Here is a 60,948-nt window from a genome sequence, read left to right as displayed (position 1 = left end):
AAACAAGGGAAATTATGACTCGCTAAGCTCACAGAATTGACAACATGTTTTGCAAATAAAGAAAGTTCAACAATGTTATATTGATAATAATGAACTACTGTATGTAGACTCAGATTCATTATGACCTAGCTTAACTCTGACACTTATTTGTGGTAGGAAACCGACCCAATTAAGTGCGGATAACAAACAAGTTGGATAATTTCTGTGATCAAACTTGTATTTATTGTCATCAACTGTATGTGCAGAAATATTTAGAAACGAGAATGAAAAGATATTCATATACAGATAGGTGCAGCACAAATTAAAATTATAGACTCGATGAGGAATGATGGGGAAAAAAATCATTTGCTCGCTGAGCTCGCATATGATTCGACATTCGAGAACGAAATGGGTTCATCAGGCACTTACCACGGCTCACCGTCCGTGAAGAGGGGTAGGACGAGCGCAACGCCGGCGTCCGGATGGCAAATTAATCCAGCCAAGTGCCAACACCTTGAGGAGTGTGGGCGAGGTGAGGTGGGGAGAGAGGCATGGAACTGGAGGTCTTGGGGAGAGCGCTCGCGGTGTGGGACGATGAAGCAGGGAGACTGGACGGCGAGGACCAACGCGCTAGTCGGCAGCATCGCCGCCGGCTGGTTTGATGCGGCAAACGGTCGGCGCGGATCAGAGTTGGGTGGGTGCGATGCTTGTTCCTCTGTCTCAACTCTCAAGTGTTAACCAACCTAAGTATCCAAGTCATGCTTAAGAGCCACTCTGTACTTTGCAATGCCGTCGTTGAGATATTCAGGAGAGTGGCCAAAAAATCAAGCTACTACCACATGCTCATATCTTTGCCAACATTCTGGATGTTTCTTTTTTTCTTAGTGGCGTTTATGGATGTTTTCTGCATGAAAAAAAAGTGATACCCACTGTGCACGCACACACACAAAAGTAACAATGGATTTTTATATATGATATTTATAAATCCCCCAAAATCAACTTGCGCAAGATCTTTGCATTGGAGGATTACTCGTTTCATGGAGGGTTGCAATGGCTTCTATATTTCAATCTACCATTTTAGACATTTATAATTCTTCTTTCTTTAGGTGGGTTACTATTATTATTAGATGGATAATTCTTCATTTTTACTAGGTGGAATTTTAACCGCTCTGAGCTTTATAGTTAGCTAAAACCATCAAGCCATGGTATCTACTTAAAAAAACCTTTCTAGTTTTAACTCTGCATTTTTTGGACATTATGATAACGGTTTATCAACGCCCTTTAGCAATAGAGGGATATAGGTACTGAAAGAGTCAAATATGACGATAGATGGCCAAAGAACAACACTGGTGAGGATAGCCGATTGTGATGCCAGTGCGACGGAGATTAAGATGGACATTATGATAATTTCTCAACGCCCTTTAGCAATAGAGGGATATAGCTACCGAAAGAGTCAAATATGATGGTAGATGGTCACAGAACAATACTGATGAGGATAGTCAATTGTGATGCTGGTGCGATGGAGATTAAGATGGAGGTCGCTCAATATCTATAGTTCTCTTTAATTTACGTACGTGGTACCCTTTGTCGGCGAGCATGTTGGAGTTGGAGTAACCAGGCGGGCATCGTAAGCCGGGTCTGAGAATCTTAGAGCATCTACATCCATACATCCAACCGGGTACATCAAATCCGACCCCTTAAACATCATGGCCGTGGTCAGACCCGTAATTAACATTTTCACAACCATATACCACAATTATGAATCCTCTAATCGTACAATTACATGCATGAAACCTAATTCTAGGCAGAGATCGTGCGGCGGCTGGCTACACCCGCCCAAGTGTTGGTGCGGTCGTCGGTGAGGTAGAGTATGACATGAGACACACCAGCTCACAGGACTCGAGGTGCCGCCATCTCTCATGCCCTACTCTTTCCCGTCGGAGCCCGTCGCCATCACATCACCGATCAAAGTGAGGTCGATGATGGATTCGTCATGGTCGGAGGCCGACGCGGTTGCGGCCCCCGAGGTTGCCGGCCACCCATATCGGTGCAAGAGAGTGAGACTTTGCCTCGCCGACGTCCGCTGCAAGGACTGCCTTGCCTCCCGCCCCCTCTGCCTCACACGGTGGGTATGCCGCACCATATTAACCTCCGACGTGGACAGGCCACGTAAGGCCTCGTTAGCAGCGCTACAACGTAGGGGTTGCGCCTCGACGACGCTTGGACGCCTAACGGAGTGCACTGCCTCCGCGAGGCAGAGGCGACGCGCCTCGCCCCAGATCCAAGCATTATTTGGGCGGACGCTATGAATTCTTGCTGGATCAAGCTGACTGTTGTCGGGCGTTCACCTTGCAGGCGCGGCGAAGCGCAATGCTGTGGTGGGCGCCGGCCACCAGCATCTTTTTTTTTGGTGGAGAAGGCAGCAGCGGCCGGGTGGACGATGCCAGCAACTTTTTTGAGGTCCTATAACGCACACGTAGCTGCGCTTGGGCCAGGCCAAGAATAGTGTTCGCCCCTGTCCCCCATTGCTCTCTTTTTTGCGTCTGAACGGAAATCATTAGAAAAAGACCAGCAGCTCCTGCTCAAAAAATATGACTACCTGTTTTTGAAAGATTTCAAAAGTAATAAATTCAAAAATATTCACGAATTATTATAATTTTCCAAACTGAATAAATGTTCAATAATTGTTGACAGTTTTTTAAAAATGCTCGAAAATTGAATTCATGAATTTTTAAAAATATTCATGAAAAGTAATAATATTCAAATCATGGTCGGTTTAAACGTGAAAGGAAAGTATTGAGCAAAGAAAGCTTCGAGCAAAGAAGAAAAATGAACAATAGAATAGAATCAAACAAATGAAAAGAAACAAGAAAGTTGACAAACCGGCAAAAAAGCATAGAACTAAGAAAACAATACTAATTCAGAAGAAAGTTGACAAACCGGCAAACTTTTTATTCCATTGGCAAGCTAGGACGATACATCATACTAGCTCGTTCGACACGTACATGCGCATGAACACATCACGCCATGATGAAATCCAATTATTGTACTGATGATGAAAACAAAGAGCAAACACAGAGATGCATCGTCTCTGGGCTGCTCAGTACGTAGTCGCAGCTAGCACATGCATCCGGACACACGCATGAGCGCGTACGTGCATGATATGCATGCTTGATTGATAGTAGTAGTATTAAGCATCAAGGGATGCAACGCCGCCGGCCCCGGCACAGAAGCGGCCGCATGCATCGCCGCAGCGCTCCACGACGGCTTTCGTCCCCACGCTGCCGACATCGATAACTGGTGCTACAACATAAATACAGTACGACGCGTTAGACGCAATTCAATTACAATGAAGCTTTTATCTAGCTATCTACTCTTTCCGGCACGATGTATCTTAACAAATGTAAGACAATTAATTTAGGACAGAGATAATATTTGTTTACCGTTGCGCATGCTGTCACAGACGATGGAGGAGCACCTCAGCGTGCAGCTCTCAACCTCAACGGCTGGCAAAAAGAAAAAAAAAACAAGAGAGTTGATATATTACTTGTAACTTCAAATCATGGACGAACGTAACGAGAATTAACATGCACGGAGCTCGATTGGTGGTGGCTTGCTTACCGTTGGTTGTGAGAAGGTCGAAGGTGGAGCTGTTGGCAAGAAAAAGTCTGGGGTCGGCCGGGGTGGGGCATTGCCTCGGGCATCTGCCGCTCGTAAGCTGCACACAGCAGCACATCTCCGCGCAGAACGGGGTGGGGCCGTACTGCGTAGTGCAGGCGGCGTAGCAGTGGCTCCCTATCTTGTCCTTGCAGCAGAACTTGGCGTCCGCAGCTCCGGTGGCGGCGGCCGTCGGATCTGCCTCGGCCAGCGGCACCAAGCTCCCTACGACGAGGACCGCGCCCAGGAGGAGGATCACAGCCCGGAGACTACCCTTGCCTGCTTCCATGGCGTACGGATCGATATGTGTGGTGATGGTGGATTGGTGGTGAAACAAGAATCGCGTGGACCGGTCCTATTTATAGGAGATGATCGTTGGCGTATCCACCATTCGTACATCTGATTGATTGATGAGTGTGCATCCATGGTACACAGATCTAGTCATGCCATGTCTTCATCAACATAAATGTACGTACGTGTAGGTTATCTCACACCTACTCAGTGCACTCCCATGTGTCATGTCCATGCTTCATCCGATTTGGTTGGTGACCGATTTTTTTGTCGTTAATCACCTTCATTGTCATCTAATTGAATATCTTGGCCCGTTTCAATATTAACACTACAACACTTCTTGCCCTTGGGCCGATTCCGTGCCTACATACTCGAGGAACTGTCCATGCTTGAGGTATCTACAATTTAGAAAAATATTTTTTTCTACGAAAAACCCCTCTCTGCTCTACTCTCTCGTCTCTCCTATGTTTTGCCTCTACCTGTTCCCCTGCGGCGGCGGCTTAGGGTTCTCCAGTCCTCCGGCGATCTTCCCGTGAGTTATCATTCTTCTCTGCCCCGAATCCACTATTGGCCTCTGTCTCTTCTCGGGCTGATCCAGGGGGTAGCTTGCCTGCCTTCCCGGCCTTGGTTGGACGAGGACGATCTAGGGTTTTGGGCAGAATAGTCATATTCCGGATCTCGTCCATGGCGAGTCCTATTGATGGAAGTGGTTCTCGTGAAGCGGGAGTAGACGGCGCGGGAGACATGCTGGACCGCCTAACTCTTCAGGATGACGAACTTGGCAATCTAGCGTGGGATGGTGAGATTGATGCAGCAGAGGTAAGGCCCAAGTGGCTGGCTTTGTGCCGCCTCTTGACAAACAAATCCTTTAGTCAGAGTGCTCTTATTGATGACATGAAGGCTGCTTGGAACCCGGCACAGCCGGTGGTGTGGAGAAGAAAAAACCTGAATCTTTTTTAGATCCAATTCAATTGTCTAGGTGACTGGAATAAAGCCATGCATAAGGGACCTTGGGATTTCAAAGGCCACGCCTTGATAATGGCTAAATATGATGGCTTTTCTAAGCCGGAAAAAGTCAAGCTTGATAGGCTAGAGCCTTGGACTCAGATCCATAGGCTCCCGGATGGGGTTCTCAACAGTAAGAGCTTCCTGCAAAACCTTGCGAGTCGCATAGGTGAGGTTCAAGAAGTGCAAGTAACTCTCCCTAATGGCTTTGTGGGGGAGTTTATTAGAGCTCTGGTCAAATTGGATGTCAGCAAGAAACTGACAAGAGTGGTTCAATTTACAAAACCCGGCGACACATAAAAGTATAGAGTCAAGTTTGATCTGCTTGGCGTCCGCAGCTCCGGTGGCGGTGGCCGTCTGATCTGCTTGGGCCAGTGGCACAAGCTCCCTAGGACGAGGACTGCGCCCAGGAGGAGGATCACAGCCCGGAGACCACCCTTGCCTTCCATGGCGTACATGCAGCTTAAACTTGGATCGATATATGTGATGATGGTGGTGAGACAAGAACCGCGTGGATCGGCCCTATTTACAGGAGATGATCCCTGGCGTATCCACCGTTCGTACATTTGATTGATTGATGAGTGTGCATCATGGTACAGAAATCTAGTCATGCCATGTCTTTATCAACATAAATGCACGTACGTGTAGGTTAACTCCCACCTATTCAGTGCACTCCCATGTGTCATGTCCATGCTTCATCCGATTTGGTTGGTGAGCGATTTTTTTGTCATTAATCACCTTCATTCTCGGCTAATCGAATATCTAGTCCATTTAAATATTAACATTACAACACTTCTTGCCCTTGGGCCGATTCCGTGCCTACATATATACTCGAGGAATTGTCTATGCTTGAGGTCTCTGCAATTTAGAAAGTTATTTTTTCTATTTAGATATAAGGCTTTCGCTCAGTATTAAATTACTAGTGCCCTTAATAGCCAACCATACAATCAAAAACTAATGCCGCATATACCAGCTTACAATTTAAGTGCTCTCAATAAAAGCAGAAAAGAGACACAAACTAGTGAATTATAGAAGGAACTAATGCTACTCTCACTTGGTGAACAATTCATGTTACTTGGTGAACAATTCCTAGATACCTTGACGTTCCAAACAAACTTGATGAGAACACTCAAAACATGAGATTGTGCTGAGAACATTGTCACAGCTTCCAAAGCTTGAGCGTTGAGGTAGAGATCATTCTCTTTCGTAATGTGGGTTGTATATGATCCAATGGAGGTTATGCCCTAGAGGGGGGGGGGGGGGGGGTGTTAGGGTGAATAGACCTAACACACACATACATACATACAAATGGTTGACTTCTAGGGTTTGACAGTCTTAAACAAATTCTAACTGGTCCTAAACACTTAAAAAGCAAGCAACACAAGTAATGCAGTGGACAAAAGTAGAAAGAAAGTACGAGCTTAGGGTTGAGAGATACATACATAGAGTGACTCAAAGATGTTTTTCAGTGGTTTAAATAATTGGCTCTATCCTACTCCATGTTGATGGAGGCTTTGAACTGAAGTGGTTCTAGGATCACAAGGTTATCAATTGCGTCGCGCACCAAGTGCAATCAACCTATTTCACCATGGCTTATCAACCTTCCATTGTCAAGCCTCGCTAAGGGGTAGATCTTTTTGAACTAGGCAATCTAATTGCCCTCACAAACTCTTTATTCCTTCACTCATGGATGAAGGCTCTCAAGTGACTCTAATTAACCATCTAGGAGGCGCACATCCTCCAAGAGTAACAACCAAAGCAAAGTCACTTGGTAGAACTTCCTCAAAGGATCTTTAATCAATGCTCTTCTCAAGAACCCACAAGATCTCTTTCTCACAATGTATATGACCGTTGTAAAAGTTAGTAGCGTCGAGTGTAGGAGTTCAAGAAGAAGGGATGAGTTATTGGCCTTCAAGGAATCAAAAAAATGTTCATGGAATCACCCATCACCTCTCCAGTCTTCTTGCCTAGGAGATATCTTAATATGTCTAGCCATGAGCTTGTGCAGTTGGAATGGAGTGTAATAAGTCAAATGACTTACAACTGCTTGCCACTATGATGGGATATCCAATTCTATATACGGAGCGAGGCACAAATCTGATTGTTACACTGGAAATGTAACTAGCCCGAAAGTGCCGGGAGAAAATCTTTGGAACTAATGAATGCGTTCAAAATTTGAACGGGCGGAGCAAGTCTTTGAAAACCTTGAGAAAATAGGGTACTCGGATGTTCCAAACAATTGAAAGGAAACTCATTTCCACGAGAAGGTAATTGGCTCGAAAGTACCAGTTAACATGGATTGCTCGGTACTACAGCAATAGACAGAACAATTCTCAAATGATACTTATGCAGAAAATGCCAAAGTCACTGCTCGAAACTACTGGATAAATTTTCTCCCGGCTACACAACTTATACAATGACCATATATAGAAGTAAAACAAAACTATTTGGAAGTGTCATGTGAAAAGTTAGACTCTGAAGTGTCGAAGCTAATAGAGAATGATTCAAAGGAGTTTGGCTCGGCAGTACCAGAACAAAATGAGCAGCAGTTCCGAGAATGTAATGGTTTGCTAGGCTAGGGTATAGGCTTTGTGGTACCGGTAAAGAAAATGTTGTGGTGCAAAGGCTTGGCAAAAATTGGTCTCAAGTGAAGTATCTTCGCAACGAACACAAATATGCAAACAAAACTTAATTGAACCTTCCGGTTCAAAAGATGTAACAGATACAAATGAGGAGATAAAAATGAATAAGCATGGGAGGTGGGGTCTGGGGTGGGTGCCCCAAGCAACTCTGCCCAAAAGCTACATGCATGAACCCCAATTCAGCAACTAAAGCTAAATAATACTACTATAAAGTACTACTCCCTCTTTCTCAATTTACAGGGCGTGCGCGTACTCCTAGGTTGTCAATTTGCCTAACCTAATTTCAAGTTATATATTACAAAAAATATACCAATATAAACTTCAGATGTTCTATTTTTAAAAGGTATATTTTTTTATGTTATACAGTTTATATTAGGGTGATAAAATTGGCAACTTAGATATATGCATAGGACTTGTAAACTGAGACGAAGGGAGTAGTGCAAAAATCTTAAAACAAACGTGCGGCCGCATACATGCGGAACGAGCATGGCATCATATGTGCCTATTACATGATGAACACGTATTTATTGGACGTCGTCACACTCTCTTGGGTACGTACCATCATACGTACGATGGAATCCAATTATATATACTGAACACAAGGAGCAACACACACACACAAACACACATCAGGTCTAGGCTGCTTCCACCTGCAGTAGTCGCAGCGTACGTGTGCGTGCACGCTTGGTTGATTAAGCGGCACCGCCTCTCGTGTCTTCGCTGCCGTCCACTATAACTGGTGCCAGAACATACATATACACATAAAGTACGCGCGTTAGACGCAACTTAACTTAATTTTATGGAAGAATGGATGGACGTAACGCAACGCAGATTAAGGAGGAGATCCATTAGTTGGTAGCTTTGCTGACCTGTGTTGGTGAGAAGAAGGTTGGAGCTTTTGCAACGGCGCGGGCATGTTGCGCTCCATGTAAACACGCAGCAGCAGTCCCGCGCGCACGACGTTCTGGCGGCGTCACCGGAGCCGTGCTGTTCGAGGCAGCCGGAGAGGCAAAGGCTCTCGTCCTCGTCGTGGCAGCAGATCTTCTTTCTGTCACCACCAGTGGCGGCGGCCTCTGCTTGGGCCGGTGGCAGCAAGCCGGAGGGCACTGTGGAACATTTTCCATCAAATTCAGCTGACATCCTTTTTAGGAGAAGACTATCTCTAGATTTGGCTTAACACTAACAGTGGAACAATATGTGTAACGGTGTGAATGATGTTGATTAACCTGACTCCTGACAAGATTTACTGGGCCTTTGAACAGTATGGATGAAGTTAGCGCAAATTAAGGTGGAGCTCGATCGGCAGCTTGCTTACCTGCAGCATGGTTGGTGAACGTGAGGCTGGAGCTTGTGCAGCGAGGCGGACATGTTGAGTCCATGGTGAGCACACAGCAGCAGTTGTCCGCGCACCATGTTCTGAGCTTGGGGGTGGAGCTGCCGTGGGTGCAGAAGGAGAAGCAATAGCTCGCTTCCTTGTCGTGGCAGCACACCTTCCGGTGATCGTCGTCGTCGTCGTCGCCAGGGTCAGCGGCCGCCTCTGCTTGGACCTGTGGCAGCAAGGTCCCTAGCACGAGGACCGCACCCAGGACCAGGAGGAGGATCACACTCCTCTTGCCTTCCATCTCCATGGAGTGCGTGCAGCTCAGGCTCACACACTAGCTCACAGAGAGATAGATGGAGGAGCGCTGTTGATCGGTCCTACTTATATAGGAGATGAGCGCGGGCGTACGCACCGTTCGTGCATCTGATTGGTGGATGAGTATGCAATGCATGCAAGGTACATACGGCTGCACAAAAGCTAGTCATGTCATGTCTCCATCAACATAAATGTGCGTCGACTGGGAGTGAATACTCGGACGTATTTGTAGGTAAACTCCTACCTACTCATGTGCACTCCCTTGTGTTTTTTCAGTAGTTTGAATTGCTTCGATTGTACTGTGTTTAAAAAATAAAGTTTGAATTGCTTACCACATGTGTATATGTCAATTCCTCCAGCAAAACTGTTGTGACAAAATATCACATCTCTTAAAACCCGCTATAGCGAACTACTGTACATGATTTGAGACATTGCTTAGAACGCAATAAATTAGTTGTAAACAAGTTGGAGAACTAGCAATGTTGGGGGCATTCTGGGTTCCTCGTAAGCACACACCATCACCTCTCCGCGCACGCGAGAATATCTGGTGCAAACAATTTAGCACTGAAATTTCTTTGGTACAACCCCTGGAAACATCAACAGTCCAGATCGTCCTATACCTCTTCACCTGAAAACTTAAAAAAGGGTAGGATGGTCATTACCCCTTCCCCTCCCCCAGCCCCGCCCCCGCGACGTACCCGCGTGGCCCGTCGACGTACGTACGTGTACGCGCGTCCGACGGCGTTTTTTTACTGTGGTGACATACGTCTTTTTTACCGCGTCGGTGGTCAATCCGCTCGTCGGTTGGTCAATCCGCGCGTCGCCCGGTGAAAGCGCGTCGTGGCGCGTGAACTGCGGCCCGCCGCCCCGTCCCGTCCGTCCCCTTGCCGCCCCGTCCCCTCGTCTGCCGCGCCGCCGCCCTCGACTGCCGGCCCGTCCGGCCGTCGAATTAGTTGCCCAACCACCCGCCCGTCGCATTTCATACCCGTCTGCCCGCTGCCCCGCCGTCTGCCCTATAAATCGCACCCCCGTCCGCCCGTCGCCGCAAACACCACTCCTCCCCCGACTCCACCTCCCAAAAGGCCGCCGGCGACATGTCGTTCCACGGCGGCAGTAGCTCCGGCACCGGCGGCGACGACGGACCGAGCGCATGGCCGTCGAGCCTGAGCACGCCGGAGACAGAGGAGCTGTACCGGTTTGGGCTCCTCGTGCTGCCGGGTTGCCGTCTTCCGCACGACTGGAAACTCGACAAGGACGGCTACCTGAGGCGCGGGCCCGGCGCCACCGCGGAGGAGAAGCAGACCGGCGGCCGCAACAACATCGCCGGCCGTCAGGCGTTCTAGGACGGCAAGGACTATGCCGCCGTCATCGACGCGTACCGGCTGGCGGAGTCCGGCGTCACGCCAGACCTCATCGGCGACCGACGTCGCCTTCTTGTCCCGCGCCCCCGTCCAGAAGCACGTGGCCGTCGGGCCACTCCACCACCTACGCCGGCGCCCACCGATCCCCCCGCCCCGCCGGAGGTGGAACTGCCGCCGGAGCAGTTGGTTCTTCGGGAGGACGACGATCCCGACGATACGCAGGGTTACCTCGTCGCCCTGCGGCCGTCAGTGGCTGCAGAGGCAGCGGCGGCTGCGAGGGAGGCCGCCGAGCAGGCAACAACGATCCAGGCGGCGGCGGCGATTCCACGGGTGGTCCCGCAGGCGGAGGCGTCGGAGTCGTCGGACGAAGACGTCATCGACTGGGAGCGGTTAGCCCAGGTCAGCGACGACGACGACGACGACGACGACGGTGACGGAGGTGATGGCGGGGCGGAGGTCATCGATCTGGCGGCTAGCGACGACGAGGAGGAGTAGTTTTTTTTTAAATGTTCTAAGTATGAACTATGTATCGTTTAGTTTCGGATAAACTCGTTTCGTTTCGGTAGTGTTGAACGGACTATGTAAAATATCTCTATGTTCAATCTTGTTTGTTCGAATCTTGTTTTAATTTGTCTTCAAAGTTTGTTCAAAAAATTAGCTAAATATTGAACGCTTATTTTGAGAAAATTTAGAAATTTTCCGACCCATGCATAATGTTCACAATATATTTAAAAAAATTCCATCGAATATACATAGCACAGAATAAGGTATGCAATTATCGAAAAATTGTAGAACAAAAAAAATCATGAAAACACATAAAACATAAAAGAAAACTGAATAAAAAATCAAAAGTGTATCTAAATGTTTATAAAGTGTTTTACAAATTTTCAGATTTTGTTAAAATAGGTGCATATAGTAAAGCCCGATGGATGAAAAAAATTGAAATTTTGAAATAAAAAATATAACAAATAAAAAAATAATTAAAAAGGTGAGATATTTTAATTCATTAACATTTTCTGAAATATTATTAAATTTACTAACATTTATGATTCAGAGTATATTTTTAAATTCATTGACATATATGAATACGAGAATTTTTAAATTCTTTAACATTTTCCGAAATATGTTTAAATTTTTTAAATTTATGAACCAGAGAATATTTATAATTCATTAATATTTATGAATCCGAGAATTTTTTAATTCATTAACATTATCTGAAAGACATTGTACGGTCGGTGGCGGGTGCACGTGATTCCGCAGCCAGCTGTCCTCGCGGGGTTGTTTTCTGGAGCTTACCTGTTCGTGCGGCGGGTCCTGGCGGTTTTCGTGTGCGCGGGTTGTGTCTGAGGCGGTTTTCGCGCGGGCGGGTGGGTAGGTTTCCTTTTTTGCTTCGGGAGGACCATGTGGTTTCCCAGGGCGGGCGGCCGCCCGCTAGACGCGCCCGAACATCTAAGGCCCGGCGACATGTAAATAAGCAATGCTACGAATGTTTCATACCTATGCGACAGATTGGGCATTGAGCCGCCGTCGGTATATGCCTCCCTGCTAATGTTCCAAAGCACTGTAACACACCTTGAGAACCTTCCAAATAAAATGTTTAATCTTACTGCCTATCCGCAACCCCCAATCATGTTTCCATATATCATAAGTTGTGAGCATAAAGCAGCAAATAGGAGGGGAGCTCCTGTTATATATTGACAAGTTTTTTTTAAGGCAAATATAACGACAAGTTGTCAGCATAACGCACAGGGATCTCACCAATGGGCTGGCCAACTAGTGTGTGTTTGCGTGCTATTGGGAAAAAACAACATTATTCGTTCTGAGTAAAAAAAAGGTAAATCCTTGCTCTGGAAAAAGGCTAATGTTTTAAATTTTAAAAACATTACAGAAGAATGTTTATAAAAATTTGCATGTTTTTGGTAAAAAAATAAAGAGTTTATTTTTTGGATTTTACAAATATTTATCAATTTTAAAAATGAAAATGTTCATAAATTTTAGAAATGTGCACACATTAAAAAAATTCATGTTTAGAGAATATACAAGTGCAAGGAGGAAGAATAAACCAGAAAAACAAAAAAACGGTGAACTGAGCCTAGCTCAGATGGTTAGTTTAGTAGTTGTGGAACCAGCCCATCGGGGTTTAAGTCCTAGACTTAACGTTGGTACTCGTATTTTTCTGGATTTATTTTAGACTGTTTGGCGATGTTCGTTGAGTGGGAGAGACATTGCTGACTCAATCTCTCAAAGGTGCTCATAAGAGTAGTGTGTGCGTTTACCAAGATGAGTGTATGTGCATTCGTACGAGTGTCTACATTTATAATGTGTTAAGAAAAGAAAAACAAAGATGAAAAAAAAAGCTAATGAAAACCGTCACACAAAAAAAAAGTACCCTGCTTGGGCGGCCCACGGTTCATCGCAAAGGGCAGAGAATAGAAGAGAGCGATGGCCACCAGCGGCTGATGGGACATGGAAGCCGTTCGTTCCGAGCAAGGATTTGGTAAGTGTGGGCGACGCGTGTGGTATTATCGGTTCGTTTCTGTCGGCGCGCTGGCTGCATGGAGGTCCGGACAAGGACAAGACCTCCACCTCGTCAAGTGTTCATGTTTCCTTCATCGGTGACGGAGGTCCACTGGCTTGTGTGTGACCCGCACACCTGCCACGGCACGCCCCACGAACGCCCGCTGGTTAGGTGCCGCACGCGGCTCCCAAGGACGCCGCCCTCCCGCCGTCGTTTCGTACAAATATCCCACTCTCTCTCTCTCTCCTTGCCGGTGCAACTGCGACCTGGGACGACACGGCAGCCCGGATCAACATCTCCCTCGTCGTCTTCTCGCCGCTCTCCACAGAGAAATGGCAGGCCAGGCCCAAAACGGCCACGCCGACCTCCCAAGGAAGCCGCCCGTCGTCGTCATCTACTCGCCGCCGGGGATGGCGGGCCACCTGGTCCCCGTGGCGGAGCTCGGCAAGCTGCTCGTGGCGCAGGGCCTCCAGGTCACCGTCCTCCTCGGCGGGGGCGATACGTCGTTCCTCGATGGCCTCGCCGCCGCCAACCCGGCGCTGGCCTTCCACTGCCTGCCCCCGGCCGCGCTCGCCCCCGACGTGGCCGCCGCCTGCGGCAGCAGCTTCGAGGCCAGGCTCTTCGAGCTCGCGCGCGCCGCCAACCCGGCCGCCCTCCTCATCGACTTCTTCTGCAGCGCCGCGCTCGACGTCGGCGCCGAGCTCCGCGTGCCCACCTACTTCTTCTTCACCGCTTGCGTCGGCAGCGTCGCCTTCGGGCTCTACCACCCGGTCATCGACGAGCGGACCACCCTGAGCTTCCGGGACATGGGCGGCGACCCCGTGCACGCCCCGGGACTGCCGCCCATACCGGCGGATCACCTCGCCGGGGCCACCCTCGATCGCGAGAGCTTGAGCAACAGGCACTTCGTTGACTTGGGCCTAAGGCTGTGCCACTCCAGAGGTGTTCTCGTGAACGGCTGCCGTTCCTTGGAGGCGCGCGCCGCCGACGCCATCGTGGCCGGCCTCTGCACTCCGCCCGGCCGTCCGACGCCGCCGCTGTACTGCGTGGGGCCGCTGATTAAGCACGACGAGGAGACCGGGGCGTCAAAGCGCCACGAGTGCCTCGCATGGCTCGATGGCCAGCCCGAGGCCAGCGTGGTGTTCCTCTGCTTCGGCAGCATGGGCCGGTTCAGCGCGGAGCAGGTCAAGGAGATAGCTGCTGGCCTTGAAACAAGTGGGCAGCGGTTCCTGTGGGTCGTGCGGCGCCCGCCCCTGCCCGGTGCCGAGCGCCGGCCGCCGGCCGACGGCGACGATGACGGCGACATCGACGAGCTGTTCCCGGAAGGCTTCCTGCACCGGACCAAGGACAGGGGGCTGGTGGTCATGTCCTGGGCGCCGCAGCGGCAGGTGCTGGCGCACGGAGCGGTGGGCGGCTTCGTGACGCACTGCGGCTGGAACTCAGTGCTGGAAGCCGTCATGGCAGGGGTGCCGATGCTGGCGTGGCCGCTCTACGCGGAGCAGCGCATGAACCGGGTGTTCCTGGTGGAGGAGATGCGGCTGGCCGTGCCCATGGAAGGCTACGACAAGAAGATGGTGGAGTCCGACGAGGTGGCGGCCAAGGTGCGGTGGCTGATCGAGTCCGACGGCGGGAGGGAGCTCCGACGGCGGACGCGGGCGGCCATGCGGCTGGCGGAGGAGGCGCTGGCCGACGGCGGCGAGTCGAGGGCCGCGCTGATGGATCTCGCGAGACAGTGGAAGAGCGCCGCCGACAGCTGAGCTCACCGTCGAGATTTCGGACGTCACGTACGCGAGGTGCTGCATGTGTGCACGTCTGACCTTGGATCGAGTAGTACGATTGCTTGCAATTACTCAACTCAATAAAAAGGACGTCACGTACGCGAGGACAGGGCGTCAACCTTTTGGCTGGGCAGCTGGGGTAGCTGCCAGCCCACCCGAGTTCAAGTCATGGCTTGGCCGCGGGTGCTCGCGGAGTTTCTTTTATAAAAAAATCAACGGGCGTTAGCCCTTGGATTGGTTTTTTTTAAAGAACCTCTACCTAGCGAACGTTCGCCAGTAGTGGGTGGCATTTGCGAACAGTTTTAACGGCATTTTTAGTTGTGAGAGGGTGAGAGTGCGACATGACAGATTCGGTCCGAGAAGGCAATTTTTCATTTAAAACTGCCACCGTTTGATCTCGTATTGAACTAAAATTACCATCAAAAGGGTTCATTTGTCACCTCTCTCCGAGCGACGACCGCCGGACAGGATTTCCGATAAAAAAAACGATAATGGTTTGACGTTTGATCCCCAGCTACCTCAGCGCGAACGAAACATTTGCTAGGAGGAACGAAAAAGTATTTTCACCGGAGGCGGGAGCTATCGGTGGAGCATCCACCATTAAACCTTGTTTTGAGATTGATTTGGTTGAAGACCCCATCATGTCTTTATTTCTGTATTTTAGCAATACAAATCTTATACAAACAGATATAGTCTGTTGGACGGGGCCACAACAACACCTTTTGTCAGGTGTTAGGTGCGAGTAAACATGTCACCACGGCTGCATGCGAACACTTAATACATGCATTTCATTTTTTATGTGACATTTTTAAAAGGTTGATAACTTTTAAACTAAATATCCAGCTCTGAAACTTTTTATATTTTTGAATTCAAAGCAACAGGGCCTTTAAAACAAGATCAATCTTGGATACACTTTGGCTAGTTTGAATTTAATCTTTCACTCATTTCAGAAGACACATTTCAACCAGTTTCACATTTCACTAGTTTCAGCAAACCTTTCAGTCCGGTTCACATTTCACTAGATTTGGAAAACACATTACACCCACTTACAAAAGATACATTTCACTCATTTTAGAAAACACATTTCACTATGTTTAACGTATTCCACACCAAAATATGTGTCATATATATGGAAAACAAATTTCATTCATTTCAAATATTGGTTTCACTCATTTCGAAAAATATTTCATTTACTTAGGAAACTGATTTCACTCATTTCAGGAAAACTATTGGTTAAAAAAACAATTTCACTTGTTTCAAAAATTGGTTTTACTCGTTTCAGAAAACACATTAGACTCATTTGCAAAACTAATTTCACTGCGAATTTATGAAAAATATTGAAATGTATTGCTCATCCAAAATATCAATTTGAAACACTAAAAAAGCAGTTTCATACAAAATATTGGTTATATATCACCTTTTTAAAATAACTTATTTCACCCATTCCACGAAACACATCACACTCACTCAATTAAAAAAGCATATTTCACTTGTTTCAATATACTGATTTCAATCATTACCAATATATTGATTTCACTAATTTCAATAGTTTCAGAAAACACATTACGCTCATTTTCATTTGAGAAATATATTGCACTCACTCAATTGAAATACTCCTATATTTCACTTGTTTCAAAACTGAATTTAAAACTAATTTCGCTCGTTTCAAATACATTACACTTTTGAAATACAAAGTTCCGCCCTTTTGTGAAATATATTTCTGAAAGGATTAAAATAAATTGAAATGTTTTTTTTAAATTCAAATCTACTTTACAAAAAAATTCAAAGAAGTTTAAAGTGAGAGAGGTTGATTAGTTGAAGAAAATGAACTGACATAGTCTATACGTCTGAAGCGAGAGGTGCGTCAGGTGCACATGAAAAGAGTGGCATGCATGTGGGTGGGACCCCAGCTATCAAATACAATGGAGTTAAATGAACAAAAGAGAGAAATGCATGGATACAACTTTTGAGTTGGCAGCATCCTATTGGTGAGAGAAGCACCGGTACCTCTTGGCAGCATCCCATTGGTAAGAGAAGCACCGGTACCTCTTGCACGGGTAAAAAACACTTTACGACCACTCGAGCGAACGAAAATGTTCGATGTGAGCGGCTCTGCCAGCGAACGAAATGCACGAGGACCGTCCAACTTTTGTTTTAGACTAGCGCATATGCCCGTGCGTTGCAACGGGAAAATTAGATGTTTTGTGCAAGCATAATGTTTTATAGCACCGGATTCACTAAGAAGAACATGCTGCAATGCGACATCTTCTACAAAATAAACATAAAAAATAGGATGCGATTTAGCCGCGATCATATTTTCTCTGCCAGGCATAATCTCCTACTAATTCCATTTAAGTATAATTCTTCCATTAATTACAATGACTTCCTCACCCTTGTTTTAGTCGGAAATCTAATCCTTTGTTTTTTAAAGGTAAATCCTTCCTTTTCTGATTTAGTAGCCCCACCACATTGAAGCTTGCGGATCCGTCCTTTTAATTATCCTACCTCGGATCCTTTCTTTAATTAGCCCCATCAATTTGAATATTTGCTTAATTAGCTCGCCTAACATGAGGTCAGCTCTTCTTTGTTTTAACCGTCTGTTGATTGATTCCTGAGGCCGCTCAAATATTTACTGATTAGAATCATCGTAAAAAGAGCGAGGTGGGATTAGTAAACGTGAAAGATGCATAGCTCGTCAGATGTTATGTTGAAGAGCCGGACAGGAGGTCCTCTGTTCAATTGCCACAATGTTGATTTATTTTGACCCAATTATTTTTCGCAGTCTCTATGAAAATCCATAGAAGGCCCATCAACGTACATGTACCTGGCCCAGATGGCTTAGCATACGTAAAACATTAGTGTGCCCCCCAACCAAACGAAAATCAAACAAAAAGGACTAAACCAAACCAAAAATATCTATTCCCTTTAATAGTAGGTATAGATAAGGGCATCGTTCAGCTGAGTGGGCCTATGCAAGGGGCTTAAGCAGCGCTTTGAGAAAAAACATGGACCTTCTTCTCTATCATCTCTCTCAGACCCTGCCTCCCTCTCGGCTCATGGCATCACGGCTGTAGCTCAACGTCATCTCCCCCGCTAGTAAGCAGCACCCTATCCCCCTCCCCCTTGCGCACTACTGCGGGAGCTAACGTTCTGCCGAACACAGATTGATCATTTTTCTTAAATTTGTGAACATTTTTAAAATTCATGACATTATTAAAAAATTGAACATTTTATATTTTACTAACTTCTTTTAAAGTATAAACTTTTTAATCCCTAAAAACCAGAGAGTGAGTTTTCCCTCTAAACCAATAGCTACTAGTCTTTTCTGAACTAGTAGCCTAATCGAGGAACAAGCGGGCAATCAGACCAAGCAAGCTCGCGCATGAGCGCTAGTAGGGGAAATATCACGTGATACTACCCATGATACCAATTTCAAAAACTTCCTTTTCCTGTTTTTTGCTTGATCTTTTTCCTATTTATGGAGAAGAAGAAGAAGAAGAAGATGATGACGACCACCGGCGGCTGCTTGCAGGAATCTGACGGCATAACATCAAGACGCATCACCAAGCAATAATTCTAAACATACAAAGAGTTACATGCAATTACGCGCCGGCTAGGATTTTTTCTTTCTAACTAACCTCTCCCTCCTGGTTTTCACGGGATGGGTTCCTCCTCCCCTTTATCTCCAATCAAAACTCACTAGCCTATAAATCCCCTGTGACTCTCTGTATGTCTAGCATTATCACCAAGTCAGCCCAAACAAAGACAACGACTAAACCATTATACAAAAGCAACCCTCGGATGCCTCCTCCAAGCCAACGCCGATTGGCATCGCCGTTAAATGAGGAGCGAGATTGGGCCGGACTCCCTTGAGTGACCATCAAGGGGACGGGGTTGGTCCAACAAAAAAAAAAAACAGTTGATAGCTGGTAATAAGATTAGAAAAGAATTTACTTACCCTAAAAAAAGAAAATAATTCTTTGGGCGCGTCGAGCGAGACAACATCGTGATATCATTACTTAATCTTTTTTATTTCTTTTGGCGGTGGCATATATTGTACGTAGTTGTATGTTGGATGTCATGAACTCTTGTACATACTCCCTTTCACTTTCTTAATTTAATTTTTCAATATGCAAATATTTTGTGTCTTTTACAAAAATCTTACGCAGTAGTTCAATTTGCTAGCGATTATTCCCAAGTTGTTTCTCCAGGTGGCTGTTGCTTCTCTCACAATACATTTTGGTACTAGTTAGGAATAGCAAATTTGAAAAGAAAAAATGGGTGGCCACGAGTGAGCGACGGATTGCAGTCGTCGTTGATGGCGGCGACTACATTCAGTTAACCTCCCATCGCCTCCACCTCAACAGTGACTGCATCAAGACCGTGCCCACCTCCTCCACTTCGGAGCTAGCTGTGGCATGTCACATGTGGCTTTCCTGCCGACGAGGTAATGGATGTCCGTACACTGGTTTGTGCGACCAGCACACCTGCCACGGCAGGCTCGGTGCCTCCACAAACGGCCACCCGCGGCTGCCAAGGACGCCACCAGCATGGCATGTACACCGTACAAATATCCCACTCCCCCCTTCGCTCGGCCAGGTAGCAGTGCACCGCGGCACGCCAAGCCTGCATTACTGCTCTCCGTCCGTCGTCTTCTCGCCGGCCAAAGATGACGGCTGAGAACGGCCAAGAAGCCGGTCGTCGTAATCTACGCGCCGCCGGTGACGACGGGCCACCTGGTCCCCACGGTGGAGCTCGGCAAGCTACTCCTGGCCTGGCGCAGGGCCTCCAGGTCACTTGTATTAAAAATGTCTTCTCTAGAAAGGAACGGAAGCGACTTAATGGTGGACGGGGGACATTGGCTCCCTTTTTTTTAAATGATTCAAAAATCATATTTCTAAGTTTCAAAAAATCCAAAAAAAATATTGTAAACTTAAACATATTCACGGTGGATCTGTGAATTTTCATTCAAATATATTTTGATTTGCAAGCAGCACAAAAAAAACAAAATCCTCGCCCCATAATAAGGGTATATTGTTATGAAAATTTGATTTTTTTATCTATGCCACGTATGAAAGTATATTGTCATGAAAATTTTCTTGTATGTGTTATTCGTGTATTTGTGTGTATAAATTTTTCAATTTTTTTTGCACTGTGGAAAAATGTTTTTTTATAAAGGGAGCCGATGCACCCGTCCACCGTTAGGCATTTCTGTTGCCATACTAGTCTAAACAAATTGTCACCCCTATAACTTAAATTGCCATGGAAATTATTCAGAGATGCGATCCTCTCGGTGCATGTTCGACGGCTATTGAGTCCTAACATTTTGTTACAAATCATGCGTAAGAATAGAAATTTTGAAAAGAAAAAAAAAATCAATGGCGACGAGTGAGGGACAGATTGAACTAGTCGTTCCAGAATTAGGTTTCTAACGGCTGTGCTACCTAGCGTTCAATCTTCATCCAATCACGTTGTGCCAGCTCATCAAGTATCCAAATCCCATATGTGTATAGCAGCATTGTGCTTAATTTGTAGCATTTGTATTTCTATCATGGGCCCTTCTGTCAGGGATAGAGCTGCATGCATGAGAACATATTCTCTCTGTTGAGTATAATGTTTTTTTAGGAAACATAGAATAGCGCAGGATTTGTTTCTGCCTTGACTTGTACTCCAAAATGACCATATATTAGTAGAATACCCGTGCGTTGCTACGGGCTATCCGCCATGTTATCTTCAACATCAGGGTCCAACACATAAACCCCATCCCACGATGCATCTTTCCCTTTTTTGTCGGAACCTCCCCTTCCCGCTCGGTTTTCCATTGTAGCGGGACATTTTTTGCTAGAGCCACCTCCTTTAAAACCAGATGACGACCACCTTATCTTCGTCGTGCATTGCAACATGGATGGAATTTTTCATGTTTATAATATAATAGAGTGGGTTAACCTAACACATAATTCTTTAGAAGAACAACCTAACACATACTATTGACACAAAACAACAAGTAACTATAGAAATCATTCTCAAAGGTCAATTCAACTTTGCAAATGCACACTAACGTTGAAGGCGAGTGGAAATGTGAACGTATTCCTAGTCATCAATATGCTCCATCTCCACCGGCCCACGTACCATTCATTGCTACAAGGGATAATTGCTATTCTTCTCTTTCTCGTCCTTACCTACATCTTCTAATTCTAGCCTTTTCACCAACGAGTTTCATTGCCGCCAACCAGCAACACGTCAACATTAGTGTGTTTGTCATCAACGCCTCATCTTCTTCTTTCTCATTCCTTGCCAGCTTTAGTTCTCATTCCTAATTGTTTTCTAGAATATTTTTTCTTTTTGCTTTGTTTTATTTCTTAGAACACTCTTCTTTCTCCAACACCGTAAACTACTTAGTGGCTTTAGTTCCTTTTCCTTCTTATGCTTGGAACACCCCTCTTTTCTACAATAGCATGAACCACCTGACCAATGTTATGTCATGTTGTCTTCACCCGCGAACTTTACGACAATCGTCTGCGTGTGTACATCCTATAGAGCATAGTCATCATCCATCATGGTGAATGCTAGATGTCACAGCCCTAGAATTTGCTTGCAATTAGTTACTTGGGTGAGCATGTTGCATCATGTTTAAAATTCCTTTAAAGTTGAAATGGGGATTGATCAAACCCTAGCATCAGAAAGAATTCAAATAGGATCAAATAAAATCATTTCCAATAAACCCAAAAATGCCTTTGAAAATGTTCATGAATTCTGATAAAAGTGAAAATCTCTGCCAAAAATGATGAACGTATTTTTAGGTAGTTTCGGGATTTTTAAATTAATCCAATACATATTTGAATTGGAGTAATTTAAATGCTATATATATTTTAAATGATCCAAATATTCTGGAATCATTTGTGAGCTTTTGGATAATCCAAATAGTGTCCACAATTTGTCTTAGAAGTTTTAAAAATGAATTAGTACTTTTACTAATTCAAAACATAATAAAAGAAATAGAAAAACTGAATAAAAAGAAAAGAGAGAGAGAAAGGAAAGCTAACCTAGTAGCCCACCACTGTACCAACCCAACTGGGCAAAGCCCAGCCGGCCCATATGGCCGTGCCAGTCGTCCCCTTCCTTGGGACAGAAGGATGCCGGGCGTGTGCCCCGCGCGCGCGGCCACGCGCCCCGGCCACACTACTAGAAAAGGCCTGCTAGTGGCGCACCTGTTTTGGCTACTAATGGCGCACTACAGGTGTGCCACTAGCATCACACCATTAGTATTTTTTACTAATGGCGCACCACTGGTGCGCCATTAGTATACCAGATACTAATGGCGCACCTGTAGTGCGCCATTAGTATGCCTAGAGGTGCGCCAGTACTATCTGACTTAGTAATGGCGCACCACATAGAAGTGCGCCATTACTAACAATTTTTTTTCATTTTTTTTTCATTTTTTTTGTTTTTTCTTAATCTCGGGTCAATATGCTTAATCTCAGGTCAAATCGCACTCCGTGGTCAAACTTTCCGAAAGGTCACCCATTCTCACACTACTCCAGCCCAAGCACACTTAACTTCAGAGTTCTATCCAACCCCAGGACCAGTTCACTTTTTGATATATCTAGCATATCAATCCTATTAAACCTTGTTGATGTTTAGGACTTTGTTCTTGTTCATGAGTGTAATGAAATTTTGAAAAAAACGTTTCAAACTTCCGTTCATATCGTGTAACTCCCGGATACCGTAGGAGTGCTTTGGGTGTACCAAACGTCACAACGTAACTGGGTGGCTATAAAGGTGCACTACAGGTATCTCCGAAAGTGTCTGTTGGGTTGACACGGATCGAGACTGGGATTTGTCACTCTGTATAACGGAGAGGTATCACTGGGCCCACTCAGTAGTGCATCATCATAATGAGCTCAAAGTGACCAAGTGTCTGGTCACGGGATCATGCGCTACGGTACGAGTAAAGTGACTTGCCGGCAATGAGATTGAACGAGGTATTGGGATACGAACGATCGAATCTTGGGCAAGTAACATACCGTCCGACAAAGGGAATTGTATACGGGGTTGATTGAATCCTCGACATCATGGTTCATCCGATGAGATCATCGAGGAGTAGGTGGGAGCCAACATGGGTATCCAGATCCCGCTGTTGGTTATTGACCGGAGAGCCGTCTCGGTCATGTCTGCATGTCTCCCGAACCCGTAGGGTCTACACACTTAAGGTTCGGTGACGCTAGGGTTATTAGGAAGACTTGTATGTGATTACCGAATGTTGTTCGGAGTCCCGGATGAGATCCCGGACGTCACGAGGAGTTCTGGAATGGTCCGGAGGTGAAGATTTATATATGGGAAGTTGTCATATGGTCACCAGAAAGTTTCGGGGGCATATCGGTATTGTACCGGGGCCACCGGAGGGGTTCCGGGGTCCACCGGGAGGGGCCACCCCTCTCGGAGGGCCTCATGGGCCTTAGGGGGCAGGGAACCAGCCCCCTGGAGGGCTGGGCGCGCCCCCCTTGGGCCCATGCGCCTAGGGTTGGGGGGGGGGGAACCCTAGTGGGGGCGCCCCCCTTGCTTGGGGGCAAGCCCCCTCCCTTGGCCGCCGCCCCCCTCTAGATCTCATCTAGAGGGGGCCGGCCCCCTTCCCCCTTCCCCTATAAATAGAGGGGCGAGGGGAGGGCTGCACACGACATCCAAGGCGCAGCCCCTCCCCTCCCCAACACCTCTCCTCCTCCGTTAAGTGCTTGGCGAAGCCCTGTCGGAGTACTGCCTCTCCACCATCACCACGCCGTCGTGCTGCTGCTGGAGCCTTCTTCCTCAACCTCTCCTTCCCCCTTGCTGGATCAAGAAGGAGGAGACATCATCCGCTCCGTACGTGTGTTGAACGCGGAGGTGCTGTCCGTTCGGCACTTGGTCATCGGTGATTTGGATCACGGCGAGTACGACTCCATCATCCCCGTTCTCTTGAACGCTTCCGCATGCGATCTACAAGTGGTATGTAGATGCATCTCTCTCCTATCACTCGTTGCTTAGATGAACTCATAGATGGATCTTGGTGAAACCGTAGGAAAATTTTCATTTTCTGCAACGTTCCCCAACAGTTGTTTCCTCTCGGTAGACGTATGCTCCGACGATGAGTTCGATGACACCGATGAAGAGCTATACTATCTTCAGAAGTGCTAGACAAGCAAACCCCCCTTGTTCATTTTGATACAATCCCACTCACTCGCTCCTGCTCTCTTTACTACATTAGGACAACAACGTTTCCACTGTTACATGCTATAGTAGTTGAACCCCTTTTCCTCTGCATGACCTGTCATTGCCACAGTAAATAGATGAAACCCACTAGCATGAGTAGGAGTTGTTTGAGCCCTGATGTGCCTACTCATTCATGCTTGTTTGTCATGACTGATACTGCTTAGAGTTGAGTCAGGTCTGATTCATCGGGGATGAATTGGAATGTGGCGAACATGTTCTACTGTGTGTGAACACGATTTGGTAAAGGTACGATGAGAGGCCATGTAGGAGTACATGGTGGGTTGTTTCATTGGAGCCGTCCTTAGGAACTGAGATATGTGTCTGTGATTTAAGATTAGCTACTACCACGCGTTGGGCCCAAAACCAATGGACCCTCTCGAGTTATTAACCACCCCTGTCCTCTGTCCGGGAGTTACAAGTAGTTTTTGATGTTTGTAGTATGCTGGAGGCCGTGCACATCGCTGACCCGAGGGATGGCTATGATGCAGTAGGCATGTGGCCCGGTGTACCGAGTCACTCGTTTGGTGCCTCGGGAACCCTGCACACATCGTTCGAGGCCATATGTGGAAACCTCGGCCGGACTCCCTGCGGATGGAACCTAAATAGGCAATACTAGGGACTTGTGTGGTTAGTCAGGTCGTGGCTGACACCCTCGCCAGGCTTTCGCTTGTAGGTTGCCGAGATACATGACGTGTACATGGCGGTAAGTGGAGAGAGCGTGTGTGAAGAAGTAAACCCCTGCAGGGTTAACATCACTATTCGAATAGTCGTGTCCACGGTAAAGGACCACTTGGTTGCTTATACAGTTCATAGACAAGTGAAAGTGGATACTTCAAAATACACAAGATAAAGCGTGAGTGCTATGGATGGCGTTCTCGTAGGGAGACAGGAGCGGATCCATAGTGGTGTATTGATATGGTGAATATGTAGACTCATGTGCGCCATCTCAAAAGAGTTTCTTGCAGTCGTAGTTCAGGATAGCCACAGTCAAAACTGGCTTGCTGCAGTCAAATCCCACCACCCCTTGTTGATACTGATGCATATGTAGCTCGTTCTGATGTAAGTCTTGTTGGCTATATTTGTACTCACGTTTGCCTATTTTATGTTTTTGCAGAGAGACTTCTGTCTCGCTAGTAGTTCCACGTGGACTTCGACTTTTAGCTTGTTACCTTAGCTACGATCTTGTACCTTTGGAGGATCTTATAGATAGTCAGGCTTCTCAGCCCCTTTTCATTTATAGTTGTCTGTACTCACACATGTTATGCTTCCGTTGCTTGTATGCTCTGAATGCTGGGTCATCAGACCCATGTTTGTAATATCTGGCTCCTCGGAGCCTATTGAATAAATACTTTGAGTTGTAGAGTTTTGTTGTGATGCCATGTTGTATTTGCACATATCGAGCATAATGTGTGTATGATTGAAATGCTTGGTATGTGTGGAATTCGACAACCTAGTTGTTTATTCTTGGTAGCCTCTCTTACCGGGAAATGTCTCCTAGTGATTCCACTGAGTCATGGTAGCTTGCTACTGCTTTGGAACACTTAGACTGGCCGACATGTGTCCTTCTTCATTCCTGTGTCTGTCCCTTCGGGTAAATGTCATGCGTTGTTTCTTTAAGTCCTTGTAGCTTGCTACGACTTGGGTTCATACGTTGGTGATTGACACGTTCGTTGTTGGGTCATGTATGCCTGTCCCTATAAGTTAGCGCCACCTTGGGCTTACGACTAGTCATGTCGGCCCGGATTCTTAGTCATATGGATGCTAGCAGCACTATCATATACGTGAGCCAAAAAGGTGCAAACGGTCCTGGGCCAGGTAAGGTGGCACCTGCGGGAATACCGTGCGTGAGGCCGCAAAGTGATATGATGTGTTACATGCTAGATCGGTGTGACTTAGGATCGGAGTCCTGACAGCTTTGGTATTAGAGCCTGACTGCTTGTAGAATTACCAAGCCAAACTGGCCGAAGTCGTGTCTTGAAATGCTTTAGTTATATAAGGGAATGGATTGTGGATGGGAACGTAAGGATCTTTTTACTCCTTATACCTTATGCCCTTCTGATCCGAGTCATCCTATCTTTCCTACAGGGTTAAGGAACTAGGCTTTCTCTTCTTTCTATCAGGATCACGTGTTACTAATCCGTAGACTTATAAGATTGATGGATTCAAGCCTCAGTTCCTTTCCTACTACTTTCATATGATAACCTTTGATCTCGGAACCTTGATATCATGATGTTGAGTGGTTATGCCACCATTTTTGCAGGATGCCTCAAATCTTTTTGACCATTTATAGTCGTTATGCTTTTCGAGTCATCCTAGGTTTCTAAACAATCTGATGCAATTACAAAATTCTTTCCCTCTGTTTCTGATGTCCTTTTTGGCCAGATTAACCACACTAATTGCTGAGTTGAGGTACTCCATTGCCTCGACATATATGTTGGAGCTATTATTATGACCCTAGGTGTCTTAGGGAACCACCTAGTAATCTAGCAATGCTTTATTTTCCCAGTGTGACGATTCTGGCCGTCATTCTCGAAAGCATTCCGTGATGCCATTTAGTTAGTAGACATTCTATTCCTGGGTTCTCGAAGCCGAGATTCATGCTACTCATTCATGTTGATAGTGTTTGCTAGTTCCTTTAGCATATTAGTTACCTTTGCTATAGTCATCGGGGTCCATGGTATTTCCTTCTTCCAAATACCATGAACTGCTTATGGCAGAAGTTCCTCGTTGAACCAAAAGATCACAACCAGAGTGCTCTTGACGAGTTCTCGATTCTATATTGTGACTCTGCCAGATCTACCTTTCTGCATGGGTTATCCGGAAGGAATATGTTGAAATCATCCGACAAGCTAATCCATGAATCCACAACTCAGAAAATCATATGTTCTTTTGAGTTATTCCTCTGCAGTTGTACTCTAACCTCCGTCTATCAATTGATAGTAAGGAGTAGACATGCATTCGTGTTCATCGATGCCTATTATTATTGTAGTCCGGAATGACTAGGAGAAACAAACTCCAGTACCTTATCCATATCTAGGATTGGGTCAAAGCAGTTGTAATCCGTAGATCAAAATGCCAATCCAACATTTGATTCTGTTCTACCCTAAAGTATTACCCACTTTATGTCAGGAATATCATGAGAATTGCACCAACTCTTATGAATTCTTGTTGCAGTGATACTTCTCGCCATCATTATTCATTCCTCAGTTCCGTGTTGTCGCAACCGGAAGGCCGACCAGTGAACTATGTTGTGTGAAATCAATACTTCTAGCAACGGTGTTGCCTGGTAGTCAAAGGACAATAATTTCATTCTTAGCGTGTTGGTTATCGAATCATCATCCTTAGATTGATCATGCTACCCACTCCTTATTTCCGGTGCACTTTTTGATTAATGAGTTAGGATTGTATCAATCCCTTTCTTATTTGATCATATCGTCTTGCCCCGGAAAGCAAGATTGTTCTCGAGCTTATTAACATGTCGGTGGTTCGTGATTCTCCGAATATCTTCTCGGAAGTATTACCAGGTTGTCACCTGACCGCTATGTTTAGTTCGTGATAAAGTTGGTTTCTTGTAAACCACCCTTTCTCCAAGAATCTGTGTCAGATTCCCTGAGCCAGTTGGTTAAGCAAAATAACAACTTGGAGAGTTGGAAGGTAAAAGCTTGTCCGACTTAGTTCATTTTAAGAGTTATCTTGTATGTGTGTTGAAGAAAGATGACATCTTCATCGATTGATCCTCGTGATCAATTGTCGATGCTATTGTCTTATCCAATCCTTGATTTGAGTATGGGCTATCGTCGAATCAAATCAAAACCAATGATGTTCGTAATGTTGCCTTACTCGTGGTTGTTCCTCAAGAATACACCATTATATCTTTTGGGTCTGACCAATGCTTGATGTCTACTACACAACCTTCTTCTTGTAGACATTATTGGGCCTCCAAGTGCAGAGGTTTGTACGGCAGTAGCAAATTTCCCTCAAGTGGATGACCTAAGGTTTATCAATCCGTAGGAGGCGTAGGATGAAGATGGTCTCTCTCAAACAATCCTGCAACCAAATAACAAAGAGTCTCTTGTGTCCCCAACACACCCAATACAATGGTAAATTGTATAGGTGCACTAGTTCGGCGAAGAGATGGTGATACAAGTGCAATATGGATGGTAGATAAAGGTATTTGTAATCTGAAATTTTAAAAACAGCAAGGTAACAAGTGATAAAAGTGAGCATAAATGGTATTGCAATGGTAGGAAACAAGGCCTAAGGTTCATACTTTCACTAGTGCAAGTTCTCTCAACAATAATAACATAACTGGATCATATAACTATCCCTCAACATGCAACAAAGAGTCACTCCAAAGTCACTAATAGCGGAGAAGAAACGAAGAGATTATGGTATGGTACGAAACCACCTCAAAGTTATCCTTTTTTATCTATCTATTCAAGAGTCCATAGTAAAATAACTTTAAGCTATTCTTTCTGTTCAATCTATCATAGAGTTCATACTAGAATAACACCTTAAGACACAAATCAACCAAAACCCTAATGTCACCTAGATACTCCATTGTCACCTCAAGTATCCGTGGGCATGATTATACGATATGCATCACACAATCTCAGATTCATCTATTCAACCAACACAAAGTACTTCAAAGAGTGCCCCAAAGTTTCTACCGGAGAGTCAAGACGAAAACGTGTGCCAACCCCTATGCATAAGTTCATAGAACCCTCAAGTTGATCACCAAAACATACATCAAGTGAATCACGTGAATATCCCATTGTCACCACAGATAAGCACGGCAAGACATACCTCAAGTGTTTTGAAATCCTTAAAGACTCAATCTGATAAGATAACTTCAAAGGGAAAACTCAATCCATTACAAGAGAGTAGAGGGGGAGAAACATCATAAGATCCAACTATAATAGCAAAGATCGCGATACATCAAGATCGTGCTGAATCAAGACCACGAGAGAGAGAGAGAGAGAGAGAGAGAGAGAGAGATCAAACACATAGCTACTGGTACATACCCTCAGCCCCTAGGGTGAACTACTCCCTCCTCGTCATGGAGAGCGTCGGGATGATGAAGATGGCCATCGATGAGGGATACCCCCTCCGGCAGGGTGCCGGAACAGGGTCCCAATTGGTTTTTGGTGGCTACAGAGTCTTGCGGTGGTGGAACTCCCGATCTATTCTTGTCCTCGAAGGTTTTAGGGTATATGGACATATATAGGCGAAAGAAGTCAGTCAGGGGAGCCTCGAGGGACCCACAAGGGTGGGGGGCGCACCCAAGGGGGGGGGCCTCCCTGCCTCGTGGCCACCTCAAAGCTTCCCTTGCTTCAACTCCAAGTCTCCTGGATTTCTTCTGTTCCAAAAATAACTCTCTCGAAGGTTTCATTCCGTTTGGACTCCGTTTGATATTCCTTTTCTGCGAAACACTGAAATAGGCAAAAAAACAGCAATATGGGTTGGGCCTCCAGTTAATAGGTTAGTCCCAAAAATAATATAAAAGTGTGTAATAGAGCCCATTAAACAACTAAAACAGATAATATAATAGCATGAATACTTCATAAATTATAGATACGTTGGAGACGTATCAGCATCCCCAAGCTTAATTCCTACTCGTCCTCAAGTAGGTAAATGAGAAAAGAAAGAATTTATGAAGTGTGAATGCTAGCAGGTGCACAAGTTTGATCAATGATAATTTCGGTCACCCTTTCTAGCATCATTATATGTCATAATAATAGCTCATCTCATAAAACTTTTCATGATCAAGTAACAAGCTATTCACATGTTAAAGCATAGACCATAAACTTTATTCTCAGTCATCAAACAATTGCAATTCATCTTATTTTCAGGAAGGGTCCGTGTCAGAGATTTGATTTAGCAAATCCCACATACTCAACTATCATATAGTCTTCCATGATTTCTACCACTCAAAGCATATTTTTAGAACAAATAGCATCCATCAAACACAGAGAAAGATAGGGGCTTAATGTTTTGCCTCCCAACTTACTTATCATATAGATAATTGTCAACAATAATAGTTCATGATCAATATATTTGAATGGCCATATATGCTTAGATCTTTCCCCATCACATGATGCTTGCCAACTAAAGAGTAGGTTGGAATGAGAAGTAATACTACTGACTCTTGCATACAAGTAAAAGATAGACCATTCGCAGAGGGAAGCAGAGGTTGTCATGCGCTTTTATGGTTGGACGCACAAAATCTTAATGCAAAAGAACGTCACTTTATATTGCCGCTTGTGATAAAGACCTTTATTATGTAGTCCGTCGCTTTTATTTCTTCCCTATCACAAGTTCATATAAAGCTTATTTTCTTTGCACTAATAGATCATACATATTTAGAGAGCAATTTTTATTGCATGCATCGATGACAACTTACTTGAAGTATCTTACTCAATCCATAGGTAGGTATTGTGGACTCTCATGGAAAAACTGGTTTAAAGGATGTTTGGAAGCACAAGTAGTATTTCTACTTGGTGCAAAGAATTTAGCTAGCATGAGAGGTAAAGGCAAGCTCAACATGTTGGATGATCCAAGACAATATAACTTTTCAGATATTGGAAAACATAACCCATTATGTTGTCTTCCTTGTCCAACATCAACTTTTTAGCATGTCATATTTTAATGAGTGCTCACAATTAGAAAAGATGTCCATGATAGTATATTCACATGTGAAATCTCTCTTCCTTCAATATTCTTTCATGAATTGTTCAAAGGACCAATACAATGTTTGCTAACCTCCAATAAATTTACAACCTCTACTTCTTATATGTGAAGTCATTAATCCCCATGGCATAAGCATATGAAACATATATATTTTCGGATTTACGATATTCAACTCATTCAACCATTTACTCATAGGATATAAGTGAAGCACACGAGTAAATGACAAACTACTCTAAAAAGATATAAGTGAAGATCAATGAGTAGTTAAATAATTATGTTGCTATGTGAGGACTCTCTCTCATTTAAGTATTTCAGATCTTGGTTTTTTATTCAAGCAGCAAGCAAACGAAAATAAAATGACATTTCAAGGATAGCTCTCATCATGTGAAGAAGCAAAAACTTAGGCTCAACCGATACTAAGCTATAATTGTTGAAGAACAAAGGTGGGATGCCTACCGGGGCATCCCCAAGCTTAGATGCTTGAGACTTCTTAGAATATTATCTTGGGATGCCTTGTGCATCCCCAAGCTTGAGCTTTTGTGTCTCCTTAATTCCTTTTATATCTCGGTTTCCTAAATCTTGAAAGCTTCATTCACACCAAACTAAACAAGAACTCGTGAGATAAGTTAGTATAAACCAATGCAAAAACCTTATCATTTTATACTGTAACAAATTACTAAAATTATTATTCAACATTGCATACTAAATGTCTCTGCATATTTAATACTCCTATCCTCAAATAGAATAATTAGACAAGCAAGCATATGCAAACATAACAACAATCTACCAAAACAGTATAGTCTGTAAAGAATGCAAGATTCATCATACTTCCCTAACTCCAAAAATTATGAGAAAATACTACACTGTAGAATATTTATCAGAGCTCATTATGCAAAAAGTTTCAATATTATATCATTCTCTGACTTCTCTAGGGAATTTTTGCAACAGCGGTAAACTTTCTGTTTTGGAACAGCAACATGTATACTTGCAAAATAAGCATGGTAAAGGTTATCCTTGATATTTTTATTGAAAATATAGATGAAAAAAATTATTCTAAATAACAGAAATCAAGTACTAACAAAAGAAAATAACGCTCCAAGAAAAACACATATCATGTGGTGAATAAAAATATAGCTCTAAGTAAAGTTACCGATGAACGAAGACAAAAGAGGGGATGCCATTCGGGGCATCCCCAAGCTTAGGCTCTCGGTTGTCCTTGAATATTACCTTGGGGTGCCTTGGGCATACCCAATCTTAGGCTCTTTCCACTCCTTATTCCATAGTCCATCGAATCTTTTCCCAAAACTTGAAAACTTCACAACACAAAACTCAACACAAAACTCGTAAGCTCCGTTAGTATAAGAAAATAAAACCACCACTTAGGTACTGTTGTGAACTCATTGTAAATTCATATTGGTGTAATATCTACTGTATTCAAACTTCTCTATGGTTCATACCCTCCGATACTACTCATAGATTCATCAAAATAAGCAAACAACACATAGAAAACAAAATCTGTCAAAAACAGAAGAGCCTATAGTAATCTGTATCATTTAAATACTTCTTAACTCCAACAATTCTGACTTAAATTGGTGGAACTGAGGAGTTTGTCTATTAATCATATGAAAAAAGAATCAACCTAAAAGCACTCTTCAGTAAAAAATTACAGCTAATCTCGTGAGCGCTAAAGTTTCTGTTTTTTACAGCAAGATCATATAGACTTCACCCAAGTCTTCCCAAAGGTTCTACTTTGCACAAACACTAATTAAAACATAAAACTACATCTAACCAGAGGATAGATGAATTATTTAGTACTAAACAGGAGCAAAAGCAAAGGACAAAAATAAAGTTGGGTTACCTCCCAACAAGCGCTATTGTTTAACGCCCCTAGCTAGGCATGATGATTTCAATGATGCTCATATAAAAGATAAGAATTGAAACATAAAGAGAGCATCATGAATAATATGGCTAGCACATTTAAGTCTAACCCACTTCCTATGCATATGGATTTTGTGAGCAAACAACTTATGGGAACAATAATCAACTAGCATAGGAAGGAAAAACAAGCATAACTTCCAAACTTTAAGCACATAGAGAGGAAACTTGATAATATTGCAATTTGTAGAAGCATATGATCCTCTCTCATAATAATTTTCAGTAGCATCATGAATTAATTCAACAAAATAAACAGCACATAAAGCATTCTTTTCATGATCTACTTGCATAGAAAATTTACTACTCTCCACATAAGCAAATTTCTTCTCATGAATAGTGGTGGGAGTAAACTCAACAAAATAATTATCATGTGAGGCATAATCCAATTGAAAACTAAAATCATGATGACAAGTTTCATGGTTATCATTATTATTAATAGCATACAAGTCATCACAATAATCATCATAGATAGCAACTTTGTTCTCATAATCAATCGGAACCTCTTCCGAAATAGTGGATTCATCAGTAAATAAAGTCATGACCTCTCCAAATCCACTTTTATCAATAATCATAATAAATAGGAGGCATGCTTTCATCATAATAAATGTTCTCATCAAAACTTTCTGTTTTGCAACAGCGGTAAACTTTCTATTTTGGAACAGCAACATGTATACTTGCAAAATAAGCATGGTAAAGGCTATCCTTGACATTTTTATTGAAAATATAGATGAAAAAAATTATTATAAATAATAGCAATCAAATACTAACAAAAGAAAATGACGCTCCAAGAAAAACACATATCATGTGGTGAATAAAAATATAGCTCCAAGTAAAGTTACCGATGAACGAAGACAAAAGAGGGGATGCCATTCAGGGCATCCCCAAGCATAGGCTCTCGGTTTTCCTTGAATATTACCTAGGGGTGCCTTGGGCATCCCCAATCTTAGGCTCTTTCCACTCCTTATTCCATAGTCCATCGAATCTTTACCCAAAACTTGAAAACTTCACAACACAAAACTCAACACAAAACTCGTAAGCTCCGTTAGTATAAGAAAATAAAACCACCGCTTAGGTACTGTTGTGAACTCATTGTAAATTCATATTGGTGTAATATCTACTGTATTCAAACTTCTCAATGGTTCATACCCTCCGATACTACTCATAGATTCATCAAAATAAGCAAACAACACATAGAAAACAGAATCTGTCAAAAACAGAAGAGCCTGTAGTAATCTGTATCATTCAAATAATTCTGTTACTCCAACAATTCTGACTTAAATTGGTGGAACTGAGGAGTTTGTCTATTAATCATCTGAAAAAAGAATCAACCTAAAAGCACTCTTCAGTAAAAAATTGCAGCTAATCTCGTGAGCGCTAAAGTTTCTGTTTTTTACAGCAAGATCATATAGACTTCACCCAAGTCTTCCCAAAGGTTCTACTTTGCACAAACACTAATTAAAACATAAAACTACATCTAACCAGAGGATAGATGAATTATTTAGTACTAAACAGGAGCAAAAGCAAAGGACAAAAATAAAGTTGGGTTGCCTCCCAACAAGCGCTATCGTTTAACGCCCCTAGCTAGGCATGATGATTTCGATGATGCACATATAAAAGATAAGAATTGAAACATAAAGAGAGCATCATGAAGAATATGGCTAGCACATTTAAGTCTAACCCACTTCCTATGCATATGGATTTTGTGAGCAAACAACTTATGGGAACAATAATCAACTAGCATAGGAAGGAAAAACAAGGATAACTTCCAAACTTTAAGCACATACAGAGGAAACTTGATAATATTGCAATTTGTAGAAGCATATGATCCTCTCTCATAATAATTTTCAGTAGCATCATGAATTAATTCAACAACATAACCAGCACATAAAGCATTCTTTTCATGATCTACTTGCATAGAAAATTTACTACTCTCCACATAAGCAAATTTCTTCTCATGAATAGTGGTGGGAGCAAACTCAACAAAATAATTATCATGTGAGGCATAATCCAATTGAAAACTAAAATCATGATGACAAGTTTCATGGTTACCATTATTATTAATAGCATACAAGTCATCACAATAATCATCATAGATAGCAACTTTGTTCTCATAATCAATCGGAACCTCTTCCGAAATAGTGGATTCATCAGTAAATAAAGTCATGACCTCTCCAAATCCACTTTTATCAATATAATCATAATAAATAGGAGGCATGCTTTCATCATAATAAATGTTCTCATCAAAACTATCTGTTTTGCAACAGCGGTAAACTTTCTGTTTTGGAACAGCAACATGTATACTTGCAAAATAAGCATGGTAAAGGCTATCCTTGACATTTTTATTGAAAATATAGATGAAAAAAATTATTCTAAATAACAGCAATCAAATACTAACAAAAGAAAATGACACTCCAAGAAAAACACATATCATGTGGTGAATAAAAATATAGCTCCAAGTAAAGTTACCGATGAACAAAGACAAAAGAGGGGATGCCATTCAGGGCATCCCAAGCATAGGCTCTCGGTTGTCCTTGAATATTACCTTGGGGTGCCTTGGGCATCCCCAATTTTAGGCTCTTTCCACTCCTTATTCCATAGTCCATCGAATCTTTACCCAAAACTTGAAAACTTCACAACACAAAACTCAACACAAAACTCGTAAGCTCCGTTAGTATAAGAAAATAAAACCACCACTTAGGTACTGTTGTGAACTCATTCTAAATTCATATTGGTGTAATATCTACTGTATTCAAACTTCTCTATGGTTCATACCCTCCGATACTACTCATAGATTCATCAAAATAAGCAAACAACACATAGAAAACAGAATCTGTCAAAAACAGAAGAGCCTGTAGTAATCTGTGTCATTCAAATAATTCTGTTACTCCAACAATTCTGACTTAAATTGGTGGAACTGAGGAGTTTGTCTATTAATCATCTGAAAAAAGAATCAACCTAAAAGCACTCTTCAGTAAAAAATTGCAGCTAATCTCGTGAGCGCTAAAGTTTCTGTTTTTTACAGCAAGATCATATAGACTTCACCCAAGTCTTCCCAAAGGTTCTACTTTGCATAAACACTAATTAAAACATAAAACTACATCTAACCAGAGGATAGATGAATTATTTAGTACTAAACAGTAGCAAAAGCAAAGGACAAAAATAAAGTTGGGTTGCCTCCCAACAAGCGCTATCATTTAACGCCCCTAGTTAGGCATGATGATTTCAATGATGCTCATGTAAAAGATAAGAATTGAAACATAAAGAGAGCATCATGAAGAATATGGCTAGCACATTTAAGTCTAACCCACTTCCTATGCATATGGATTTTGTGAGCAAACAACTTATGGGAACAATAATCAACTAGCATAGGAAGGAAAAACAAGCATAACTTCCAAACTTTAAGCACATAGAGAGGAAACTTGATAATATTGCAATTTGTAGAAGCATATGATCCTCTCTCATAATAATTTTCAGTAGCATCATGAATTAATTCAACAACATAACCAGCACATAAAGCATTCTTTTCATGATCTACTTGCATAGAAAATTTAGTACTCTCCACATAAGCAAATTTCTTCTCATGAATAGTGGTGGGAGCAAACTCAACAAAATAATTATCATGTGAGGCATAATCCAATTGAAAACTAAAATCATGATGACAAGTTTCATGGTTACCATTATTATTAATAGCATACAAGTCATCACAATAATCATCATAGATAGCAACTTTGTTCTCATAATCAATCGGAACCTCTTCCGAAATAGTGGATTCATCAATAGATAAAGTCATGACCTCTCCAAATCCACTTTTATCAATATAATCATCATAAATAGGAGGCATGCTTTCATCATAATAAATGTTCTCATCAAAACTTGGAGGACAAAAAATATCATATTCATCAAAAATAGCATCCCCAAGCTTGTGGCTTTGCATATCATTAGCATCATGGGTATTCAGAAATTCATACTAATAACAGTGCAACCATGCTCCTCATTCAAAGATTTAGTGCCAAACATTTTATAGACTTCTTCTTCTAGCACTTGAGCACAATTTTCCTTACCATCATTTTCATGAAAGATATTAAAAAGATGAAGCGTATGAGACAAACTCAATTCCATTTTTTTGTAGTTTTCTTTTATAGACTAAACTAGTGATAAAACAAGAAACACAAAGATTCGATTGCAAGATCTAAAGATATACCTTCAAGCACTCACCTCCCCGGCAACGGCGCCAGAAGAGAGCTTGATGTCTACTACACAACGTTCTTCTTACAGACGTTGTTGGGCCTCCAAGTGCAGAGGTTTGTAGGACAGTAGCAAATTTCCCTCAAGTGGATGACCTAAGGTTTATCAATCCGTAGGAGGCATAGGATGAAGATGGTCTCTCTCAAACAAAATTGCAACCTAATAACAAAGAGTCTCTCGTGTCCCCAACACACGCAATACAATGGTAAATTGTATAGGTGCACTAGTTCGACGAAGAGATGGTGATACAAGTGCAATATGGATGGTAGATAAAGGTATTTGTAATCTGAAATTTTAAAAACAGCAAGGTAACAAGTGATAAAAGTGAGCGTAAACGGTATTGCAATGGTAGGAAACAAGGCCTAAGGTTCATACTTTCACTAGTGCAAGTTCTCTCAACAATAATAACATAACTGGATCATATAACTATCCCTCAACATGCAACAAAGAGTCACTCCAAAGTCACTAATAGCGGAGAACAAACGAATAGATTATGGTAGGGTACGCAACCACCTCAAAGTTATCCTTTTTTATCTATCTATTCAAGAATCCGTAGTAAAATAACATGAAGCTATTCTTTCCGTTTGATCTATCATAGAGTTCATACTAGAATAACACCTTAAGACACAAATCAACCAAAACCCTAATGTCACCTAGATACTCCATTGTCACCTCAAGTATCCGTGGGCATGATTATACAATATGTATCACACAATCTCAGATTCATCTATTCAACCAACACAAAGTACTTCAAAGAGTGCCCCAAAGTTTCTACTGGAGAGTCAAGACGAAAACGTGTGCCAACCCCTATGCATAAGTTCATAGAACCCGCAAGTTGATCACCAAAACATACATCAAGTGAATCACGTGAATATCCCATTGTCACCACAGATCAGCATGGCAAGACATACATCAAGTGTTCTCAAATCCTTAAAGACTCAATCCGATAAGACAACTTCAAAGGGAAAACTCAATCCGTTACAAGAGAGTAGAGGGGGAAAACATCATAAGATCCAACTATAATAGCAAAGGTTGCGATACATCAAGATCGTGTCGAATCAAGAACACGAGAGAGAGAGAGAGAGAGAGAGAGAGAGAGAGAAAGAGAGAGAGAGATCAAACACATAGCTACTGGTACATACCCTCAGCCCCGAGGGTGAACTACTCCCTCCTCGTCATGGAGAGCGCCGGGATGATGATGGCCACCGGTGAGGGATCCCTGAGGGAGTCCTGGATAAGGGGGTATCTGGACAGCCGGACTATATACTTTGGCTGGACTGTTGGACTATGAATATACAAGATTGAAGACTTCGTCCCGTGTCCGGATGGGACTCTCCTTGGCGTGGAAGGCAAGCTTGGTGATTCGGATGTAGATCTCCTTCTCTGTTAACCGACTCTGTGCAACCATAGCCCCCTCCGATGTCTATATAAACCGGAGGGCTTAGTCCGTAGGAAACAACAATCATACCATAGGCTATCTTCTAGGGTTTAGCCTCTCTGATCTCGTGGTAGATCAACTCTTGTAATAGTCATATCATCAAGATCAATCAAGCAGGAAGTAGGGTATTACCTCCATCGAGAGGGCCCGAACCTGGGTAAACATCGTGTCCCCAGCCTCATGTTACCATTAGCTTTAGACGCATATTTCGGGACCCCCTACCCGAGATCCGCCGGTTTTGACACCGACATTGGTGCTTTCATTGAGAGTTCCTATGTGTCGTTGCTGTAAGGCTAGATGGTTCTCCAACCTTCAACCACGTCGTCCTGGGTGAGACCTTCCTCCCCGGATAGATCTTCGTGTTCGGCGGCTTCGCACTGCGGGCCAACTCGCTTGGCCATCTGGAGCAGATCGATAGCTACGCCCCTGGCCATCAGGTCAGGTTTGGAAACCGAAACCACACTGCCAACATCCGTGGAGACTTGATCTTTGACGGATTCGAGCCCATGTCAGGAGCGCCGAACGATCACGACGTGCATGACCTAGATCTGCCAATGGACAGTATCCGGAATATCGCACCTGCTACGGCTCCAGACTTCGTTCTAGAGTAGGTCATGCCTTCCGAGGACGGGTGGATGGACCCCGCCCCAGAGGCCGCACACTCCTCGGTGTTGGAGCCAAACACAGACTCCTCTCCTAAAGGGATCTGTATCTCCGGACCCCCGGACTCATCTCCGGTCGTGTGTTCTGGACCGCGCGCATCCGTGCCCATCGAATCTAACTTGGCTCCTGTTATGGAGTTCGCCGCCGCAGATATCTTTCAGCACTCACCCTTCGGAGACGTGCTAAATTCATTAAGGTCTCTCTCTCTATCAGAAGACTCCTGGCCGAACTATGTCCGGCCCGTGTGGGATACGGAGGATGAAGAAAATCGCAACCCACCAACCACCCACTTTGTCGCCACTGTCGTTGACCTAACAGACATGCTTGACTTCGACCCCAATAACATCAACGGTATGGACGTTGATGTAGGGGACGATATGGAACCACCGCCCAAGGGGCGCTGGACAGCCACATCATCACATGACGTCTATATGGTGGACACGCCTAAAGAAGACAATGGTGACAAAACGGACACAACGGAGGATAAACCCCCCGGACAAAAGCAAAAACGACGGCGTAGGCGTCGCCTTAAGTTTATTCACAGTAAAAATAGCGATAATAACCCAAAACAGGATGACACTCCGGTTGACTCCGAAGGCAACAACGACCATAGGGACCCAGCGATGGAGCAGGATAAGCAAGGTCATGCCGAACACAGCCCGAAGCAGACGCCCGATCACAGAAATCCAGAGGGCCGAACTCATCATACTACCTCCAAAAAGGAGAACTGTCCGGTTGATGATGCGTTCATCATCCCGGAAGAACATTCGGAACAAGATAACCTCCGCAGAAAACTCCTGGCCACAACACGGAGCCTGAAGAAGCAGAAGCAAAGGCTTAAGGCCGCGCAGGATACGCTCAACCGAAGATGGAATAAGGTGCTGGAAACCGAAGGGAAATGTGGCGACGATCGCCACACAACTAGCTACCCAAAGCGCAAACTGCTACCCAAATTCGATGATGAAGCCGCAGCGCCCGTTCGGCCAAAAAACAATACGGCTACTTAGCCGAACCAACCACCTCATGGCCGCAATAGAGCAGCCACCGATACTGCACATGATCTATGAGAGCTCCTGGACAAAAAGGCCAGTGCGGCCAGATCCATCTACGGGTCCAGAGGACGTGCTCCGACACGGGATTATGGTCACCACAACGATCATACTGATCGAATACCAGTCCAGAATCAACACCGGGAGCAACAACAGCCGACAACATGCCGCGACACGACCATATACAGAGGGGCTGTGCACCCCCTGTGCTTCACTGATGAGGTGCTGGATCATGAATTTCCACAGGGATTCAAACCCGTGAATATAGAGTCATACGACGGAATGACGGACCCTGGGGTCTGGATTGAAGATCTTATCCTTCACATACACATGGCTCGTGGGGATGATCTCCACGCCATCAAATACTTCCCCCTCAAGTTAAAAGGACCAGCTCATCATTGGCTGAAAATCCTCCCCGAAAACTCAATTGGAAGTTGGGAGGAACTTGAGGCTGCTTTCAGGGCCAACTTTCAAGGAACCTATGTCCGGCCTCCGGATGCTGACGATTGAAGTCACATAATACAGCAGCCTAGAGAGTCAGCCCACAAGCTTTGGAACAGATTCCTCACTAAGAAGAATCAAATCGTCAACTGTCCGGATGCCAAAGCCTTAGCGGCCTTCAAACACAGTATCCGAGACAAGTGGCTTGCCAGACACCTCGGCCAAGAAAAGCCGAGAACGATGGCAGCCTTAACAAGCCTTATGACCAGATTTTGTGCGGGCGAGGATAGCTGGTTGGCCCATACAGGCACCAATGTCCCAGGCACATCCAAAATTCGAGATGGCATATGGAAGCCACGGCGCACTAAGCACAAACGTTGGAATAACGATAGTCCGGATAACATGGCGGTCGATGCCGGATTCAGGGGCTTTCGACCTGGTCAAGGAAAGAAGCCATTTAAGGGTAGTAAAGAGGGACCGTCCGGCCTGAATAAAGTCCTGGACAGATTGTGCCAAATCCATGGCACTTTTGACAAACCTGCAAATCATACCCACCGAGAATGTTGGGTCTTCAAGCAGGCCGGCAAGTTAAACGCCGAACACAAGGGAAGCCAAACACCAAGCAAAGACGAGGGCAAACCTCGCCAGCCGAACACCGGGGGCCAGAAAAAATTCCCACCGGAAGTCAAAACGGTAAACATGGTACACATAACTCACACAGAGTTCGTAGCCCCCCAATTCAATCCCTGGGCGACTTGCCCGATCACTTTTGATCATAGGGACTACCCGGCCAGTATCCGACACGGAGGATCGGCTGCCTTGGTGGTTGACCCAATAATTGATGGATACCATCTTACTCGTGACCTAATGGAGGGCGGCAGTAGTCTTAATCTAATATATCAAGACACCATCCGCAAGATGGGGGTAGACCCATCCGGAATAAGTCAAAATAACTCCACCTTCAATGGATTGATTCCAGGCGTCGTGGCCCACTGCGAGGGCTCCCTCGTATTATAAGTGACATTCGGTTCTCCCGACAACTTCAGAAGCGAGAACTTACTCTTCAACATCGGTCCCTTCAGCAGCGATTATCATGCAGTGCTTGGAAGAACGGCCTTCACTTGCTTTAACACAATACCGAACTATGCCTGCCTTAAACTCAAGATGCCCGGTCCACGCGGCGTCTTAACGGTTAGCGGAAACACAGAGCAGTATGCGGCAACTCCCGCTGTCGGACTCTAGGCGGCCTCTCCCACCGGAACGCATGACCGGTCGTCAAGACCACGGACACGGTTAGACGAGTCCAGTACACCATTTTTCACAATGTCTCAGATAAACCTAAGCTAGGTGCTGTACATGTGCCCCCATAAATAATACGAGGGGCTGCAAACATGTAACAAAGCCCACAATTCGGCTTGCCTCATTAATAGGCACATATCTCGAACATCCATCGAGCATAACTAACTTTTCGCACGCTTACTCTTTTTCTTCATGAGTTTTTGTTCCTACAGACACTACCAGTGCGACACCCTTCCTGGATACGGCACAACAGAGACAAAGGCGCAGACGTGCAGTAGGGCCCTGTCCACAGGTTTCTCTTTAATTAAGCCTCTGCGAAAACCTTCTTTACTGTCTTTTGTTGCTCGACATCCCATGGGTATTTCATAGGGATACTGGCGTTATAGGATTTTTGCCATGACAGATCAATGCACGTACCTGGAATTACAGGGTCAAGGGCGTTATTCAGCCCAATATATGTTATAAAGTCCGAATACCTTCGGGAATGTTCGGCGTCACGAGTTTGGCCTTATATGCATCAGCTCCGAATCATGTCTTTGGTCAAATGTTGGGTTAGCCCGGCTCCTGGGTTTGCTGCCTTACATTCCATTCTATCGGCTAAGGCGGCCAAAGGAGAACTACTGCGATTGTGCCCTGGTTATTCCGGATGAGCACCTCAGTAGAGAAAGCCAAAAACTGACTATCATGATACAATGAGAGACTGGTCAACCACTCGAGGACTCATCGGAATCTATAGGATTCCTCCGCATTAACAAAGGACCGGTCTCCCGGTCAAGTACACGCACTGTATCCGGACGCTCGCGGAAGTACCAGAGGCTACATAGTAGCCCCACCTTTCAAACTCCTATGGCTAAGTGAAAAGTGTTACAGCTATATAGTCCGGTTGCCTGGTTCGATTTGCAATCACCTCCTTAACGGACCAAGACGTTGGATCAAGTGTGTTCACGCATATTTACTTGAACACACCTGCATTATGTGCGTGGGGGCTAAAGCCGACGACTGCTAACTTTCACGTTATATGCATATACAAACAGCCGCACATGAGACATTATAATACTTTCAGGCAAAAGTATAAAAAATAGCCTCTATAATTAAACACATAATTGTTTACAATTAATAGAATCGTCACTCAAACATGACATTCTTTGAGCACTGAGCCTCTATTCTACGGGCACCTTCTATGACCTGCTCAAAATAGTGCTCGGCTGGGTCTTGGCTTCCTGCCAGACCCTGGGTTGCAATGCTGGTGGCCTCCATGTCCGCCCAGTATGTCTTCACACGGGCAAGGGCCATCCACGCACCCTCTATGCATGCCAACCTCTTCTCGGCATCTATTCGCGCTCTGGCGCCAAATAATTGTTGCACCAAACCAAAGTAACTGTCCGGCTTCAGCCCCTTCGGCCACAGATGGTCTATTATAGACCTCATCGCAAGGCCGAACAGCCTATGGAGCTCGGCTATAGAGGCCATCTTCTCACTCAATGGTAAGGAGCGCGCTGGGGCATTAAATTGCGACCAGAACAACCTTTCTATTTTGTTATCTTCATGGTCCTTGAACAACTTGGTCGCATCAGCCGCACTCTTCGCCAAGTCCGCATACTCATCTGCAGCACTCCACAGCTTATCCAACGGAGCATATTTTGGATCTAAAAACTTCATCCGCAACAAATAAGGATTTCCAGCCGCGATTTCTCCAGCTTGTCGAAGTTCCTCCTGCCCGTCTCCTTAGCCGAATCCAACGCCTTCTTCAGGTCAGCCGCCTTTACTTGATTCTCCTTCTTGAGAAGCTCATACCGGCCGGCGGCGTCCGTCAGCTCCACAACCATCTCGTCTATTTTTTCTTCGCTTCGGAGATGAGCGGCCTGTTCGGCTTTCAAGTGTTCGGCCGCCTTTAGAGCAGCCGCATTGCTGACCCGGGCTTGTTCCTTGGCTAGAGCAAGCTCCGCCCTCAGGGCCTCAATGGCAGCAGCTCCACCTGTAGCCACGTCGCATCATATTACTATTACAAACTCCTTACAATCTCTTAAAGCAAATAACGAAACCGAGCACATACTTTGTGACTCGTCAATCCGCTTATTTATAAGCGTGACGTCAGTATCCACCACATCAATTTGTCGCCTTAGTTCGGCCAGCTCAGCATTCCGGTCTATCGCCGGACCCTTAGCAACCTGCACATCAACACAAGTGCGACGATTACTTGGGATTGTGATCCACTGTTCGCCACCATCGGCTGGCAACCAAAGTCTCAGGGGCTACTATCTATACGGAGCACATCTATCGCATGCAGTGCAACCAAAAATGGCGTATTCCACTGCTTACCTCAAAACCTTTGAGCAAGCTCCTAAAAGCTTCATTTAACCCGCTTGTGGCGGAGGAAATTTTCTCCAACACCGTACCCATTAGTGTACGTTGATCCTCTGAGAGAGTAGCTGACTCTAGGAGGCTCGTCAGTATGTTCGGCCGGGCACCGGACTCTTCCGGACCCTTTTCATTGTCCGCCACAGGAGCAGAACACGCTGGGCTCGGGGTGGCTGAAGGGTTAGCTCTCGGCCCCATTGGATCTGGACTCCTCTGTGACGATACCTCAGGGTCGCCCGCCTCATGGGGCGGAGAGGTAGGTGGGGTTTCACTCTCCATCATCTCCGGAAGAAGATCCCCCGAGGACGAACCCTGTTGAGATGAACTGCTAGCCGGACTGCAAAAAATAGGTCCCGGTTATTACTCTCGGAGGAAAAAGCAATAAGCTTCTAGTTTATTAAACTTACAGCTCGATGGAGGGCTGGCCCGTTAGCGGGCACGATGCGGTAAGAATGCCCTTCGGGGCAGGGATCTTTGGTGAAGTTTTCTTCCCTTGTTTGGGCGCCCCCGTTTCCAAGTCTTCGGAAGCGGTCCTCTTCTTCCCGCGGGGGGAGGAAACCTCAGATTCGCCTCCCCAGTTCTCCTCCTCCATGGAGACATTAATTCCCTCGGTTCGGATGCACAATGTGTGAGGCCCACTCTTGGCCTCCCCACTCTTCCCTTCATCCTTCTCCGGTGGCACTTGACTTAGCGTCCGTTTAAGAATCCTGGCCATTGCCGGACCGGGCGAGCCTTCGGGGAGCGGGGCCAGACACCTGATCCTCTCCGCCTTACTAAGCCAATCCTGGTTGCAGACAGTATTCAGAACAATGCTATGAATATGAGCAAAGTGTTCGGTTATAGGGTTACTTACTTGGGTATCTAGGCGATTGCAGCTCAGGCCCGCATCCTCGGTGGTGTCCGGACACTTTATACGTGGTCCGCAGAACAACTTATACATCCCTTCGGGTGTCATGCCGAAGAAGTGCTGAATGGTTCGCGGGCCTTCTGGATTGAACTCCCACATCCGGAGAGGCTGATGTTTGCACGGCAGGGCCCGCCGAACTAGCATTACCTGGATTATTTTGACAAGACTAATGTCCCTCTCGAGGAGCTCTCGAATGCGTCTTTGTAGCATTGGTACATCATTCACAGACCCCTAGTTCAGTCCCATGTTGGCCCACGATGCTAGTTGAGGTGGAGGGCCCGAGCGGAAGGCGGGCGTGGCCGCCCACTTTGAGCCTCGAGGAGGTGTGACATAGAACCACCTCTGTTGCCATAAATTAGATACCCCCGGGAAGGAGCCTTCGGGCCACGGGGCATCGGCGTTCCTGCTTATTATGGTGCCTCTGCACTCTGCGTGTCGCCCCTCAATCATCTTCGGCTTCACATTGAAAGTCTTGAGCCATAAGACGAAGTGGGGGGTAATGTGGAGGAAGGCTTCACACATGACGATAAACGACGAGGTGTGGAGGATGGAATCCGGAGCTAGATAGTGGAAATCTAGCCCGTAGTAGAAAATGAGCCCCCTCACGAAGGGGTCAAGAGTAAGACCCAAGCCCCGGAGGAAGTGGGAGACAAATACGACGCTCTCATTGGGCTCGGGTGTGGGGATAACCTGTTCGGGAGCAGGAAGCCTGTGCTTGACATCGGCGGTCAAATACCCGGCCTCCCTGAGCTTCGCAATATCCTCCTCTGTGACAGAGGAAGCCATCCACTGGCCTTGATGGTCGGATCCGGACATGATCGAAGATCCGGGGTGCTTAGGCTCGAGCTTTGGGTGTTGGAACTCAGGGTGCGAGAGGCGCGAGCGTGGAGATAGAGGGGTAGGCCTCAACTCCTTTATAAAGGGGGAGAATATCAAGCGTCCCCAGATAACCGTTTGGGACTTGCCTAAAAACATGGAGTCATGCCAACAGGCACGGTTGGGTTACCCATACCAGTATTGATGAGGATCCCGTAGTAAGGGGGACACGATCTCTGCTTTCACAAGACGTGCCAAGAAAACTGCCTTGTGATGTGTGCGGTAGCAGGTTGTAAAAACGGTTTGAATAAAAACCGGACCGTGGCGTGATGTCACTTTTCGAAGAGTTGTCAGCAGATTAGATTCGTGGATTATTATTCTCTCTACGATGGTATATGGAATTTATCTTGCAGAGTCGGACACGGTCCTTGTTTTCGGAATTTACCTTGGAGTATTCAGAGATGGAACCCGCCTCGCAATGCCGAAGACAATCTACACGCCGGACTCATCGTCATTGTAGCCTGGTTTAGGGGCTACTGAGGGAGTCCTGGATAAGGGGGTATCCGGACAGCCGGACTATATACTTTGGCCAGATTGTTGGACTATGAAGATACAAGATTGAAGACTTCGTCCCATGTCCGGATGGGACTCTCCTTGGCTTGGAAGGCAAGCTTGGCGATTCAGATGTAGATCTCCTTCTCTGTGAACCGTCTCTGTGTAACCCTAGCCCCCTCCGATGTCTATATAAACCGGAGGGTTTAGTCCGTAGGAAACAACAATCATACCATAGGCTAGCTTCTAGGGTTTAGCCTCTCTGATCTCGTGGTAGATCAACTCTTGTAATATTCATATCATCAAGGTCAATCAAGCAGGAAGTAGGGTATTACCTCCATCGAGAGGGCCCAAACCTGGGTAAACATCGTGTCCCCAGCCTTCTGTTACCATTAGCCTTAGAAGCACAATTCGGGACCCCCTACCTGATATCCGCTGGTTTTGACATCGACAATCCCCCCTCCGACAGGGAGCCGGAACAGGGTCCCGATTGGTTTTTGGTGGCTACAGAGGCTTGTAGCGGCGGTACTCCCGATCTATTCTTGTCCTCAAAGGTTTTAGGGTATATGGACATATATAGGCGAAAGAAATCGGTCAGGGGAGCATCGAGGGGCCCACGAGGGTGGGGGCGCACCCAGAGGGGGGGGGGGGTGGCGCCTCCCTGCCTCGTGGCCACCTCGAAGCTTCCCTTGCTTCAACTCCAAGTCTCCTGGATATCTTCCGTTCCAAAAATAACTCTCTCGAAGGTTTCATTCCGTTTGGACTCCGTTTGATATTTTTTTCTACGAAACACTAAAATAGGCAAAAAACAGCAATATGGGCTGGGCCTCCGGTTAATAGGTTAGTCCCAAAAATAATATAAAAGTGTATAATAAAGCCCATTAAACAACTAAAACAGATAATATAATAGCATGAATACTTCATAACTTATAGATACGTTGGAGACGTATCAATGCTATCAGCGTGGTCACATATTTATGGAATTCCATCTATATGGAAATCACGATGACTTGTCGTTGAGCCCATCAACAACATTTTATCACCTCCATGATTTGTGTCGAACATCCAGCTGGTCTTGGAAACTTTTAAAAACAATGCCTTCATGTTCCATTCATGAGGTATATGTTCGGACGAGAGAAGTGACTTCCTCTAATTCATGTGCATTCGGTGCAAGTTGCCGCCGCGAATTCGAGAAAGTTTATTTTTGCTTCCTCTGGAATCATCCCAAGTCAGTCATGCATGTGCGAAGTATTCTATGGTCTAATAGACTGATCATCTTCATTCCATATGTATTCCTAGCCCACCAAGTCACTGATTGATTTGTTCAAGGAGAAGAAGTTCCTTCATAAGAGCTAATCATATGACTTATGCAAGGACTTCATTATCCGCAATGATGGTTCCCCCACCTGAACTCGGTAGTGTTTTATTGTAAGACTACCCTGTGGTCATGCTTGTTTGGGACAGTGTGTTCACATGTTTGTAGTAGAACTATCTCATGTTTTGGAGCTTGCTATCATAGTTCATTCCCCGAGAATCTCGCAACGCCATCTAGTCGATTTGTGTTTCAAACTTTCATTTTTCTTTCTAGACTTGATGAGTTTGGAAATCCTGACACCAACCAGATCTGAATCTCAGGAAGATATGATGGTTGGAACATTTCCCAGGAACTATAATATTGGTCTTTCTGTAACCGATAAAGTGGATGTCATGGCCAACACACCCAGCCGGAAGTCCTATTATTGTGGTATCTTGATTGAGGAAGTTGGCCACCTCCCCATAAGGATTTCATAGGATTTACTCCAGTAGTTGTTCCATATGGATTCTCGTGCTCCTGAAGTATGACCTTTACTTGATGTTCTAGATACCAAACCATATCTATAAATGGGTTACACTAGAACATCAAGGAGAACATTAGAAGCGAAGTGCAAAATGCCTCTCGGTCGACCATCCATACTTCATTCCCTTGGTCTCGCTAAGGTGAAATCTGAGTAAGTGTTGTCTTCCTTTGCATCTGCATTGTCCATCACTATTCATCATGGTAGTAAGATGTGTTTCCAGGATCCTCAGCACGGTTGTTAGTAAGACATTGATGAATATGGAAATGCTCAAGTTCTTGAGAGCACGCTCAGTCACTAGGTTATATCCTTGGTATCAACTGGAATGTGCCTTCCATTTGCCGAGTTGTTCCATAATCATAGTTTTCTTTCCAAAATAAGTATGGCATTCCTTTGAATTCCTTCAAATGATCAATTGTGAGTTGCCTCAGGCTGGTATGAAGAGTTTCGTTGATCTATGTATCAAAATTAATTATTTTTGCCACTTAAGGGAATATATCTACGGGCCACCTTCCCTAAGGTGCCCCGTTACGGAATCATGGCATAAAACTTCTTGCTATTCTGAAACCCTCGTCAAATTGTTTCTTTCGTCCTTCCCGATATGTGTTTTGTGTCTCAACTCGAGAGATGTTACCATGTCTCCTTCCGTGAGTTGATCCTATGATCATTAAGATGATCCATCCCTGTAGAGTTATCTCGCTCTTTTGTCATCGTGTTGGATGGAATTCTCAAGCAAGACGTCGAGACAAAGATGATGATTGAAACAACATTCTTATGAAGTGCAACCTGGATCATGAAGATTGTGTTAGCTTTGTGTCCCCTCTATCTTCTTACCTCACGTCTTGAATCTCGGGACGAGATTTTTGTTTAGTGGGGGGTGAGTTGTCACGGCCTAGAATTTGCTTGGAATTAGTTACTTGGGTGAGCATGTTGCATCATGTTTAAAATTCCTTTAAAGTTGAAATGGGGATTGATGAACAAACCCTAGCATTAGAAAGAATTCAAATAGGATCAAATAAAATCATTTTCAATAAACCAAAAATGCCTTTGAAAATGTTCATGAATTCTGATAAAGGCGAAAATCTTTGCCAAAAATGATGAACATATTTTTAGGTAATTTATAGATTTTTGAAATAATCCAATACATATTTGAATTTGAGTAATTTAAATGCCATATATGTTTTAAATGCTCCAATTATTCTGGAATCATTTGTGAGCTTTTGGAATAACCAAATAGTGTCCACAATTTGTCTCAGAAGTTTTAAAAATGAATTAGTATTTTTACTAATTCAAAACAGAATAAAAGAAATAGAAAAACTGAAGAAAAAGAAAAGAGAGAGTGAGAAAGGAAAGCTAACCCGGTAGCCGACCACTGTAGCATCCCAGCCGGCCCATCTGGCCATGCCAGTCGTCCCCTTCCTTGGGACAGAAGGACGCCGAGTGTTTGGGAACGTAGTATTTCAAAAGAATTCCTACGATCACGCAAGATCTATCTATGTGATGCATAGAAACGAGAGGGGAAAGTGTGTCCACGTATCCTCGTAGACCAAAAGCGGAAGTGTTTAGTAATGCGGTTGATGTAGTCGAACGTCTTCGTGATCCAACCGATCCAAGTACCGAACGTATGACACCTCTGCGTTCAGCACATGTTCAGCTCGATGACGTCCCTCGTGCTCTTGATCCAGTTGAGGACGAGGGTGAGTTCCGTCAGCATGACGGCGTGGCAACGGTGATGATGATGTTACAGGTGCAGGGCTTCGCCAAACACTATGATGGTATGATCAAGGTGTGTAATTGTGGAGGGGAGCACCGCACACGGTTAAGAGAAACTTGTGTGTTCTAGGGTGCCCCCTACCCCCGTATATAAATGACGAAGGGGGAGGCCGGCCGGCCCCTGTAGGGCACGCCGGGAGAGGGGAGTCCTACTAGGACTCCAAGTCCTAGTAGGAGTCCACCTCCCGGTAGAAGGGGAAAGGAAGGGAGAGGGGGCCGTGCCCCCACCCCTTGTCCAATTCGGACTGGGCTTAGGGGGGGGGGCGTGCCACCTCCTGGCCGCTGCGTCTCTTCCCACTAAGGCCCACTAAGGCCCAACAACTCGCCGAGGGGTTCCGGTAACCTCCCGGTACAACGAAACATACCCAAACTTCACCGGAACCATTCTGATGTCCAAATATAGCCTTCCAATATATCAATATTTATGTATCAACCATTCTGAGACTCCTCGTCACGTACGTGCTCTCATCTGGGACTTCAAACAACCTTCGGTCATCAAAACACATAACTCATAATACATATCATCATCGAAAGTTAAGCGTGCGGATCCTATGGGTTCGAGAACTATGTAGACATGACCGAGACACATCTCTGATCAATAACCAATAGAGGAACCTGGATGCTCATATTGGCTCCTACATATTCTACGAAGATCTTTATTGGTCAAACTGCATAACAACATACGTTGTTCCCTTTGTCATCGGTTTGTTACTTGCCCGAGATTCGTTCGTCGGTATATTCATACCTAGTTCAATCTCGTTACCGGCAAGTCTCTGTACTTGTTATGTAATGCTTCATCCCCCAACTAAATCATTAGTCACATTGCTTTCAAGGCTTATAGTGATGAGTGATACGTCTCCAACGTATCTAGAATTTATGAAGTATTCATGCTAATATATTATCATTCTTGAATATTTTACAATCATTTTATTGCAACTTTATATCATTTTTTGGGACTAACCTATTGACCTAGTGCCCAGTGCCAGTTGCTGTTTTTTGCTTGTTTTTTACATCGCAGGAAATCAATATCAAACGGAGTCCAAACACATGGACAATTTATGATGATGTTTTATGGACCAGAAGGAACCCAATGTGCCAGAGCTGTACATGAGGGATGCACCGAGGGGGGCACAACCCACCAGGGTGTGCCAGGCCCCCCATGCACGCCCAGGTGGGTTGTGCCCACCTCGATGGCCTCCTGCAACCCCTCTTTACCATATATATTCACAATTATTCTGAAACCCATCGGAGTTAACCTAGATTACAAGTTCCGCCACCGCAAGGCCTCTGTATCCATGAGATCCAATCTATACCCCGTTCCGGCATCCTACCAGAGGGGGGAATCATCTCCGGCGGCCATCTTCATCATCCCGGCGGCCACCATGATGAGGAGGGAGTAGTCCACCATCGGGGTCGAGGGTTTGTACCAGTAGCTATGTGTTTGATCTCTCTCTCGTGATCTATATCATGGGCTTTGTTAATATAGTTGGATCATATGATGTTTCTCCCCTCTATACTCTTGTTATGATGAATTGAATCTTTACCCCTCAAAGTTTTGTCTTATTAGATTGAATATTCAGAGATGAGAACACATGATATATGTCTTGCAATATGAATACTTGAAGTGACAATGAGGTATCTTATTGATTCACTTGATACGTGTTATGGCATTCAACTCGCGGATTCCCATGGTGATATTGGGGTAATCTATGCATAGGGGTTGATGCACGTTTTTCTCCAACAGAAACTTTGGGGTCTCTTTATAGTTCTCTGTGCTGATGGAGTATTATGAATATGAATTTGCTTTGGTGTTATTCTAGTACGAACTCTAGGATAGGTCGATCGGAAAAAAATAGCTTTGTGTTATTTTAGTACGAACTCTTGAATAGATCAAACGGAAAGAATAGCTTTGAGGTGGTTTCGTGACCTACAAACAATTCCTATCTTTTGTCCTCCGCTAATAGGAACTCGGGAGTGATTCTTTACTGCAATTTGAGGGATAATCATATGATCCAACTATGTTAGCATTGTTGAGAGGTTGCACTAGCGAAAGTACGGACCTTAGGCCTCATTTTTAATTATTGCAACACCATTTTTGTGCCCGTTTACTATTGGTTACCTTGCTGTTTTTATAATTTCAGATTACAAAAACCAACATCTACTATCCATACTACACTTATTTTACCATGCCTTCGCCGAACTAGTGCACCTATACAACTTACCATTGTATTGGGTGTGTTGGGGACTGAGGGAGTCCTGGATTAGGGGGTCCTCGGACAGCCGGACTATATACTTTGGCCGGACTGTTGGACTATGAAGATACAAGATTGAAACTTCTTCCCGTGTCTGGGTGGGACTTCCTTTGCATGGAAGGCAAGCTTGGTGATTCGGATGTATAGATCTCCTTCTCTGTAATCGACTCTGTGTAACCCTAGCCCCCTCCGGTGTCTATATAAACCGGAGGGTTTAGTCCGTAGGACAAGAACAATCATAATCATAGGCTAGCTTCTAGGGTTTAGCCTCTACGATCTCGTGGTAGATCAACTCTTGTAATACTCATATCATCAAGATCAATCAAGCAGGAAGTAGGGTATTACCTCCATCAAGAGGGCCCGAACCTGGGTAAACATCGTGTCCCCCGCCTCCTGTTACCATTAGCCTTAGACGCACAGTTCGGGACCCCCTACCCGAGAGCCGCCAGTTTTGACACCGACATTGGTGCTTTCATTGAGAGTTCCACTGTGTCGTCGCGATAAGGCTTGATGGCTCCTTCAATCATCAGTGATGATGCGGTCCAGGGTGAGGTTTTCCTCCCCGGACAGATCTTCATATTCGGCGGCTTCGTACTGCGGGCCAACTCGCTTGGCCGTCTGGAGCAGATCGATAGCTACGCCCTTGGCCATCAGGTCAGGTTGGGAAACTTGAACTACAGAGCCGACATCCGCGGAGACTTGATCTTCAACGGATTCGAGCCCATGTCAGGAGCGCCGAACATTCATGACGGGCATGACTTAGATCTGCCATCGGACGGTGTTCGGGATATCGCACCCGCGGCTGCCCCGGCCTTCGATCTAGAGCAGATCACGCCATCTGAGGATGGGTGGATGGACCCCGTCATGGAGGCCGCACATTCATCGGCGCTGGAGCCGAACACAGACTTCACCTCCAAAGAGATCTGTGTCATCGGACCCTCGGACTCATCTCCGGCTATAGGTTCCGAACTGCGTGCGCTCGTGCCTATCGAATCTGATTGGGCACCGATCATGGAGTTTACCTCCACGGATATCTTTCAGCACTCGCCCCTAGGCGACATGCTAAATTCATTGAGGTCTCTCTCTCTCTCTATCAGGAGACTCTTGGCTGAACTATGTCCGTCTCGAGTGGGAAGCGGACGATGAAGAAATTCGTTCCCCACCCACCACCCACTTAATAGCCGCTGTAGATGACTTAACCGATGTGCTCGACTTCGACTCCGAAGACATCGATGGTATGGACGACGATGCAGGAGAAGAGCAGGAACCACCGGCCACAGGGCGCTGGACAGCCACCTCATCATTTGATATATATATGGTGGACACCCCCACAGAAAACAATGGCGATGAGGCAACGGAGGATAATCCCTGGGGGAAGCAATCAAAGCACTGGCATCACCGGCGCCGCTCTAACCCCTGTCATAGCAAAAATAGTGATACCGGCACAAGAGATGATGATGCCGAAAACGAAAACAACCCTCTCCAGCAAATCACTGAGCAAGCCGGAGGGGAGGATGGGCAAGCTAGCCCGGATGAACATGCAACATATGGAGACTTGGAGGACGACAATTATATGCCTCTCTCCGAAGACGAGGCGAGCCTCGACGACAAAGAATTTATCGTGCCTGAGGATCCTGTCGAGCAGGAGCACTTCAAGCGCCGGCTTATAGCCACTTCAAAAAGCCTGAAGAAAAAACAGCAGCAGCTTCAAGCTGATCAAGATTTGCTAACACATAGATGGACTGAGGTCCTGGCAGCCAAGGAATACAGACTCGAGCGCCCAACCAAAAGTTACCCGAAGCGCAGGTTGCTACCTCAATTCGAAGAGGAGGCACTAGAGCCTGCACTACCAGCACAGGACGAGGCTGAACGGCCACCTCGTGGCCAAGACAAAGCGACGTATCAGCCCGAACATCCGCCCGCACCCCGCCGCCAATCAAACAAAAACACTAAGGCCCGGTGTCGGTGTCATAACCAGCGGATCTCGGGTAGGGGGTCCCGAACTGTGCGTCTAAGGCTAATGGTAACAGGAGGCGGGGGACACGATGTTTACCCAGGTTCGGGCCCTCTCGATGGAGGTAATACCCTACTTCCTGCTTGATTGATCTTGATGATATGAGTATTACAAGAGTTGATCTACCACGAGATCGTAGAGGCTAAACCCTAGAAGCTAGCCTATGATTATGATTGTTCTTGTCCTACGGACTAAACCCTCCGGTTTATATAGACACCGGAGGGGGCTAGGGTTACACAATGTCGATTACAGAGAAGGAGATCTATACATCCGAATCACCAAGCTTGCCTTCCATGCAAAGGAGAGTCCCACCCGGACACGGGACGTAGTTTCAATCTTGTATCTTCATAGTCCAACAGTCCGGCCAAAGTATATAGTCCGGCTGTCCGAGGACCCCCTAATCCAGGAATCCCTTAGTAGCCCCTGAACCAGGCTTCAAAGATGATGAGTCCGGCGCATAGATTGTCTTCGGCATTGCGAGGCGGGTTCCATCTCCAAATACTCCAAGGTAAATTCCGAACACAAGGACCGTGTCCGGCTCTACAAGATAAATTCCAAATACCACCGTAGAGAGAATAATAATCCACGAATCTAATCTGCTGACAACTCTTCGAAAAGTGACATCACGCCATGGTCCGGTTTTTATTCGAACCGTTTTCACAACCTGCTACCGCACACATCACGAGGCGGTTTTGTTGGCACATCTTGTCAAAGCAGAGATCGTGTCCCCCTTACTACGGGATCCTCATCAATACGGGTGTGGGTAATCCAACCATGCATGTTGATACATATCCAACGTATCTATAATTTATGAAGCATTCATGCTATTTTATTATCTGTTTTGAATGATTATGGGCTTTATTATACACTTTTATATTACTTTTGGGACTAACCTATTAACCGGAGGCCCAGCCCATATTGCTGTTTTATTGCATGTTTCAGTATTTCGAAGAAAACAAATATCAAACGGAGTCTAAACGGAATGAAACCTTCGGCAACGTGATTTTTTGGAAGAATATCACCCAGGAGACTTGGAGTTCACGTCTAAAGACCCTCGAGGAGGCTAGGAGATAGGAGGGCGCCCCCTATCTCGTGGGCCCCTCAAGCACCTCCCAACCGACTTCTTTCGCCTATGTAAGCCTACGTGCCCTAAAAACATCGAATATCAAGATAGATCACTAGTTCCACCGCTGCAAGCCTCTGTAGCCACCAGAAACCTCTCGGGAGCACTTCCCGGCACCCTGCCGGAGCGGGGATCCTTCACCGGTGGCCATCTTCATCATCCCGGTGCTCTCCATGACGAGGAGGGAGTAGTTCACCCTCGAGGCTGAGGGTATGTACCCGTAGCTATGTGTTTGATCTCTCTCTCTCTCTCTCTCTCTCTCTCTCTCGTGTTATCTCTCATGTTCCCTCTATGGCACAATCTTGATGTATCCTGAGCTTTGCCATTGTAGTTGGATCTTATGATGTTTCTCCCCCTCTAGTCTCTTGTGATGAATTGAGTTTTCCCTTTGAAGTTATCTTATCGGATTGAGTCTTTTATGAGAACACTTGTTGTATGTCTTCCCGTGCTTATCTGTGGTGACAATGGGATATCATGTGCCACTTGATGTATGTTTTGGTGACCAACTTGCGGGTTCCGCCCATGAACCTATGCATAGGGGTTGGCACACGTTCTTGACTCTCCGGTAGAAACTTTGGGGCACTCTTTGAAGTACTTTGTGTTGGTTGAATAGATGAATCTGAGATTGTGTGATGCATATCGCATAATCATGCCCACGGATACTTGAGGTGACAATGGAGCATCTACGTGACATTAAGGTTTTGGTTGATTTGTGTCTTAAGGTGTTATTCTAGTACAAACTCTTGAATAGATTGATCTGAAAGAATAACTTTGACGTGGTTTCATGCCCTACCATAATCTCTTTGTTTGTTCTCCGCTATTAGTGGCTTTGGAGTGACTCTTTGTTGCATGTTGAGGGATTGTTATATGATCTATCTATGTTATTATTGTTGAGAGAACTTGCACTAGTGAAAGTATGAACCCTAGGCCTTGTTTCCTACCATTGCAATACCGTTTACGCTCACTCTCATCATTAGTTACCTTGCTGTTTTTATAATTTCAGATTACAAATACCTTTATCTACCATCCATATTGCACTTGTATCACCATCTCTTCACCTAACTAGTGCACCTATACAATCAACCATTGTATTGGGTGTGTTGGTGACACAAGAGACTCTTTGTTATTTGGTTGCAGGGTTGTTTGAGAGAGACCATCTTCATCCTACGCCTCCTACGGATTGATAAACCTTACGTCATCCACTTGAGGGAAATTTTCTACTGTCCTACAAACCTGTGCACTTGCAGGCCCAACAACGTCTACAAGAAGAAGGTTGTGTAGTAGACATCAAACTCTTTTCTGGCGCCGTTGCCTGGGAGGCAAGGTAAACGACACTCACACCCCATCAACTAAGCTCTTTTCTGGCGCCGTTGCCGGGGAGGAGAGTGCTTGAAGGTATATCTTTAGATCTTGCAATCGAATCTTTTTGTTTCTTATTTTATCACTAGTTTAGTTTACAAAAAGGAAACTACAAAAAAATGGAATTGAGTTTGTCTCATACGCTTCATCTTTTTAATATCTTTCGTGAGAATGATGGTAAGGAAAATTGTGCTCAAGGGCTAGAAGAAGAAATCTATAAAATGTTTTGCACTAAATCTTTGAATGATGAGCATGATTGCAATGTTATTAGTACAAATTCTTTGAATATCCATGATGCTAATGATATGCAAAGCCACAAGCTTGGGGATGCTATGTTTGATGAATATGATATTTTTTGTCCCCCAAGTTTTGATGAGAATATTTATTATGATGAAAGCATGACTCCTATTTATGATGATTATATTGATGAAAGTGGGTTTGGAAGAGTGTCAACTTTAGGAAGTAGTGATCCCACTATTTTGGAGGATGTTGAATCTTATTGTGATGAACATGAAAGTGGATTTGGAAGAGTGTCAACTTTATTTAGTGATGATTCCACTATTTCGGAAGAGGTTCCAATTGATTATGAGAACAAAGTTGCTATCTATGATGATTATTGTGATGACTTGTATGCTATTAAGAATAATGATAACCATGAAACTTGTCATCATGATTTTAGTTTTCAATTGGATTATGCCTCACATGATAGGTATTTTGTTGAGCTTGCTCCCACTATTATTCGTGAGAATAAATTTGCTTATGTGGAGAGTAATAAAATTTCTATGCTTGTAGATCATGAAAGGAATACTTTAGGTGCTGGTTATATTGTTGAATTCATTCATGATGCTACTAAAAATTATTATGAGGGAGGAACATATGCTTGTAGGAATTGCAATAATTCCAAGTTTCCTCCTCGGAAAGAGAGGATGATCTTCGCAAGGACCACCCGCACCTATTTTTTGACCAACCCGAATCTCGAGGGCGAGATTCATCTTAAGGGGGATAGGTTTGTAACATCCCAAATTTTTAATTTGGAATGTTATACATAGGTCATTCATGCATATCATATTTTATTTCTTTTCCGCTTTGCAATCCTCGAAATCCTAAGCAACTCAAGGACCCTCGGAGAGAGTTGGGGATTTTCCGGTCTCATATTTGGATTTTCGTATGAAATAATGAAACGAGGATTTTGATTTTAATTATTTCTTTCTCCGAAAAATATTTCGTACCAAAAATAAATGAGAGGAGATAATATGACTTCTCCAAAATAATTGAAATATTGGAGGAAAAATGTTAAAATCATTTATTTGACCTTAGTTGATTTTATTCGGATTTTATTTGCATTAGAAAAATTTGCACATTTTCCAAAAATTGCATTTTAGGGCCAAGAAAAATGTTCATCTCGTTCTAAATATTTTATTTAAACGGTGAAAATTTGTTTTGGCATTTTAGGGTTTTATTTTATTTTCTAGGATTTTATTTCTGCCGCGTAATTGTTTAAAAAAAACTTTAAGCGCCCGACTGGGCCGAGGCCCAGCCGAGCCAGGCCGGCCCAACCCCGCGCAGCCGCCTTCCTCCCGCGCGTTGCCGTAGTCGGAGTCCGGCTCGGACTCCGCTGCCGCCTGCCTCCTCCCCCAAGGCACCGACCCCCCTCCTATAAATACCACCGCCCCCCTAGCCACCACCACCAGCCACCGCCCGGAGCCGAAGCCCGAGCCATCGCCGCCGCCCGTCGCCGCAGCCGAGCCGCCGCCGCCGCCGCTTTCTGCAGCCGCCGCCGCCGCTTTCCACCGCCGCCGGAGCCCCGACGCCCCATGCCACCGCCCACCGGAGCCCTGCCTCGCCGGACCCCCCCCCTCGCCGGAGGTATCCACCGGAATCCGAGACCACTGGTTTTTTTTTAAAACCGTTCGGTTTATTTTTTTGAAACCCTAGTTGCGTTTTTTACAGATCGGTTTATTTCTCCGGTTTATTTATTTAGCGAGCGTTCACTCGTCCATTCGTTTTAACGAACGTGTTCTTTGTTTAGTTTCAGTTAACAAACGTTCGTTCGTTAATCTGTTCATCACTTTTTCTTTTGTTAGATTTGTTCCGCGACTTTTCTGATCGCGATTTCTGATCCAATCTTAGTTTCTGTTTATCTTTTCGCTCGTTAGTCGGAATCAGGTGATTCAAAAGCCTGGAGTTTCGTCTCGAGACCCTCTTTCTGCTTAACCAACTTAAACTAAGTTTCGGTACTGTAAAAATTTGACCTTAGTCCAGATTAGTAAACGGATTTTGTTTCTTTCGCCGTTTGAGTTGCGTTGCTCCGGTTGATTCGATTCTTTTTGCTAACCAGAGTTCTTAAGTTGAACTTGCTGGTTCTTTGCTTTCAGTTGAAGTTTTGCTCGTGCATCTTTGCTAGTTGCTTATGTATGTTATTGTTTGTTTGCGATAGAATTCCCGGAGTGCGAAGCCTGTTACTACGAGTCACTAGGTTTCGCGGATCGTCAGCAAGGCAAGTAACACCTTGATCATACTCTTTTCATACCCAGTTTTCATTGCATTAGTTCAATCCTCAAACATTGCATGACTAGGATGTCTTTAACATGTGGGTTTTGGGAAGTAGCTGATGAGGTAGAACCTATTGTCCTGTTTATTATCAAACCCTTGGGAGTTACTTCTACGTTATGCTTATATTGCTATGCTATGCTCATAGACGTGGTTGGGTTCGAGTGTTCCATGGCAGATGTGAGATTGTTAATTAATGGTTCAATCTAAGGTGGCAACTTTAATACACATCTGGGTGGATTGAGGCAACTGGGGATACCAGTGATTGCCTGTGTTTTTTTGGAAATCCCGGGGTTACCGTGTGATTTTCCTATGGACCGCCACCCAGGCTCAAAGGGAACTGCGATGATTCATGCTAGAAACTTCTGTGTGCAGCCACGAGCTATTATGGGCTCTAGCATAGTTGAGTAAGTTACGTGAAGCTCTTGAACAGGTAGATCAGCAGGTAGTGGGTTTTGTAGGTTTGGTATGGTCTACCCGGAGTAGAGAGTTAATGTTTCTGAAAGAATGTGTCTCGGTCATCCGTTTCTCAAACACCATGCAGTGCGAGAAATCAACGGAGGCGATCGAGTCTTGTGGGGAAAAGTGCGCAAACCTCTGCAGAGTGTACAATCTCATCATGGTTAGCCGTGTCCCCGGTTATGGACAATTCTGAGTGTCTAGTACTTGAAGTATCTTATGTATCTCATCACTCTTAATTAATATTGTTGGGTTGTTAATCACTTTAATTGGGATTGAGTTGGGGTTACCTTCTCAATGTTGTTCAACTACCATGATAGTTAAATAAAATTTATTCCTTTGCAGTAGGGAAAAATTGTCTTTATGCAAAACTATAACCGTAGAGCTTTCCACCAGCCAAATATGCATGTAGTGTTAGCATTATTCTGTTTTTACTCTACTGTGTTATATTGTCAGCATATTCCATGTGCTGACCCGTTTCTCGGGCTGCAACGTAATATGTTGCAGACTTTTCATACGAGGAGTAAGGTTCGTTAGGTCGTTGTCGTGCAGCTCAGCTATGCCATTGGAGTTGATGGACTCACTTTATCTTCCAAGCCTTCCGCTGTTTTCGCATTAGATGGCCTTAAGACATATTCTTTTAATAAGTTCTCTTTTGAGACATTCGATGTAATAAGTGTGTGATTGCTACTCTATTATAAATCCTTCGAGTACTGTGCGTGTCAGCATTACTGATCCAGGGATGACACTGATGCACAGAGACTTGACCGTCTGAGGTCGGGTCGCTACAGATGAATATGGTATTTTTTCCCCCAAGTTTTGATGAGAATATTTATTATGATGAAAGCATGACTCCTATTTATGATGATTATATTGATGAAAGTGGGTTTGGAAGAGTGTCAACTTTAGGAAGTAGTGATCCCACTATTTTGGAGGATGTTGAATCTTATTGTGATGAACATGAAAGTGGATTTGGAAGAGTGTCAACTTTATTTAGTGATGATTCCACTATTTCGGAAGAGGTTCCAATTGATTATGAGAACAAAGTTGCTATCTATGATGATTATTGTGATGACTTGT

The 60,948-nt window shown here is 44.7% G+C and overlaps 3 protein-coding genes across 4 annotated transcripts; 1 reads left to right on the top strand and 2 right to left on the bottom strand.

The window, feature by feature from the left end:
* Positions 1-2,910: 2,910 nt before the first annotated feature.
* Positions 2,911-3,979, bottom strand: LOC123117357 (alpha-hordothionin). 2 transcript variants are annotated; one of them, XM_044538127.1, is made up of 3 exons: positions 3,601-3,979; positions 3,423-3,485; positions 2,911-3,282 (listed from the first exon to the last, which is right to left on the bottom strand). In XM_044538127.1, exons 1-3 carry the CDS (start codon positions 3,923-3,925, stop codon positions 3,170-3,172), a joined length of 501 nt encoding a protein of 166 aa, XP_044394062.1. In that variant the 5' UTR covers positions 3,926-3,979; the 3' UTR covers positions 2,911-3,169. The 2 variants fall into 2 exon arrangements, with proteins under 2 accessions (XP_044394062.1, XP_044394063.1); XM_044538128.1 differs by having other exon boundaries at positions 2,911-3,276.
* Positions 3,980-8,009: 4,030 nt separating this feature from the next.
* On the bottom strand, positions 8,010-9,256 carry LOC123117356 (keratin-associated protein 9-4). The gene is made up of 3 exons (XM_044538126.1): positions 8,890-9,256; positions 8,444-8,680; positions 8,010-8,310 (listed from the first exon to the last, which is right to left on the bottom strand). Exons 1-3 carry the CDS (start codon positions 9,200-9,202, stop codon positions 8,267-8,269), a joined length of 594 nt encoding a protein of 197 aa, XP_044394061.1. The 5' UTR covers positions 9,203-9,256; the 3' UTR covers positions 8,010-8,266.
* A 3,888-nt stretch (positions 9,257-13,144) lies between these two features.
* LOC123117355 (anthocyanidin 5,3-O-glucosyltransferase-like) lies at positions 13,145-15,459 on the top strand. Its single transcript, XM_044538125.1, has one exon. It carries the CDS (start codon positions 13,422-13,424, stop codon positions 14,844-14,846), a length of 1,425 nt encoding a protein of 474 aa, XP_044394060.1. The 5' UTR covers positions 13,145-13,421; the 3' UTR covers positions 14,847-15,459.
* The last annotated feature ends 45,489 nt before the right edge of the window (positions 15,460-60,948 follow it).

Source organism: Triticum aestivum, chromosome 5B (assembly GCF_018294505.1).
Source record: "Triticum aestivum cultivar Chinese Spring chromosome 5B, IWGSC CS RefSeq v2.1, whole genome shotgun sequence".
NCBI lineage: Eukaryota > Viridiplantae > Streptophyta > Magnoliopsida > Poales > Poaceae > Triticum > Triticum aestivum.
This window is presented reverse-complemented; position numbering and strand designations above follow the sequence as displayed.

Bases quoted from the DNA above. Each gene is read 5' to 3' on its own strand.
- LOC123117356 (XM_044538126.1), bottom strand. From the start codon at position 9,202: ATGGAGATGGAAGGCAAGAGGAGTGTGATCCTCCTCCTGGTCCTGGGT. The intron at 8,681-8,889 runs GTAAGCAAGCTG...AATGTTCCACAG, and splicing joins GTTCACCAACCATGCTGCAG to TGCCCTCCGGCTTGCTGCCA. The intron at 8,311-8,443 runs GTCAGCAAAGCT...TTCTGGCACCAG, and splicing joins CCTTCTTCTCACCAACACAG to TTATAGTGGACGGCAGCGAA.
- LOC123117355 (XM_044538125.1), top strand. From the start codon at position 13,422: ATGGCAGGCCAGGCCCAAAACGGCCACGCCGACCTCCCAAGGAAGCCG.
- LOC123117357 (XM_044538127.1), bottom strand. From the start codon at position 3,925: ATGGAAGCAGGCAAGGGTAGTCTCCGGGCTGTGATCCTCCTCCTGGGC. The intron at 3,486-3,600 runs GTAAGCAAGCCA...TCTTTTTGCCAG, and splicing joins CGACCTTCTCACAACCAACG to CCGTTGAGGTTGAGAGCTGC. The intron at 3,283-3,422 runs GTAAACAAATAT...TTTATGTTGTAG, and splicing joins CTGTGACAGCATGCGCAACG to CACCAGTTATCGATGTCGGC.